Source organism: Ictalurus punctatus, chromosome 2 (assembly GCF_001660625.3).
Source record: "Ictalurus punctatus breed USDA103 chromosome 2, Coco_2.0, whole genome shotgun sequence".
Taxonomy (NCBI): domain Eukaryota; kingdom Metazoa; phylum Chordata; class Actinopteri; order Siluriformes; family Ictaluridae; genus Ictalurus; species Ictalurus punctatus.
The window spans coordinates 5,050,590-5,106,621 of NC_030417.2; the positions used below are offsets into that span (position 1 = coordinate 5,050,590).

At 38.8% G+C, this 56,032-nt stretch overlaps 1 protein-coding gene and 2 long non-coding RNA genes across 4 annotated transcripts; 2 read left to right on the forward strand and 1 right to left on the reverse strand.

Annotated features, from left to right (window-relative positions):
* Positions 1-806: 806 nt before the first annotated feature.
* On the forward strand, positions 807-35,583 carry LOC108256910 (junctional adhesion molecule-like). The gene is made up of 7 exons (XM_053685905.1): positions 807-963; positions 3,351-3,653; positions 33,588-33,911; positions 34,021-34,173; positions 34,257-34,328; positions 34,541-34,608; positions 35,053-35,583. Exons 1-7 carry the CDS (start codon positions 807-809, stop codon positions 35,116-35,118), a joined length of 1,143 nt encoding a protein of 380 aa, XP_053541880.1. The 3' UTR covers positions 35,119-35,583.
* Positions 23,268-27,325, reverse strand: LOC128635212 (uncharacterized). Its single transcript, XR_008398135.1, has 3 exons — positions 26,736-27,325; positions 24,861-25,000; positions 23,268-24,751 (listed from the first exon to the last, which is right to left on the reverse strand). It is a non-coding gene; the product is annotated as an uncharacterized LOC128635212 (long non-coding RNA).
* A 14,456-nt stretch (positions 35,584-50,039) lies between the features above and the next one.
* On the forward strand, positions 50,040-52,682 carry LOC108257042 (uncharacterized). Of its 2 annotated transcripts, XR_008398112.1 has the most exons (3): positions 50,040-52,100; positions 52,313-52,481; positions 52,588-52,682. It is a non-coding gene; the product is annotated as an uncharacterized LOC108257042 (long non-coding RNA). The 2 variants fall into 2 exon arrangements; XR_001810398.3 differs by lacking the exon at positions 50,040-52,100 and having other exon boundaries at positions 52,113-52,481.
* Positions 52,683-56,032: the final 3,350 nt, after the last annotated feature.

A 56,032-nucleotide genomic window follows, 5' to 3' on the forward strand; every position in this document is an offset into this window, starting at 1 on the left:
TGATCGCTAACCGTGGCCGAGCACGAAACTCGAAACATGATGTCAATGATGCGACTGTCAGCTTCCTCTGTAAAGATCTTCTAATATGTGCCGGACACTGCGCTGCATAATGCTGCCTTCACACATACAGCAATTTTATCACTGCAACTCACCAGTCACTGTACTATGAAGTCGCAGTTAGGTGTTCCTATTACTGGTTGCCATAGTAACATGGGTGGTACAACTAACATTCCACTTTTGACAACAAACAAGTTTTCTTGCTGCTAAAATAAAACATTTTGGAGAGAGAGGATATAAAATGCACCAGTGTATATATGCATCATATCTTACGAGATGAAGGAGAAGCGGTGTGTGATCAGCCGTCTAACTGCGGCAAAAGCACAAGCGCCAATTAGCTTAGCTTAAGGCCTTAGTGCGTTTAAAGCAAAAAAATAATAATGAAACACACTCCGGGTCACTCTCTGGACAGACTCCGGGTGTAGCTCCTATCTCAGTAAGTGAGTGTCACCATCAGGTTGTCATTCACTATCTGTTCGATGGTGACTGGGAGCTGGACTGCAGCTATTTGGCTGTGGCCTCCGTGTTTTCTGGGTGAAGTGTCTGGCTTGGTGCTGCTCGTTCCCGGCCGCCGAAGCAGCGACAAGCCGGACACTTCACCAAAGATAGGAGCTGCACTGGGGTTTTGCTCAATTGCAACAAAAAGTGAATGTTTCATTGTTATTTATTTATTTATTTAATAATAAAAACATTTTGCTTTAAACCCACTAAGATCCTAAGCTTAGCTAAGCTAATTGGCTACTGCCACAATGGCGCTGCCTCTGCTAGTGAGCAGGAGTGGTGTGTGCTCACACTTCTTCACTCCCTTTGGTACTCACTGCACCAAGTCGCTCCAAATTCGCATAAAGTTCAACTTTGTCGCGTTGCTGGACACGCCCACATCCAGTCGCCAGTGGTCGCTGCCGCGTATGTCGCCGGAAGTCGCCAGATCTCATTGAAAATGAATGTGTGAACGTACCTTAAGTGATAAATCTATTAGGAATGTGAGAGTGCCATGTGTCACTGTTCCCCAAACAACTCCAAATAATCCAGAATAATAATAACAATAATAAATATAGCTGCAAGCAGCAATTAAGGGGCCAAGCACTGAAGAGGCTAAACAAGGAGCTAAACAAGCATGACAGGGAGCATCAAGACCAACTGTAAAAAAAAAAAAAAAAAAAAAAAAAAAAAAAAAAAAAAAGCAGTTTTAGACATTTGTATATGATTTTTGGCAAAATGGTTGAACGTTCATAAATACAATCAATAGTTATATGATTTAATTGCTTATCATATTTGATCAATAGGTGAAGCTGTGACCAAATTAATGTGATGTGATGTGGTCACTGTGCGGTTTCAGTGACACACAAAGTTTGGTGTCAATATGCCAAAGCCTTGCAGAGACAATTAAGTATATAACAGTTAAGTATATGAACCATAACTTTTTGCTGGCATGGTCTGAAGATGATCTGAATCGAATTTGATGAAAATCGGGCCAACGAAGGAGAAGGAGTTCAAAAAAATAATGTTTTCAACGAAATTCAAAACGGCAGGCAGCAAGTTTGATTGACCATGGCATCAATGGTATCGTTGTTCTCGGCATGACTCACGGAATCTATCAAGTCCAGTGTCATTACAATAGGCCAGTGGTTCTCAACCAGGGAGAGATCGGAAACGGGGCGCAAAACACAGACAGGGCATCATTTTGGTACTCTGTGTATTTTATTGCTTTTCAAATAGGATGTGCATAAATGGAAAATACCCAAGTTATTGGAAACTGCCTTGAGTTATGTTAGCTAAGTTTTATTTGAATAATTCCCATTATTATCAACAGTAAGGTTGTTCACACTAAATGATGTGTAAGTTTCAATCATTTACAGTGTGCATTCATTTGGACTGTTATTATGTCCTGTGTAGTTTGTTTTAATGAAACAGTCATTTGATCATAAATGCTTGTGAATGACAGATAGATTAGACAGATAGGTGTATGATAGATAGGTAGATTAGACAAATGGGTGGATGACAGATAGATTAGACAGATAGGTGGATGGGTAGATAGATAGAAAGATAGATAAGCACAGGATAATTATGTAATGATACTGCAGATATAACAAAGCTGTTTTTTTCTATTTATTATTATAATTTTTATTTAATTAAAAATATCAGGAAGCATACCCATTCACACTTCAACCCCTCCAATATTCAAACCAAATCTACACCCATGACAGGACATTATGGATGTGAGTTTAACAGCTGTACTGAGCTGCACGCTGGCAAAGCCAACTGTGTGGGGATTAAAAAAAAAAAAGTGAACATAGTATTGAGAAATGTGTGTAAGTAATTGTAAAAACTGGAAACTGATCAGTTTAAAGAAATCTGCACATTGTGTAGTATTACTCTCTGCAAGTGGTCTTTATTTTCAGATGTAGTTGTAACATGGTGTCTAACCACAGCTGTCTAACTACAAGTAGCTCTCTGGGATTTAAAAGAAAAAATACACACACGATCACAAGATAGTGTAACACACACAGTAGTGTCACGTCTCGAGACATAACGAAGATAGGGACGGATGCAAGTGCAGTTTGACAGTTTTATTGATGACAGACACAGGCAGGTAAATCCAAATCGTAATCCACAAACGTGATCCAGAAACATGCAAAGGTCAGGCGATCGGCAAACAGACATAAACGGGGCAAAGCAGGAAACAATGTCGTGGTCACGGAAAACAGGGTCGAGATACAAAACATGAAACATAAGCTATGACTACTAACTGAGAGCGGAGAAACCAGCGTGACTTAAACAGACGAATCTCAACATGAAACGTGACACGGACAATAACTGTGACTATGACTGTGGTTCACTATGAATCTTATCTATATCTATATCTATATCTAACGTAAGTATCTATACTAATCTAATATTCCGCGCCGTGTGCTGGGAGCTGCGCGGTATATATACAAACATAATCAGTGTCTTAATTGCTGACGGCTGACAGCACTTCAGACACACGTGAAATAACAGCCAATGACAGAACAGGGAGGAAACGTAACAAAAGCGCGTGTCCAAATGTCACGGTTGTGAACAAAGGAAAAGCAGGTGCTCGCGCACCTTGCTCGTGCACGCGCGCTCACATGCTCCACAGCGCGCTGCATAAAGGGGAAACCGTGACAAGTAGTTAGGAACTGGGCTGAGAAACAAGAGATTAGGGATTAAACGTACTGAAACATAAGTATTTTCATAAAAATTCATTTTGAAATGTTGTACTTCATATTGTATTCAGTAGATTGTGAGTTTTTGTATGTTTGTTTCTGTAGGCTGTTCTCTCTCTGCTGATAATCCGACAGAAATCACAGGACACACAGGTGGTTCAGTGCTGTTCCCCTGCTCCTGCTCTGACCTGCACACCAAACCTCAGAGATTCACCTGGGAGAGCGACAGAACAGGACCTGCGACAGAAGTGTTAAATGATGAACACTACCGTGGCAGACTTCAGCTGTTTAATGACATTTCTCCTGGTAATCTGTCTCTGCTTATATCTGACTTGAGAGAAGAGGATCAGAGAGTCTACAGGTGCAGCACTGAGAAGGAACACAGAGACATCTGGCTTTATGTTAAAGGTAAAGTATTTAAATACACAATAAAAGTTGATATTCAGTGAAAACAGACTTGATCAGTGTTCAAATGAATTATAGTTAAATATGTAACAAAATGTCTTTTTACTCTAACGAGTCATATTGTGACAAAATATAAATCATGTTATAAATAATAGTAAATACTGATTATGGATATCAGACTGGCCTGAAACTTTGGATTGGTATCTGATTGGATTTGACATATTTCCCAGTCTAATCTGTGGTTATTTTGGTAACACTGTAGTGTTTATAGAGCTACATTACACCAGTATAATTCCTTCATTACAACTGGCATAAGCTTTCATAAACATTTATAGAAGCTTCAAAAGTTGTTTGTTGTTTTTATCAAAAAGTTCGTATCTGATACATAGAATTTATATGATAATGTGACATGACATTAAAATCAATCTCATTCTAATTTAAAATCAGAGAAATAATACATAACTCTGTTTTACAGTGCAGTGATGGTCACCATCAAATCCTTCACTGTGTAACATAAAGCAAGTTTTCATGTCACCGTTTAGACCAATTTCCACGTTTGAGACACGTTACAGAAATGTCACCTTTGTCCATTTCTACACAATTTTACCCTCATGCATAAAACTATTAGCCACCGCATTACCGTTATGTGACACAGACAGACCAGAATGAGACTGAGCTACAAACTGAGTTGTTCTAATGATCTAAAGTAAGTCATTACACAACCTTACCTCAACAGAAATCTATATCACTACACAAGGTCTTCTCTCAACTTGACATTTACATTGAGAAATGCAGTCTTAATATCAGCTGACACTTATTGGAATACGTTTTAATAATATCTTAATAATGTTTTACCTTTATTTTTAAAGAAGAGAAAATGTATCTGTTGAAGGTAAATTTTTTCATCAGTGGCTGTGAACAAGCTTGACTATTTTTGGTTGTTCTTTAACTATTTAGTATTTGGCTATTAATTATGACTTTACGTCAGGGAAAGATCGCCGGCAGGCAGACACTACTCGAACAAACACATGAAACACATGATATCTCTGACAATGTCTGGATCTATAATGACTCATATTGTCACGACTTCCCCTCGAGCTAGCGCTGTAGCACGCAGCGTGTTCGGAAACCCGAAGCGCGAGCTCGAAGCGCGAGCCGATGCATGAGCTCTTAGCGAACGCACGCTTTTGGGGCTTCAGTGACATTGACTTTGTTTACTTTCTACATGTGCTTTTGTTATGGTTTTTGTCCTGTCTCCACCCCTGTATTGTCATTGGTTGTTTCCCATAGGTGTGACGACATTGTTTTCAGCTGTCTTGTGTTTCACCCCTGATTACGTTTGTCATTTAACCCCCTTGTGTCTCTTTGTACCTTGAGTAGTATTTAGTGTTATCTCCTTACCAAGCGGTCGTTTCTTGTTTCTCGTTTTTATTCATGTTTACTGACCTTGTTTCACGTTTCTGATTCTAGCCCTGCCCAGTTTATGCCTGTTTGTAGATCGCCTGACCCATTGCCCGTTATTTCGACCACACTACTGTCTCATGATTTGGATTTGTCTGCCTGACCTTCTGAAATAAAAATCTTTAACTGCACTTGCATCTGTCCTCACCTTCATAACATTTAAGACGTGACACATATAAAGTGCTGGATGGATGAAAATGTCCTCCAGCGAAATGAGAAAAAGACTGAAGCGATCCTGTTTGGTCCTTCACATTTGATAGAAAGTCTTAGCTGAAATCTGGGCCCCCTACAAGACCACATTCTTACCCAGGTCAAACATTTGGGGGTGATCTTCGATTCGGAAGTACAGTTTGACAAACAAATTCTGTTGTCAGAGCTAGTTTTCCAGCTTAGGGGACTTTTGCAATTTAAAATATTTTCTCAAATTTAAAGATGGTGAGACTGTTATTCACACTTTTATTTCATTAAGGCTTGATTACTGCAATGCCCTGTATGCTGGAATTAGCCTGTCTTCAATCTTGCGCTTGCAACTTGTGCAGAACGCTGCAGCTCGCTTTTTGACTGGGACCAAAAAGAGAGAGTACGTAAGACCCATCTTAGCCTCACTCCACTAGTTACCGGTGAAATACAGAATTGATTTCAAGATCCTATTGTTTGTTTTTAAAGTCTTGCATGGTCTCTCCCCATATATATTTCAGATCTCCTCAGCTTTTGCTCTTCCACACGTTCGCTCAGATCCTCCTCTCAGCTGTTACTGACCATTCCAAACTCATGATTACAAACCAAAGGCGATAGGGCCTTTTCTGTAATGGCACTGATGCTTTGGAATAGCTTGCCCCTCTCTACCAGATCTTCCCCTACAATAAATTTATTTTAATCACCCTTTATATTAAATTTATTTCTTCACGCAGGCTTATCTATAATCTGCCCTGTCTAGCTGCTTATTCTCTGGTCTTAGTTATATCTGGTTTGTTTTCTTATAGTAATTATTTATTTATATATTTATGTTAATGAAATTTTATGCTCTATTTTAATGTATTCCTTATTATGCATGATGTGCAGCACGTAGTTCAACATTTGTGTTGTTTTAAATGTGCTATATAAATTAATTTGACTTTGAGTCATATAAAGTGTAATAGAAAAGTTATTTTCCTGTAACTTGTAACTGTCACGTCTTCGTTCTGGTCTTAGCTATAAATAGATGCGTGTGAATTTCACACCTTTTTCTGCTGTCCCTCTGTCAGTGACCATCTTCACTTCCTGCATTACACCTTATTTAAACTGATCAACTTAAAGAAATTCTGTAGTATTACTCTCTCCAAGTGGTCTTTATTTTCAGATGTAGTTGTAACATGGTGTCTAACCACAGCTGTTTAACTGCAAGTAGCTCCTGGCATTTAAAAGAAAAAAATACACACAAGATAGTGTAACACACACGTAGTAGTTAGGATCTGGGCTGAGAAACAAGAGATTAGGGTTTTGAGTCCAGCTGATGATGATCCACTACTGACCCTGTGTGTTTAAGTAAAACTCTTAATGACAAACTGGACAATTCCTTCAACCTCATGACTTGTTTTTTGCTCTCACCATCAGCTGTGAGCTTTATATTAACAGACGTGAACCTTTCCTAATAAACCAACACTAAAATATGGTGCAGTCCTGAATAAATTAAATATAAACAAACAAATAAACAAACAAACAATTATCTGCTTGTTGCATGTACCAATTCTCAAATTATCCCAAAACGTATTTTCCATATGAACTAATAATATGGAAATTTAATTGAATAATTTAATTTCCATATTCATTAATAATCATTCATATTTATTAATACAGTACATGTTTTCATTAATGACTGTGAGCATGCTTCACTCCAGTGTCATGTGCCATATTACTAACAGTGATAAAAACAGTCATTAGTTTTAATAAGTTTTGTGTTTTCAGTAGGAAGAAGAGAAACTTCAACACACTCGAGGAAAACAGACACTTCACCTCCATCAGAACCGTCTCAGAGTAAAACAACAAACTCTCCACCTGCATCATCCTCAACAACACTGGAACAAGATAAACAGCAAACACACAGCAGCCTCCCTCCAGGTGCCAAAACTTTTCATCAGCAATGAAAAAACATATCTATATTATTACATTTATTAATATTTTGGTGTGTTTTATTACACAGTTTTCGGCCTTCTGGTGGTTTTATTGTTGGTGATATCCGGACTAGTGGCATTTATTTGTTGGAAACGCAAAGGTACAACGTATGCGTGCACACACACACACACACACACACACACACACACACACACACACACACACACACACACACACACACGCACACACACACACACACAAAACAGATTCTGAGATTGATGAACTGAAACCTGTAGAAGCAGCAGCACTTCTGTATGTGTCTCTGGATAAGGAAAATGAAATGGTGTAGTTTCCACTAGAGGTGTGATTTCTGAGGTCTTTTCTCTTTAGGAGGAAGATGTGGAGAGAACGTGATTACTGAAGGACGTCCGGACTGTAAGAGAAAGCAGAAGGATCAGGTTAGTGTACATACAGGCCTGAGCTCAGCTGCATTTTTATTATTATCTTTAAGTCTTTGAATCAGAAGATAAATGACTGAAAATGAACTATAAAATTTCATCAAATTCTCCTCGTCCATCAGAGTCATACTGTATTCTAAATTTAATCTCCATTTAATTCTGCATGCTGCTGGACCCATGAGCAAGGCCCTTAACCCTCAACTGCTCAGATGTATACATATAAGTTGTGTTTCTGGAGTCAACAGTAAAAGTACTAGAAATTGGTGTGTGTGTGTGTGTGTGTGTGTGTGTTATATGTATAATTTTCTGGTTCTGTCTTTCCACAGACTGAACCTGATGTTACTTACTCTACTGTAACCCACGTGAACACAGCCGGAGCAGCACGGGTCCAGATCAACGCTGGAGACAAAACTGAATATGCCAGAATTCTAACAAACTAATCCACAGTAAATATCTAGAATAATACTGAATACATGCAGTACATTAAATACACACCATGGTAAGCACAGGATTCACAATTCTGGCTTAGTTTATTATACTGTGGCCTTTTTTTATTATTATTTGACCAGTAATAGCAGATTTAATCATATTTGTGTGCTGATGGATAATCCTGCAAATTATATTTTTAATGTTTGTGTCATTTATTATCATTTATTTTGTATCATTTGTTTTTTATTTGCATTTACGGCATTTGGCAGACGCCCTTATCCAGAGCGACTTACATTTATCTCATTTATACAACTGAGCAATTGAGGGTTAAGGGCCTCGCCCAAGAGTCTAACAATGGTAGCTTGGCAGTGCTGGGGCTTGAACTCCTGACCTTCTGATCAGCAACCCAGAGACTTTAACCACTGAGACACCACTTATATGTTCCAGAAATCTTTTGTCATCACCCTGTTTTGCGTAAGACGACTGCTGTAGAAGTTCTTGTTTGTGACTGTCGTGGGAAAGTCTGTCTGGACTGAATGTGTGTTTCTAAACTAGTTGTGGTGAAATTGTTGTGAAAACCTTATTGCATGTTAAAGGGTGCATGATAGTGTGCTTGTTGAGTGTGGAGTATCACACAGTATTCTCTGTGCATGGCACAACTTTCATTAACTTTGAGAAAGAGGAAGTAGCCATTTTCCCATCAGTCCCCACTGCCCTGGCCACAGTCTTGCAGTCCCTCTGACATGCTGAGTGTCTCACAGTGGCTCTGAAGTACCATGAGAACGCTAGTTATGCATGCAACTGTGGTTTTATAAACTGCTAATACTTGTCAGAGGCATGTGTATGGCCTTGCAACAAAGTCATAAAGTGACATGATTGTAATTTAGCATCCTGCATAATATCTTAAAGAGGTGTCTTAAAGGACTGTAGCACATGTGAGGAGGGGAACTGCTGTTACACCTGCTGTCAGTCCTTGCCACTTGTCAGAGTGGCAGTGAACCAGCCTCATGCTGATGAATTGTGCAGCTTGTTCCACTGTGAGACCAAGTGCTGGAAATAGGCATCGTGCATGAACCGCTGACATGAACCAATCCTGTGGTTGCACGGCATAGATTACATCTGACACCCTTAGCAGTCAGTGTTCTAGCACAGAGCAAATCTCACATTGCCTGGAACATAGCATCCTTTTTTCCATAAAGAGAAGAAGAGAAGGAAACATATAGACTATGGCTTATAAACAGCATGGTGCAGATATAGGGTTAATTAATTTATTTATTAACTCCTCTTCAGTAACTGTTTTATTCTGGTCAGTGTTGTCATGGATTCGGACTCTATACCAGCAAAACTGGGCACAAGGTGGGAGAATTCAGATGGGACGCCAGTCCATCTCAGAGCACCATTCACACACATTCACACCTGGGGGCAATCTAACATAGTAAACCTGCATGTTTTTGGACAGTGGGAGGAAACCGCACACACAAACCCAAGGAGGACATGCAAACCTCTGCACAGACATTAACATGGTTTCATTTAAGGATCTATAAGGATCTTGTTGACTGCACAATCATGTCTACACTCTTTTTTATTTTCTGTTTATGTCATATTCTAAGTCTTCCAGGCATCTCACCAGGTCTAAACATGTTTTTGTTTTCTTTACATTAAGTTTCTCGCTCTTCTTGGGTTTGCTTGTGCACACACTTCTTAAATAATATAATATTCTCATCATTTGAAAATATATGAAAGCTTTTACTTGAAACATTTGTAAAATTCCTGTAGCTTGTTTGTAGCTTATATATTTTCATACTATTTGCAGTGATAAAAAAATAAAGAAATTATAGTGGAGCATGATATTTGAAAGTTTTATTGTAGCACAATCACATCCCTAATATTTTCACATAAATAAATACATTTGAAGCACAGAATTTTATCAGAATCATAACGGATTAAAATTATTAAACCAACAGCCTCGGATTTCTGGCTGCAATAATTACAGCAGACCACCAGATGTCGCTGCGGTCTAAATTTTCAATGCTCCAAAACTTCAGCTCAATCAGGAAAAAGTATCAAGAATTTTTTTTTTTTTAGTTTACCATTTTGTGAAATCTTATTTATAAATGGAAAAAGTTTGATTGAAATGTAACTTCTTTAAAGATTTGTAACTAATATGCAATTATTTAAAACTCATTTGTTAGAAGAGGAGGACTTTATGAAAGACATTTTCTGCTTGCTGTAAATAAAGGATCAAAATTGCTCTTATAACAAACTAGGCTGGATAACATTAATATGAGACAAGCTGGGAGAGAAAACTATGTTTTGATTCAATCAAACTTTTTATCCCTCAGATAAATAACATAGTTTGTAGAATCTACATTAGAGAGAGAAGATAGTTTGTATATATTGTAACCGTAGTTTTGACAGGTATAGGTCAAAGGTCAAAAAGATACACATTCTAACTCTCTATATCTAGATCAAAGGTCATGATCATAAAAATATGAATAGTTATGTTAAATCTGGATCACATCCATTCGTGACCATATATGGTGCTGCCATGTGTGTTTTTCCGCCCCACACGTTGCGTACACCTGGTACATCTTTCCACATAGAATATGAAACTCTCTGTGGCAGGACATAAAAATATATATAGTTTTGTTAAATCTGGTTCACATCCAAATCGTGACCATACCTGGTACGACCATTTGTTCCCCCGCACCCCCCCCCCCCTCCCCCACACACACACACAGACAAAAGTTGCATAGTCATGTTTTTCCTCTTCACATAGAATATGAAGCTCTCTGTGGTAGGTCATAAGAATATATATAGTTTTGTTAAATCTGGTTCACATCCAAATCGTGACCATACCTGGTACGACCATTTGTTCCCCCGCACCCCCCCCCCCCCCCCCACACAGAGACAAAAGTTGCATACTCATGATTTTCCTCTTCACATAGAATATGAAGCTCTCTGTGGTAGGTCATAAGAATATATATAGTTTTGTTAAATCTGGTTCACATCAAAATCGTGACCATACCTGGTACGGCCATGTGTATCCCACATCCAAACAAAAATATGACGCACACAAACGCACTTTATTTTCACATTATTTAAAAGGAATTTAAGTGTTATGTACTAAATTACCATAATTATGAGCACAAGTTGTTAAGTTGACAATCATTTTTAAAATTACGTTTCTCCATTTAGATTGTCTGCAGTAGAATGCAGTCTTTTAATCCAGGAAAAATGACTGCCTTTAAGTTTTATAACAATAGTAAGTAAAATCCAGCGTGATTTACATTACAAATCTCATACGTAACATCTCTGCAGGATTTATAGACGTTAAAGCACTGAATGAAATGAGCAGTATAGACAAAAAATAAACACTCTGTGTCTACTACTTTTATCTCTCATAGAACTATCCACAGTCCAAAGGCTGTGGAGCTAGAAGGCTACGCGTGCGAATGACAAAAGATTTTTAAAAATAAAATAAAAAATGTATCAATACATGAAATTAGATTACACAATGTAGTTGAGGTTTACATGAATAAGCAGAAATGTAATCATGCTTATCTTTCCTATAGCACAATTGAAAAGCCCTCTCTAGATGAACAGATTTGTCAAATGAAACTTTTTCCTTCTTTTCCACTGCTACGGTAAACTAAAGAGTGGATATTCAAATGACACTGCTAAATATGACTAGCATTAGCTACGTGTACTAGTGCAAAATAGTCCATCAAATGTATTAGCCGGTGTAACCTATACACGAGTCCACTATCGGTCATATCGCAACTGAGAACATGCCCCAAATTCATTGCTTTAGTAGAATTTAATGGTAAGTGAAATGATAATCACATTGTAATGTACTTAGTATTTGTTCAGTCTACAGGTCCTCTAACACTCTGTTAAATGAATAAATGTAAATGTACTACAACGTAAATTTTGTTTTAAATCAATTAACGCAGAAATTACACACAATATTAAGTTGATGTAATTATCAACATTATTATGTCAACACAACTCATCAAAATAATGTGTACAACTTTAAATATTTAATTAATTCAATAAATTAGAATTTTTATCTTGCAACCACACATTAAATTTAGATTGTGGGGGTTTGTTTTGTATAGCTCCGCTGTTAGAAAATACACGATGGTTGAATGTGAACATAAATGAGCAGAATGTAAGGTTGTGAAATAAATTCAACTTTATTGATTGCACTTTTTGAGAAAATGACATGACTTTGAATAAAACTTTACTGAAATAAATACTCTAAAACATTGATATACCCGAAGAAATGTAAAAAAGAAAAAATAATTAAAAAAAACTTTTTACATACCTTCTAAATAGGTCCCTTTAGGAGGTAAACGTTTTAAAGACGGTGTTTTATAAGAAACGCGCGTATTACATGCCTTCTAAACCTAACCCTTTAGGATGTAAAATGCTGCTTAAAAGAATCGAGAGTTTTGTTTAAACTAGAAGACACAATTTCCGGGGAATGTCTTGTAGGCCTATACACAGTGTCCTACACATCTGAGGTGTGTGTGTGTGTATGTGGGTGTGGGGGGGAGTGTGCGTGCGTGTGTGTGGGTGTATTAGAGAGAGAGAGAGAGAGAGAGAGAGAGAGTCGAGTGTTTCCAGTAGGTTTGCTGACCAGACTGCTTACAGTGTGTTTATGTTAATGAATCAAGGGACGAGTCGTGTGTTTTAGGGTTTAACGATCCCTACCAATGTGTACATTTGTGGTTTAAGTGAATCTTTGTTTCTGAAATTACTTCTGTGGTAATTATCAGTTTGTGTAACTAATCTAATCTAATCTAAAATACTAGACCTGGTGACTGAATGTGGTAGATGTATTAGAATTTTGGACATGTTATGCATGTGTAGCTCCCTATGTGTATGATCTATGTGTAATCCTTCTGTCAAGAAATGAGCAGACTGAGGTTTGTGAAATAATTGAACTGTTTATTGGCTACGTTGTTGAGAAAAACACTGTGATGTGTAAAACATTTCTACAGTCCTTCAAGGGTTAGGAGGCAGAAAAACATTTAAAGACGGTGTTTTAAAAGAGTCATGCATTTTGTTTAAACTATAAACAAGATTTCAGAAAATGGTCCGCCAACGAGGATACTTACACAGAACTGTCGCTAAATACATAAGCTTTCGTCTATGCTTTGACATCCCGTGTCCCAGCAGTACATTTATGACCTCTGGTGAACATGTGGGTGTGCGGGTGTGGGTGCGAGAGAGAGAGACCCAGGTGTTCTTTCGGGGGTTTTGCTGACCAGAATTCTTACAAATGTGTTTGTTAACGAATTAAAGGGAGTCGTGTGTCTCAGTGTTAAAATAGTGGTTAAGACGTCGTAGTTAAAACACAGAAGAAACTCTGCAACTATCTGTTACAATGTCTGCTCCGAGAAATCCTAATACCCTTAGAAGATTGCTGTGTATTCACCAACAAGAGGACCTGTTGAAATGAGAGAGGACCTGACTTTTGCTCCAAAATTTTTTATTTTTTTAAAAACCAAGAGGTTAGTTTGACAATTTATTAATGAAGGTAATGTAAATACGTTATTGTTTAACCCTGAGCAGGGCGTCAACAGCTCCAAAGATCCTGTCTTAAGTCGGAGGGTTTAGTTAGGAGGTAGAAAAACATTTAAAGACGACGTTTTAAAAGAAACAAGTGTTTCATCCTTAATGGTAAAAAAGAAAAATGGTTGTACTCCAATATGAAATAAAACGGCGGAGACACACTGAGTACATTTCTGTTCCACAGTCTATAAGGATCCCCAAACTTCATGTAGTGTGGAAAAATATATACACCCTCCGTGACTACGTTACTTATGGTTTAAACATTTTTATTTTGTGATGGCAGCAAGACAAAACGGTTGTGCATTTGGTATCTGGTGATTTTAGAATTAGGCCCCAAATGTCAAATATGTTTGTGTATGGTTTCGTCAGGCAAAGATCACGACGGTATGGAAAGAGTATACAAGAGTAATTGGGGTGATCTAACGCTTAGGACTTGTACAGTACTTCAGCTCGGGAACGTCCCACCATGGCGTTCAGAGAGGCGTTATCTATGGTACACGTATATATAATATAGATCAGATCACCAGTCTGTCTTTACCCACTACTGATCTGGGGGGTGGGTGGGATGGGGATATCAGTTCAGGCATATTTCCAACAGAACAGAATATTAGACATTTAGTGTAAACTAGTGAAAAAAAAATCTCTGAAATATTTCAGTGAAAATAGTGGTCCATATTTATTGCATTATATTAGAAATGATAGTACAGTCTTTGTTGATCAGTTACCAACTCATACTTTATAATAATTTGTTTAGGAGCATCTGAATCTGGCAAATAACTTTTATTGCAATTAGGCATACAATAAAAGTTAATAAAAAATTAGGAAGAAATGACTTGTGCACTACTGCTGCGGATATTAAGTCAAACCATTTTGTTCAAACTTCAGCATGACCCATAGAGAAGCAGAAACCTATGGCACCTTATGAATACCATGTGAAGGATTACGTTGACTCGTCCCTTACAGTTACAAAGACGTGTCCTTGTGCAGGATCACCTTCGCACCAGCATCGGACCCCTCTTATCCCATTTCAACGTATAAGAAAAGGCAAAATGTAATATAAGATGTATAAGAATATATTTATAAAATATAACACATTATGAGGAAGAAACATAAAATATTATTTAACAAGGTCTGCCGTTCAGCCCTCTTAACTGTAAGAGCATCATCAGTATTGTACGGCAGTTGGGGAACAGTAGTTAGCTTTCAGATGTCAGATATAAAACAACTTTTTGAGTCACAGTGCCAAACTACTGGTATTATATTCGGATCCTTCTTTTTCAGCATGAAGGACCGGCATTTATTTAATAGACAGATGGTACAGCCATATACTTGGTCAGAGGATTTAGGAATTTCTTTGAGAAAGGTTCATTGTTTTTGTTCTTTTATCATGGCTTCACTTTGTATACTTACTTTGGTTAGTGACTTAAACTGTTTTATTAGGTACTGACAGATTTCATTAACAGGGAATGATGATAGGTGAAGATTAAGTTGGTATGCGTGTACAAAATAAAACTGTCTATATGTATATTTGTCTGCTATCTATCTGTTTAAACACTGCTGTAATGGCGATATAAAGAGAGAGAGATACCCATTTACTAATTCATAGAACCCCTTTCCACCTTTTCAAGTTCGTTATACATTTTTCTTTTCAAGCATCGTGTTCAGACATTGCAAATCATCAGTCTGAAGGTTAAGGGTTTCTTAGATTTTTGCTTCTTCAGCATAAAAAAGTCTAAACATTAATCTTATTATTAAACTCAGAAACAATATAACTGTCTGGTTGTGATCATAATAAAAGGCAACGTGAAAGGTGACTTAATTCCCATTGAGATTTCTCTATGTTCTATATGACCTTTCTACAGTATATGCCATTAAGTCCTAGTGTCCAGCCATCATTACAGCACGGGAGAGGAAATCTCGTTCATCAGATGTGCGATGTACGTCTAGACAGTCTGATAACAAACTACACACACAACATTTATGTTGAGAAAATTCAGATTGATCTTTGTTCCCAAATAACATTGGATCAGATCCATAGTTTACAGCATCTGTCCCACACGTATTTAATCTGTATTACGAGTACTGAACAAGTTAGAGGAGGAGAAAATGTAGATTTATTGTTCATTGGAACTTTATTGTTTATTTAGATCTGTCTTGATTCATTTTCATATTCAAATTTTAAAAAAATACATAACGTAACATAACATAACGTATGAATGTAGGAACATGGATTTTCACCATGCGACTCTTTTCAGAAAATGGTCTTTCTCTGTTTCTTATGCACACAGAACCTACTTTTCTTTTCATAAAATCATACACCAATTTACTATTCCTGTATAGGGATTTGAGTAAATATAGATAAACTCATTATTATAATTATAATTGTTAAAATGAACAATAAATCTACATTTTCTCCTCCTCTAACTTGTCAGTCTAATTTTGCCTTTGTCCCAACTTTTTTTGAGTGTGTTTAAGGCATCAAATTCTAAATTTGTTTATATTTACAAAATACAATTAAGTTGTTCAGTGAAAACATTGATTGTCTTTTCTTTGTACTTTTGTCAGTTAATTAAAGTTTCAAGAGACTTGACAAATCACAGATTTTTAATGCGTTTTAGAAAAAAATCCCAACTTTTATGGAAATGGGGTTAATGTATGAATAAATATTAATACTGCATATAACAAGTAAATTGAGTCATGGAAAGAGTGATGAGAGATCTTCAAAAATAAAAGATGAGACAGTGGTTGTTGTGGTTTCCTGATAATCACACTATATAACAGAGAGACACTCAGGCAGTGTGAGTGTGTGTGTGTGTCACTTTGAGGGACTGGTGTGTGTGCAGAAGAATCAGTAATGATGAAGTGCTTGTATCTTTTGTCTGTTGTGTTTCACGTCGCTGCAGGTGAGTGAAGTTATTTTCTATTTTCTATTACAGAAAGGAGAGAGAATATTAGCCAGTTCTTAGTTCAGCTGCTTTGTGTTTAGTTCATGTGGTTTCTGTCCAGACTGGGTTTACAGTAGGCCGTAGTTCAGCCCTGTTCCTGAACAACCAAATTGTCCAAAGACAGCAGTAATCTTTATACACAAGGTAAATATACACGTCATGCCTTGTGTTATAATCTCCTTATTGAGACCTGTTCAGCTTTGATCATGTGGATTTTTTCTTCCTGATTAACTTCAGTCTAAAATGTACTGATGAAGAGAGGTGGGTGAATGAATAAGGAGGAATCTACAGTGAGATTATTTTACATCCCTATAATACTTACAGTGTATGTTTTTACACATTTACTGAATTACATCTCTCACAATCTCTGTCTTAGTGAATGTATCTATAATAACTCATATAAAGTGTCATAGAAAAGTTATTTTCCTGTAACCTGTACGTCACTTCTTCATTCTGGTCTTAGCTATAAATAGATGCGTGTGAATTTCACACCTTTTTCTGCTGTCCCTCTGTCAGTGACCATCTTCACTTCCTGCATCATGCCGTATGTATGTATGAGTATATGTATAATAAGCGAGAGAGAGATTTTTCTTTTTTTCCTTTTCTTTTTTTTAACAATTAGTTACATGCATTTATCAATACTGTGTTCACATTTTCAAAACTTACAACAGCGGTCTATGTGGACTGAACTGTGTCACTCTCATTACTTATAAATAAATGGTTGTAAAAGTAAATAAACTAATTTAAAAAAAAACAATATCAGCTAATTTCCAGTTTAGCGTTACACAGCTGTTGTGTTTTTGATTCATTACCATCTATACAAAAGGGGAACTCTGTGGATCTATGAGCAGTGTGGTGATGCAGTGGGTAGCGTTGTCTCCTCACAGCTCCAGGGTCCCCGCTCCAGTCCTGAGCTCGGGCTTCTGTCTGTGTGGAGTTTCTGTGCTTGTTCTCCCCATGTCCATGTGGGTTTCCTCTGGGTTCTCTGGTTTCCTCCCACCTCCTAAAATACACCAGTAGGTGGACTGACCAAGATGCCCCTAGTTATAATAAATTGCCCCTAGTTATAATAGTGTGCATGCGTGTGAGCATGCGTGCATGCGTGTTTGTGTGCGTGTGTGCATGCGTGTGCGTGTGTGTGCGTGCATGTGTATGCGAGTGGGCATGCGTGTGTCTTTTGCCTTTTGAGGAGGTTAACAAACTGATCCACCTTACATTGTTCAGAGAAAAACAGAGAATCACATGTAGACACAATCATAAAATAAGCATACATACCAACAGTCAAAAAAATAATTAAAAAGTCAAGTAAAAGCGAACCTAAAAAAGATAAGTAACGTTACAATGATGGACTCCATTGTGATGTGCGAGAGCGATTTTCTTCCTGTTTTCTTCCAAACAAAAAGCTGCATCGTAATGACGTAAGCGTGTTCAGGCCCAGAACGTTAAGCACAATGTGAGTGCAGGTCAGCGGGGGGTGGGGGGGTGGGGGGGGTAATTGTGCTTGGGCACAGTACAAGACAACTGGGCCTAGTGTGAGTACGCCCTAAATTGAGGGAACAAGTTTGAGTACAGTCGACTTATTTGGGTTTTCAGTGTGTTACCTGATATGAGTGTTTTTCAGGTCATTGTGTTATGAATGAAAAGATGTTCCTGTGGATGGAGAGAGAGAGAGAGATAGTGAGTGAGTGAGTGAGTGAGTGAGTGAGTGAGTGAGTGAGTGAGTGAGTGAGAGTGTGTGTTCTGGTAGAATGAGTTGATTTTGAGGTGTGTATGAAGTGTTTGGTGGTTTTAGTGCATGTTGGATGTGAGGGTAACTGCTGTACTGAGCTTCATGTTGATAAAGGGAAGGGTTTTGAAAAAGGGACCTCAGTGTTGTGAAAGGTATGTAACCAAGTATAAAAAAGGTTGTAAGGGATATATGGCAGTGTGCTCGTTGAGTGTGGAGTATTACTCAGTATTCTCTGTGCATGGCACAATGTCGGTTAACTGATGCTGAGAGAAAGAGGAAGTAGCCATTCTCCCATCAGCCCCCATGCTGCCCTGGCCACAATCATGTGGTTACTCTGACATGCTGAGACCAGGGGCATAGCTAGGGCTAATTTTGATGTGATTACAGCGAGCAAGAACACACACACACACACACACACACACACACACACACACACACACACACACACACACACACACACACACACACAGAGGTGCTTGAAAGTTTGTGAACGCTTTAGATTTTTCTATATTTCTGCATAAATATGACCTAAAACATCATCACATTTTGACACAAGTCCTAAAAGTAGATAAAGAGAACCCATTTAAATAAATGAGACAAAAATATTATACTTGGTCGTTTATTTATTGAGGAAAATGATCCAATATTACATATCTGTGAGTGGCAAAAGTATGTGAACCTTTGTTTTCAGTATGTGGTGTGACCCCCTTGTGCAGCAATAACTGCAGATAAACGTTTGCAGTAACTGTTGATCAGTGCTGCACATCGGCTTGGAGGAATTTTAGCCCGTTCCTCAGTACAGAACAGCTTCAGCTCTGGGATGTTGGTGGGTTTCCTCACATGAACTGCTCGCTTCAGGTCCTTCCACAACATTTCTATTGGATTAAGGTCACGACTTTGACTTGGCCATTCCAAAACATTAACTTTATTCTTCTTTAACCGTTCTTTGGTAGAAGGACTTGTGTTTAGGGTCGTTTTCATGCTGCATGACCCACCTTCTCTTGAGATTCAGGAGATTCAGTTCATGGACAGATATCCTGACAACGTCGTTTAAAATTCGCTGGTATAATTCAGAATTCATTGTTCCATCAATGATGGCAAGTCGTCCTGGACCAGATGCAGCAAAACGGGTCCAAACCATGATACTACCACCACCATGTTTCACAGATGGGATAAGGTTCTTATGCTGGAATGCAGTGTTTTCCTTTCTCCAAACATAACGCTTCTCATTTAAACCAAAAATTCTATTTCGGTCTCATCTATCCACAAAATATTTTTCCAATAGCCTTCTGGCTTGTCCACGTGATCTTTAGCAAACTGCAAAGGCGCAGCAATCTCCTTTGTTCATGCCATGATACACTTCCACAAACATGTGTTGTGAAGATCAGACTGTGATAGATCCCTGTTCTTTAAATAAAACTGAATGCTCACTCACACCTGATTGTCATCCCATTGATTGAAAACACCTGACTCTAATTTCACCTTCAGATTACACTGCTAATCCTAGAGGTTCACATACTTTTCCCATTTTTAATATACTCACTAAAGTCACATGATCTAGTTTAGATGATGATGATGATTATTATTATTATTATTATTATTATTACTCTAAGTGGATGTAGTAGTATTTTTCAGTTGATAAAAAGTGTCATGTGTCATTTGTATTGAATTGAAAAGGAAGTTTCGTCACGTTGTAATACCTCAGAACAAGTTTGTCTCCTGAAGTCTTCTGTTGTGTTGACTCGGTCCCTCAGGCTTCCTAGGGGTCATCTAACAAACTTCACTTGAGCAACTGAGAAAGTGGCACCTAAGACAGATAACGATGATACTATGAATATGATAAAACTACCACATGAAAAAATATATGAATAAATATTAATACTGCATATACAATGAAATTGAGTGATGGAAAGAGTGATGAAAGAGATTTTCAAAAATGAGAAATGACACAGCAGTTATTTCCTGAAAACCAAAGTATATAAAAGAGAGACACTCCGGTAGTGTGACAGTGTGTGTGTGTGTGTGTGTGTGTGTGTGTGTGTGTGTGTGTGTGTGTGTGTGTGTGAATGTGTGTGAGTGCGTTTCTATTACAGAAAGGAGAGAGAATATTAGTAAAATGATCAAATATTTATCATTTAGAGTTTTAATTAAGAACAACTTTACTTACTTGTTATAATATTAATAGGACCAACAGATCTACAGTGAGATTATTTTACATCCCTATAATACTTACAGTGTATGTTTTTACACATTTACTGAATTACATCTCTCACAATCTCTGTCTTAGTGAATGTATCTATAATAACTCATATAAAGTGTCATAGAAAAGTTCTTTTCCTGTAACTTGTAACTGTCACGTCTTCATTCTGGTCTTAGCTGTAAATAGATGCGTGTGAATTTCACACCTTTTTCTGCTGTCTCTCTGTCAGTGACCATTTTCACTTCCTGCATTACGCCTTATTTACTGTTATTTTTAAATACTAGTTAAATGCATTTGTCAGTACTGTGTTCACATTTTCAACCAAAAAAAAAGTTTTAAAGAAGTGAACATAGTATTGAGAAATATGTATAAATAATTGCATTGGCTCTTTTTAAGTATTAAACCTTGGTTAAACAGGACTTGTTTAACAATACCCGAATAAATTATTAACTTGTTGAAGGTTTAAACAAGAAAACAGTTGTCACAGCGTTTGAAACCTTTTTTGTGATCTCCATCATGCCTTAGCCGGCCAAGCTAACGGCAACGAATTTACCTCAGTCTGTTAACCCCGCCCACTTTACACTACTAATTCAGTTCACTTTCCTGATCTGCGTTTTGCCGTGTAGTAGGTTCAAGATTTTGGAATTAAATGTACTGAAGTATTTTTCTTAAAATTTCATTTTGAAATGTTGTACTTCATATTGTATTCAGTAGATTGTGAGTTTTTGTATGTTTGTTTCTGTAGGCTGTTTTCTCTCTGCTGATAATCCAACAATCACAGGACACACAGGTGGTTCAGTGCTGTTCCCCTGCTCCTGCTCTGACCTGCACACCAAACCTCAGAGATTCACCTGGGGGACCTTCAGAACAGGACGTCTGACAGAAGTGTTAAATGATGAACACTACCGTGACAGACATCATCTGTTTAATCACATTTCTCCTGCTAATCTGTCTCTGCTCATATCTGACCTGAGAGAAGAGGATCAGGGAGCCTACAGGTGCAGCACTGAGAAGGACCACAGAGACATCTGGCTTCATGTTAAAGGTGAAATATTTAAATACACAATAAAAGTTGATATTCAGTGAAAACAGACTTGATCAGTGTTCAAATGAATTATAGTTAAATATGTAACAAAAAAGCTTACTCCATTTACCAGGGTTTAGGATTTTACTCTAGAAGTCATTTTGTCAAAATCAAGTTATAAATAGCAATAAATACCGATTATGGGTATCAGACTGACCTGAACTTTGGAATGTTATCAGATTGGATTTGAGTCTAATCTATGATTTATTTTGGTAACACTGTAGTGTTCATAAATATAGACTGATTATATCATTATTGATTAATGATTACATCATTTATTAACACTTGGAAGGGTTTCATTAGCATTATATCCACTAATGTGGTTGGCAAAGTTATTCTGTATCCAGCTCTGCTGTTCTCTCATGCCAGGGAAGTAGTCCTGTATCTGTGACTTCAAAGCTTGTAGGTGCGTTGCCATAGCAACTGCTGTCAGCATCGTCCAAAACAGTCTTTAAATCCGTGGGCATTCTCTTAGCAGCTAATGCCTCTCTGTGAATGCAGCAATGTATGTGAGTGAGCAGTGGGGCCGAGTCTCTGACCTGCTTCACCAGTCCACTGTGTTGCTCCATCATAGAGCGAGAACCGTCAGTGCTGAGTCCAACACACTTTGTTCTGCTGATGTCATTGGAAACCATGAAATTGTTCAAAAAGTCAAACACAGCTTCAGCAGTTACATTTGAATGTAGAGGTCTGCAAAAAAGAAAGTTTCCTCAATTTCTCCATCACACTCATACCTAATGAATGTGAAATTTCTGTAAAAACGACGAGCCTGAACTCTGCTAATTAGCTGCTGGAACACATTCTCAGCCAGATCATTGATTTAGCGCTTATTCATGTGGTTAAATATTGTTGCTTAACTGCATTCTTCCCCAGCATAATGCTGACCATCTGCTTAGCGGCTGCTAAAATCAAGTCTTGACCTATGGCAGTGTTGGGGAGTAGCTAACTAAAAGTAGTGACACTACTAACTTAACTCCATTTTTCAGAAGTTTGACAGTAGCTCCAGTACTTATAAATAGTGTACACAAATAGTGTAGCTTTTCCAGTAACAAGTTCAAATGAGTAATGATGTAGTGCAACCAATCACTACGTATTTTGTCCAGTTATTACGATGGCCTTCACTGCATATCTGCAGTACCGGCTTACTTCACATGAATTAAGAGCCTCAGTGTAGTTCACATGGACAGGAAGAGACCATCTGATGGACACGTAAAGCGACCAACCACAGTTTGTTACGTGATGTATGGGGCGGGGAAATGATTCACACCACGTCCTCGGACTCGGAGTTAAATGAATCTGTGTGAGATGATGTTGACCAGGACCATTTCTGGAGTTTGATCAGTACAGGGGCACGGGCCCCACAAGAACTTTACAAACATACTTCAAAATGTTTTAAGGGGGTCCAGGGGCATCGTTTCATTAGTTCAGTTTTACATTATAAATGACTGTAAAAGCCTTTGCTAAACTTTTATATAAAACTTTAAGGTATCAAAAAAGTTTTTTAAATTTATTTACTTTAAACTTTTTTAGGTATCAAAACTGGTTATTGTTTGGTTAAATGACAGACAAACTATATTTTTATACCTTGGAACTCTGTTTACCATGGTCATTTTTAAACAATTACTAACAACATTAACTTCATCAATGCAAGTTTACATTTTATTTGATATTTACTATACCTCATTTCTATTAAAACTCCTGAAATAAACACACATAGATATACACTCTGTTCAAAAAGACAAGAGAAGAAATGATTTTTTGAAATAAAAAGCTGGCACCTGAAATCCCATCACAATAATACAGTAGTGACTTTTGAAATAACCTGTATATAAAACAACAAATATATAAACATTATCATTACATTTAAAATCCTTCCTCTCCAATCCTAGTCCATCAGAAACCTAGTCCCCAAAAACAAATTCATTATGTTTTATTTACACAAATACCAGACAATATAATGGAGCCACTGAAACTGTGAAATTATCTCCTAAACCAGGGATGGGCGATTCCGGTCCTGAGGGCCACTGCACTGTCCTGCAGAGTTTAACTCCATCCCTAATCACACACCTGAAACATCTATCCAAAGATTTAAACGCAGAAAATTACAGGCAGGTGTGTTTGATTAACATTTTTATGAGTGAACTAACTAACCAGCCTCCTAAATGAACAAATCACTTCAAAAAGACTCGTGTCCCAGTAAAAAGGGTTTAGCGACGCCCCGGCTGTTGACAACTGCACAATTACACTAAACTGTATTGTATGTCTTTCGTTTATTTTCAGATTAATCTCACATTATTAAGACATTAATAATAGTCAATTATTCTAATTATTACACATAAATATTAAGAGATTAAATACAAAGATATAAAGATTAGATACAAAGATTAATTTAATTCGTCCAATACTTCGATTATAAAACGATGTACAAGAGATCAAGCTCAAATTTTTTTGATAAGTAGCCTATTTTCCTGTAACCTGTACGTCACTTCTTCATTCTGGTCTTAGCTGTAAATAGATGTGTGTGAATTTCACACCTTTTTCTGCTGTCCCTCTGTCAGTGACCATCTTCACTTCCTGCATTTTATATGAGAGACAGCAGAAAAAGGTGTGAAATTCACACGCATCTATTTACAGCTAAGACCAGAATGAAGACGTGACAGTTACAAGTAAATGACTTTTCTATTACACTTTGCATTATTACACACATACATATATACATAGAGAGAGAGTTTTTGTTTTTTTTAAGTTGCATGCCTTCCAAAACTCAAGCGCGGTCGATGTGGACTGAACTGTGACACTTTCATTACTTTGACAAAATTCAAAAAAATTAATTCAGTAAATAAATAATAATGAATAAATTGATTTCAAATAATAATATCAGCTAATTTCCAGTTTAGCGTTACACAGCTGTACTGTTTTTGATTCATTACCATCTATACAAAAGGGGAACTCTGTGGATCTATGAGCAGTGTGGTGATGCAGTGGGTAGCGTTGTCTCCTCACAGCTCCAGGGTCCCCGCTTCAGTCCTGAGCTCGGGCTTCTGTCTGTGTGGAGTTTCTGTGCTTGTTCTCCCCATGTCCATGTGGGTTTCCTCTGGGTTCTCTGGTTTCCTCCCACCTCCTAAAATACACTAGTAGGTGGACTGACCAAGATAAATTGCCCCTAGTTATAATTGTGTGTGTGTGGTTGGTTGTGTTTCCTGCAGTTGAGTGCTCTACAATTTCTTTACCTTCTGGAGCGTGGTCGAAGACGTGGAGGAACAGTTCAGTGAATCGATCGTGAGTTGAGGTGTGTTCCCCTCCTTGGTTCCAGACTGCGGTCGTCCAGGTTAACTCCTTGCCCTTTGAGAAGGTTAATAAACTGATCCACCTTACGTTGTTCAGAGAAACACAGAGAACATTGGAGTAGGAACCCTTGACACTGAGCAGGCAAAGGGTCAAGCAATGTACAAACTTATACAAAAAAATATTCAGAGTATGAGACTATAATGATGAAACAAGAAAATAAACATGGGGCGAAAATAGAAACGGCACGCATGACTCAATGGCTTGATACATCAGACGAGGAAAGCGAGCTGAACAAATCCTCCACAAAGTCTATGTGTAGTGAGCGTGTTTATGTAGTGTGGAGTGGTGATTGAGTCCAGGTGTGTGCAGTCAGTAATGGGGTGAGCTTGAGCGTGAGAACTGGGAGTTGGAGTCCATGGTAGCCATATTTGTAGTCGATGGTAGCCATATTTGTTGTTGGAGGTGCATGCTGGGAAATGGAGTCAGTTGCCAAATTCTGTGTTGACATGGCAGACACATCATCCTCTTTTGTGTAAGAAGACTGCTATACATGATCTTGTTTGGGACTTTTGTGGTGAAATTTGAAGTCTCCTGTCTTCATGTATAAAAAAAAAAAAAGTGAATGAGTGTGTAAAGACCTACCTGTTCACCAAGGACTTAAATTAGTCAGTACTTCATCCTGAACTAACCTCTCAACACTGTGTTTAGACTGATGGTACTCTTAGTCCCTGTCCTAGTGAACTAGCATGAGGATGTGTTTTCTGAGAGAGACTTCGGAGCACTTCTGTAACACACTCTGGATAAGAGCATCTGCCAAATGCCATAAATGTAAATGCTAATGTTAATCTTTTTGTGCACACGTTTTTCAGTCTGCTTGATCGATATCTTACATGCATGTGTGTCTATATACAGTATGTGTAGTGAATACATATACTTTTTGTCACATTCTTGGAATGACCATTGTTTCATGATGTGATTTTGAATATTCTCTCTGAAATTTGTGTATTTTTGCTTTACTGGAGTATATTCCAGTGTTTCTGAATAATTCCTGTTACATATACTGTAGTAGCTTCTATACAGTTGTAATGGAACATATGTTTATGTAAAAATAAATTCAGTGATGTATCTGGTAATGCACTGTAAACCATAATGTTGTCTTTATTTAAGCAATCAAGTAATCACGACAAAACATTGCTTAAATTGTTGTGTTTTGGACCCATAAATCAAAAATCTAAGTTAATTTAACTTATTTACCTACAAAATAAATAAACTTAAGATTTCAAATGTTCTGAACTCAAAATCATGATTTATTAAAATAGCTCACGCTGGTCTTTCTTTGATGTGATTGGCCATGCAGTGATTTCCGCCTGGCAACAAGTGAACTAATGCACTGATTGGTAGATAATTATAAAAGGCGGTTCTCATGTCTTGTCTGTTGCTGGTACTGGTGCAGTGAAATTCATCATGAGTAGGAGAGACGATTCCGTGGGTGTTTATAAAGAAATGCCAATCATTTCCCCTACATATGGAGACTTTTGTGACACCCTGTATTTAAGTACATTTGAAATGAACACCAAGTTAAGTGAACTTAATTAGTTTAATTCACAGGTTCCCTGGTGGACTAGTAGCTAGCATGCAGCGCTCTGACTACCGTGACCCAAGTTTGATTCCTCTTCAGTAAACTATAAAGTACACTATATCAACACAAATTTAAGTGAATCTAACAATTTAAGTACAGTCGACATGAGCACCAAGTTAATTGAACATAAATATACAAGTTTTGGGAGACCCCATTACTCGATTAAGGGTGTACTCACACTAGATGATTGGTAACGTGCCCGAGCACGTTTGACCCCCAAAGTCCAGTTTGGTGGTGATCGCTCCATACCATGCCCAGGCCCGCTTGAAGAGTTGGAATCACGCACGGTACACATCTAGTGTGATCGCTAACCGTGGCCGAGCACGAAACTAGAAACATGATGTCAATGATGCGACTGTCAGCTTCCTCTGTAAAGATCTTCTAATATGTGACGGACACTGCGCTGCATAATGCTGCCTTCACACATACAGCAATTTTATCACTGCAAGTCACCAGTCACTGTACTATGAAGTCGCAGTTAGGTGTTCCTATTACAGGTTGCCATAGTAACATGAGTGGTACAACTAACATTCCACTTTTGACAACAAACAAGTTTTCTTGCTGCTGAAATAAAACATTTTGGAGAGAGAGGATATAAAATTCACCAGTGTATATATGCATCATATCTTACGAGATGAAGGAGAAGCGGTGTGTGCTCAGCCGTCTAACTGCGGCAAAAGCACAAGCGCCAATTAGCTTAGTTTAAGGCCTTAGTGCGTTTAAAACAAATTAATAATAATCAAACACACTCCGGGTCACTCTCTGGACAGACTCCGGGTGTAGCTCCTATCTCAGTAAGTGAGTGTCACCATCAGGTTGTCATTCACTATCTGTTCGATGGTGACTCGGAGCTGGACTGCAGCTATTTGGCTGTGGCCTCCGTGTTTCCTGGGTGAAGTGTCTGGCTTGGTGCTGCTCGTTCCTGGGTGCCGAAGCAGCGACAAGCCGGACACTTCACCAAAGATAGGAGCTACACTGGGATTTTGCTCAATTGCAACAAAAAGTGAATGTTTCATTGTTATTTATTTATTTATTTATTTATTTATTTAATAATATATATTTTTTTTGCTTTAAACCCACTAAGATCCTAAGCTTAGCTAAGCTAATTGGCTACTGCCACAATGGCGCTGCCTCTGCTAGTGAGCAGGAGTGGTGTGTGCTCACTCTTCTTCACTCCCATTGATAGTCGCTGCACCAAGTCGCTCCAAATTTGCATAAAGTTAAACTTTGTCGCGTCGCTGGACACGCCCACATCCGGTCGCCAACGGTCGCTGGCACGCATGTCACCGGAAGTCGCCAGATCTCATCGAAAATGAACGTCTCTGGTCGCATTGTCGCTGTGAGTCGCTCTATGTGTGAACGTACCTTAAGTGATAAATCTATTAGGAATGTGAGAGTGCCATGTGTCCCTGTTCCCCAAAGAACTCCAAATAATCCATAATAATAATAACAATAATAAATATAGCTGCAAGCAGCAATTAAGGGGCCAAGCACTGAAGAGCTAAACAAGGAGCTAAACAATCATGACAGGGAGCATCAAGACCAACTGTGTAAAAAAAACAAAAAAAAAAACAAGCAGTTTTATACATTTTTATATGATTTTAGGCAAAATGTTTGAACGTTCATAAATACAATCAATTGTCATATGATTTAATTGCTTATCATATTTGATCAATAGGTGACGCTGTGACCAAATTAATGTGATGTGATGTGATGTGGTCACTGTGCGGTTTCAATGACACACAAAGTTTGGTGTCAATATGCCAAAGCCTTGCAGAGACAATTACGTATATAACAGTTAAGTATATGAACCATAACTTTTTGCTGGCATGGTCTGAAAATGATCTGAATCGAATTTGATGAAAATCAACGCTCTAGAACAGGGGTCGGGAACCTTTTTGGCTGAGAGAGCCATGAACAGCACATATTTTAAAATGTAATTCCGTGAGAGCCATACAATATGTTTAAAACTAAATACAAGTAAATGTGTGCATTTTATGTAAGACCAACACTTTTAAAGTACAATAAGTCTCTGAATTCTTTTTAATAACGTTGTTATGCTGTTGCTAACCAATGATGAATAAAGTACTTCTTACCATTAATGCGACTTCTGGTGCTGCAGGGTTTTGCTGATGGCTTTGTAGTCTGGTTGATACGTGGTGAGGTTAAGCTTCATGCAGGCGTTGAGACTTCCATCCGTTAAACGTGATCGTAGGTTGATCTTAATGTTCTTTAGATGTGAGAAAGACTGCTCACATGCATACGTAGAGCCAAACATTGTCAGTACAGCAATACTCACACGCTGCAGTGTGTGCTATGTGACGGGAAGCGCGTTCCGAGTTTTGACGATCAGCTGGTCCGCGGGTTGAAGTTTTTTCATTTCTCCCCACTTGTGTTTGCTCGCCAACTCTGCTTGCTGTCGTACAAGTCTTTCCAAATCTTCATTCAGTGACTTGAACATATTCACCCACGTGTCTGAGGCCTTCAGGTCAGCAGCTTGTAGCTCAAAATCTCTGACGGAGACACCGGGGATGTAACTCAGGTCGGCGCTGTCCACTGCACACACGTGTGGATGGGTGATGAACTTAAAAAGACGAGTGCGCTCACGAAATTCTCCAAAGCGCGCTTTGAATGGCTGCAGGAGATTAGATGTGAAGCCCCCTATGTAGTATGGCGTGTGTCGAAGTGCCGCTTTATATTTGACCGTTTCATCGATGCAATTTTATCATTGCATATTAGACACACTGCAGAACCTGCTCTCTCCACAAAGGCGAATTCCTCTGTCCATTCCTGCTGAAAAGTACGATACTCATCTTTTTTTCTTTTAGCCATCTTCTTCGATAAAAGGGTTTCTGCAATTAGCTAGCTGACTACTTGATTAAAAGGAGGGAAGTTTACTTCCTGTCCTCACAACGACCCGTGTACGTTACGCATTATCCAATAAAAATTTGGTGTTGTCCCGGAGGACAGCTGTGATTGGCTCCAGGCACCCGCAACCATGACCATGAGCGGTAGGAAATGAATGGATTGAAATACATGAGAATGTTTTATATTTTTAACGTTATTATTTCTTTTTATTAAAGATTTGTCTGCGAAACAGATGCAGCCATTAAAAGAGCCACATCTGGCTCGCGAGCCGTAGGTTTCCGACCCCTGCTCTAGAAGGAGTTCAAAAAAGAATGTTTTCAACGAAATTCAAAACGGCAGACAGCAAGTTCGATTGACCATGGCATCAATGGTATCATTGTTCTCGGCATGACTCACAGAATCTATCAAGTCCAGTGTCATTACAATAGGCCAGTGGTTCTCACCCAGGGAGAGATCGGAAACGGGGCGCAAAACACAGACAGGGCATCATTTTGGTACTCTGTGTATTTTATTGCTTTTCAAATAGAATGTGCATAAATGGAAAATACCCAAGTTATTGGAAACTGCCTTGAGTTATGTTCGCTAAGTTTTATTTGAATAATTCCCATTATCATCAACTGAATAATTCCCAATATTATCAGCTGAAGTGCTGTGAGCTGACGGCTGACAGCACTTCAGACACACGTGAAATAACAGCCAATAACAGAACAGGGAGGAAACATAACAAAAGCACGTGTCCAAATGTCACGGTTGTCAACAAAGGAAAAGCGGGTGCTCGCGCACCTTGCTCGTGCACGCGCGCTCACATGCTCCACAACGCAGTCCACTGTGTTGCTCCGTCATAGAGCGAGAACCGTCAGTGCTGAGTCCAACACACTTTGTCCTACTGATTGTTGTATCCAGTCTTTTGGGTGGCGCCCTGTTCCTTTCAGGGTAGCGCCTCGGTGTCTGGGGAGTAACATGAGGGTTCTTTTCGAGGGAGACTGTTTCTGTTGCAGGTGTCGTACATTTGTTAGTGTCATGATCAGAATCAAGTGATAAGTCTGGTGGACACACTCTGTCTGTTTCATTGAATGCAGACTGTTCAGGGTTGTTCTTTGGCTGAGCATCCAGTATTTGATCGTCTCCACGTATGCTCTCCAATTTCCACTTCGTACACCAGTGGTCCAGCTCTTGTGGCTGTCCGCCCAGGTGTCCACTTGTTCTCTCGATAATCACACGCTAAAACTTGCTGTCCAACATCAAAACTCCTTGCTGCTTTACTTGTCAACTTGCTGAACTGTTTATTCTGCACTTCTCACCATAAGTTAGGATTTAGAATGTCAAAGCGAGATCTCAGTTGTTTGTTCATGAACAGCAGTGCCGTCGTCTGGTTTATTGTTGCATGCACATTAAACTAGGTGAAGTTTTCAAAACTCTTTTTCTGTGAGTGTGTGTGCGTGTGTATATTTTACATACGCACGGATTTTTTTATCTATCTCTGCAGGCTCACTTCGCTCGGGTCCTCTCCACACCAAGTTTTTTCAACTATTGTAAAAGAGGGTTTTCTTTTTAATTTCTATATTTTCTGTTTTAGTCTAATATAATTTTCCAACAGTTTCTGGAGAAGATACTCCTCAAAACAGAAATAGTCTTTTCTGAGGTGGTAGATTTCATTGGTATGACCTCGGGCCACTTTGAATGAGCGTCCACAGCAATCAGAAACATGGAAGTCTTGTATGGCCCAGCAAAGTCAGTATGCACCCTTTCCCATGGTGCAGACAGTCACTCCCATGGATGTAAGGGTGCCTGAGATGGTACATTTTGACTGTTATGACATCCTGAACAGGATTTTGTGAGATCCTCGATCCGTCTATCTATTCCCTGCCACCACACATAGCTACGAGCGAGGCATTTCATCTTGACTGTACCCAGGTGACCCTCCTGTAGGTTCTCTAACATTCTAGTATGAAGCTTAACGGGAACTGTAACACGAGAGCCACACGTCAGAGTTCCTTGGCGTACAGACAGTTGCTCACATCTCACTGAAAACTCTGGGATCATAACATTTCGAAGAGCTGGCCAGCCATGTGGCTGACATCTCCGGAATTTCCTTCCAGGGGTTGAAGATGGACACAAGGGGCTGGTGGTTCTGTCACTAAGATGAACTTTTGGCCATAAAGGTCGTGAAGGAACTTCTTTATGCCCCATACTAGACTCTCGATCGATCTGTGCATAATTGCGTTCTGCACTCGTCAGAGATCTTGAAGCGAACGCAATCAGACGCTCAGATCATAATGTGTGACAAACGGCACCAATGCCATATGGAGACGCCTCACATGCCAGTCTGTCTGTAACAGTGCATTAAGTGGGTGCAGTACTGTAGCAAGATTTGGGAGAAATTTGTGATAATTGTTTACAAGCCCCAAATATGATCTAAATTGTGACACGTTTTCCGGTCTAGGTGCCTGCAGCACAGCTTCAACTTTCTCCTGTGATTTGTGTAAGCCATGTTTGTCAATGACATGTCCACAATATGAGATTTCACTCTTGAAAAACTCACACTCCTCTCTCTTTGCCCGTAGACCATACACGTTTAGCCTGGTAAGTACTTTGCTGAGGTTTTGGAGATGTTGTTCATCATTCTTGCCTGTCACAATTATGTCGTCAAGATAACACTGTGTTACCGGTATATCTTGAAGAACCTGATCCATTGCTCTTTGCCAAATGGCTGGAGCCGATGCCACACCAAACACAAGACGATTGTACTGGTACAGTCCCTTATGAGTGTTGATGGTTAGAAACTTCCTGCTTGACTCCTCAACGTCCATTTGGAGATATGCCTGTGATAAGTCAACCTTTGAAAACTTCTCCCCTCCTGCCAGAGATGAGAAAATATCTTCAGTTCGTGGTAGGGGGTACTGCACAGTGTACAGTACAGGGTTAATACTCACTTTGAAGTCCCCGCATATGCGAACACCTCCACCTTTCTTGATTATCGGCACGATGGGTGTAGCCCAATCACTCCAGTCAACCTTGGAGAGAATGGCAGATGCCTCCAAGCTTTGAAGTTCAGCATCTACTTTAGGACGTAGTGCATAGGGCACTGGACGTGCTTTATGAAATCTCGCCATCGCTGTTTCATCTGATTAAATTTTCGCCTTCATGCCTTTAGGTTTACCAATGCCCTTTCCAAACACTTTTGCATTAGCATTCAGGAGCTGTGACAATCTTTGGTCAGAGCTACAGTTTGTGCTGTTAAGGCCTGTTGATGATGTGTTCAGGGCTTTGATGGTATGCCAGTCAAGCTGGATTTTTCTCAACCACTCCCGTCCAAAAAGAGTGGCACTCCACTTTTCAACACATAAATCTGAATCTACCTTCAGTTTGCCTTTAGGAGACACCTTTTCGCCTGTGCACGTCTTTAACATGACTGAGGTCTTTTCTAACGGTAGCTTTAAAAACAGTCTGTTGTAGACAGCTTCAGAAATCACAGACAAAGCTGAGCCTGTATCCAGCTCCATTTTCAGTTTTACACCAGACACATTTGTTGTTATCCATATTATTTTCCTGTCTATTTCAGTCATGCTATTCAGTTCTAGGCATGACAGATCATCTTCGTCAGAGCCTGTGTTCTCTGATTTGTTTTCACATTCAGACACTTTGTGCACTTGTTTAGTTTTGTATTTGAAACCTTTGTATTTGAAAGGTTTTCCTTGTTGGCCGTGCTTTTTGTCTGTTTCACACACTCTTTCTACGTGGCCTTGTCTGTGACGCCTTCTACAGACTTTTTCCTTGAACCAACAATCATTTGCATCATGAGAGGATTTACCACATCTATAGAATTTCTGCCTTTTTGCACCATTTAGGGACATTTTGTGCATTTCATTTTCTACAGTCTTCTTTTGTAGCCCAGATGCATCCGTGGCTGCTGTTTCCATTGAAATGGCAATGGCCTGATATTCTCAGAAATATTTTAATTATTTTGATTTAATTTGATTGATTTAGCCTAAGCCCCAGTATCAGAGTCCTGATATTGGATTCATATAGAGAATTTAAACAGGTGATTGGCTCATCCTTTAAAAATCTCTTCTGTTTGCAGCAGAAAATGTTGTGATTTACAAGCAGGGAATATTAATAATTGTAGTACTTCTATTATTAACTGTAAATATTATGTTTACAGGCTGTGAGCTGGTGAAGAAGACAGGGGTAGAGGGTGTGACTGTGTTCACAGGAGAGTCTGTAGTTCTGCCCTGCGTCTGCACTGACCTACAGGACAAACCAAAGTCTGTAAAATGGGAGTTTTCAATACCAGTAACTAGAATCAATCACTTTCAGGAAATTTACCCTGAACAGACTGGACGTCACAGAAACAGAGTCAAACTGGTCAGTAACAACGCTCCAGGAAACCTCTCTCTACTCATATCAGACCTGACTGAAGAGGACCAGGGACTCTACAGATGTTCTGTACAGGCTGATAGCAGAGATGTCAGATTATCTGTTAAAGGTACATGTTTTCATTAATGACTGTGAGCATGCTTTACTCCAGTGTTGTGTACCATATTACTAACAGTGATAAAAACAGTCATTAGTTTTAATAAGTTTTGTGTTTTCAGTAGGAAGAAGAGAAACTTCAACACACTCGAGGAAAACAGACACAACACCTCCATCAGAACCGCCTCAGAGTAAAACAACAAACTCTCCACCTGCATCATCCTCAACAACACTGGAACAAGATAAACAGCAAACAACCAGCAGCCTCCCTCTGGGTGCCAAAACTTTTCATCAGCAATGAAAAAACACATCAGTATTATTACATTTATTAACATTTTTGTTGTGTTTTATTACACAGTTTTTGGCATTCTGGGAGTTTTACTGCTGGTGATATCCGGTGTAGTGGCATATATTTGTTGGAGACGCAAAGGTACAACACACACACACGCACAAATATACACACACACACACACACACACACACACACACACACACACACACACACACACACAAAACAAATTCTGAGATTGATGAACTGAAACCTGTAGAAGCAGCAGCACTTCTGTAAGTGTCTCTGGATAAGGAAAATGAAATTGTGTAGTTTCCACTAGAGGTGTGATTTCTGAGGTCTTTTCTCTTTAGGAGGAAGATGTGGAGAGAACGTGATTACTGAAGGACGTCCGGACTGTAAGAGAAAGCAGAAGGATCAGGTTAGTGTACATGCAGGCCTGAGCTCAGCTGCATTTTTATTATTATCTTTAAGTCTTTGAGTCAGAAGATAAATGACTGAAAAGGAACTATAAAATTTCATCAGATTCTCCTCGTCCATCAGAGTCCTACTGTATTCTAAATTTAATCTCCATTTAATTCTGCATGGCTTCTACAGTAACAGTTATAGCAGATTTGTTTCTACCTTTAGAGATTTAGTTGTATTTGTGATACACTGCAGGTAACACACATGAAACACACATGCTTTCACTGAACAGTGAGTTATAGGAAAATATCTTCTGCTGCTTCTATCAGAACAACACATGGTGTAAAGAAAGAAGTCAGATTTGGAGATTTATGTCGTCAAAAAGTTTTTTTCAGCAGTAAAAGCCATGAACTTTATATGTGTGATATATGTATAATTTTCATGTTCTGACTTTTCTCAGATTGGGTCTGATGTCACTGTATTTACTACTGTTATTTACACTTACTACTCTACTGACCCACATTAACACAGCCGGAGCAGCAGATCATCACTGGACAGAAAACTGAATATAGCAGCATTATAACAAACTAATCCAGAGTAAATATAGACACATGCTCAGATATTATAGAATAATGCTGAAAACATGTATTAAATACGCTCCATGGCCAGCACGGGATTCACAGTATTGACTTTTTCAGATTTTTATACATCTTACAATTAAATATCAGATTCAGGCATAAACATGTGTGTTCCATTTACTTATGTTAGCTAAGTGTATTGTTCTGCATTCATTGTTTATCATTAATTGCTGATGGATAATCTCGCTAATTATATTTTGAGTGTACGTGTCATTTTATATCTTATGTGTACCATACTTATATCAGGTTAAGAAATGAAAGCTCTAGAAGGCTGTTGTCATCATGCTGTTTTGTGAAAGAAGACTGCTATAGAAGTTCTTGTTTGTGACTTTTAATGACTGGGTAAAAATAAAAGTTGGAGGATTGTTGAATCTGACTGGACTGAATGTGTTTCTAATCTAGCTTTTGTAAAATTTTCATAATAGTCCTTATAGTTACAGGTTTTTTTTTTTTTTAAACAATATTGAGGTAATTTTTTTTCAAAGCTCACACAGTTAGCACAGCAGCGGTCTGAGTGGACTGAACTATGGATCAGTTTTTATTGCTTTGAGACAAAAGACATTGAATAAGTTCATCATTCAATATTCATGCATTCTTTTTTCACACAAATTCAACTTCCAGCAAATCTCTGTGTATCTACTGCACATGTTTCCAACCTGTAGTGTACAGTTTATAAAATAAACAAAACAGTATATTTTTAAAATGTATTCAAAATCAAATAGTAAAAAACTTAATAAATGAATAAATTATCAATCAGTCAATCACAGTTTATTTCCTAATTTAGCTGTAGACCTACTGACTTTGTTTTTTCTTTGTTTTTTACATAAGGGGACATGTTTGGCTCGATGGGCAGCACAGTGGTACAGCAGGTAGCATTACTCCCTCACAGCTCCGGGGTCCCAGTTCAATCCTGAGCTCAGGTTACTGTCTGTGTGGAGTCTCACATGTTCTCCCCATGTCCATGTGGGTTTTCTCTGGGTTCTCCGGTTTCCTTACAACTCCCAAAAACTTGCCAGTGGATTGACTACACTAAATTGCACCTAAGTGTGAATGAGTGTGTATTCCAGGGTGTATTCCCTCCTTGACCCCAGTGTTCCCAGGACAGGCTCCAGATCCACCGTGACCCACCTTCGGCATAGCTAAATAACCGTGCTGTTCAATCCCCATGTTTACAGGGTTATAAACACGGTTAGCGTATGGTTTTCACCAGAAGCGTGATATTTCATCATGCACTTCTGGGAAAAAGGGGAGTTTTCTGCAGTGTGAGGGATATTTATTTTCACTGGGGAGGAAACGCTCATCCAGCCTACTACAAGCCACTTCCTCTTCCCCAGGCCAGTCTAGATTTAGTTTTTCACCTGCCCTACTAATCACCTCAAGCAGCTGTTTACATGCTTGAGAGCTGCTCTCTGTTTTTGGTGCAATGGCACCCCAACAGAGCTGGACCTGGAAGACAGAGCAAGAGAGAGAGCAGCGCTCATCTCTGGCTCTTCGTCCAGATCCATACGAGATCCCCAGGACCTGAGCAGACTGGCTGTCTCGGCAGCGGCCGACCCAGACCCTCGAGGCTCTGAAACCCGACTCCCTTCAGCCGAGGAGAGAGCGAGTCACGAGCGGAGCTGCCTAATTGTAAGGCGTTCACAATGCGCAGAGTCAGACCCCTCGAGGGCTGCCCTGGTGTGCTCCACCCCTAAACACTTCACACAGAAAGTGTCCTGATACATTTCCCTGATAAATCATTATCTGATGAGGGAGATTACAGTAGATAGTAGGCTTTCCTAGTCACTGAATGTTTTCATTTACATCATTTGAATTATTTAAAACATGAAGGCTGGTCATAATGAAATTCACTAAATTCCAGGGGTTTCAGTACAGTGACATAAAATGGGCGTTTCTGGGGGCGTGGCGAAGACGCCCCTTTACAAAAAAAAAACCCCGTTTTTTTCCATTTGTTTTTAATCCTGTAAATGCTAAATTAATTGGTTCTTCAAACTGTCAACTTTGCTCTTTCCGTGCAAATAAAGTTGAGTATGAAAACGTGGATAATTATGAGTTTGTTTGTGGCAACAGCAGTGGAAACAATACTGAGGTTAAAAATAAGTTCCACTGCAGATTTTTAGTCTTGCATGTTAGGACACATGATAGAGTTGATGCAAAATCAGTAAGACTTTGAGCTTATTTAAGTGAAACAAGCATTTCATAACAATAGTATTTTTCAAAAACATGAAACCCCTGTGATCAGGACAGGTATCTGAAGATGTAGCAGTATGAATGTAAACGCCTGTGATCAGGACAGGTATCTGAAGATGTAGCAGTATGAATGTAAACCCCTGTGATCAGGACAGGTATCTGAAGATGTAGCAGTATGAATGTAAACCCCTGTGATCAGGACAGGTATCTGAAGATGTAGCAGTATGAATGTAAACCCCTGTGATCAGGACAGGTATCTGAAGATATCTGCAGCAAATTGCTTTTCTTCAAACTGTGCATGTTCGTCGACCCATGCAGATTCTCAAAATAGGCCACGCCTACCAGATGACTTAATACCTCTTACGCTGTCCTGAAATCCCTGGGAAAAGTGACAGCTGATTGTAACTCCAGTTGAAGTGAAAATATCCTGCACATCTTCTTCAATCATAAGCCCCGCCCCCTCACTGTGCTCCTCCTCCCTTCACTTTTCCCCATGGAAACCTCAACTTGCATTCAGACAATAATTCATAATCCAACATTGTAGCTGAGGAGAGGTATCTTCCAGGCTAACGCTTATCGCTGTGTTAATGAGTAGTATGTGAATTTATGTTTAGTGAATGAGGACATCCTGTTTTCCAGATCTAATTTACTTTGCACAGATTTGATCGATATCATTAGCTTGTTAGCTGCTAAAAGAAATCTCTTCTAATTTATCATTCTGCCACAAACGATGTGATTTAGTCATCATCAGTGAAAGCTTTTTGAAGTGATTTGTTCATTTAGAGGACTAGTCAGTAAGTTTACTCATGAAAATGCTGGCTGTAAGGGTTATTATAGATTAAAAATGTTTTAGCTGTTCTGTTTGCAATGAGTGATCTACTTAGTACTGCTTAGCTTATGTTTATTTATCCAGATGGATATACGGATCATCAGAGGATCATCAGGTGAGGGGAAGCAGACAGCAGGGACAAAGGTTACATTTGAACGATCTACATTTCACTGCAGAATTTCATTTCACTACCTCTCAAATAAATCTTTTATAACCTGGACCTTAATCTACAATCACACGATCAACAAATTACCCAGATATGGTAAAACTGTCAAAGCATTAACTCTTTAACACTTAAGTTTAAAATATTCCAACTGGAGCCCGGTGAGAGTTTTACTTTTTTTAATGCCACCATTATATTTGAACTGTTGTGTTCAGTTTTGATTCCTAAAAAAGTTTACATAGGCAATTTTAGCCCTTTACAGGGCATGCCCCTGGACCCCCTAGAAAATTTTGAAGTACTTCTGTAAAACTCTTTGGGGGCCTGTGCCCCAGTAGTGATCAAACTCTAGAAACACCCTGTCAAGTACTGTCTATATTCACTGGTAGTAGGGGTCCAACTGCCATTTCCGTTGGGTGTGGGGTTTGTCACTGTTTTTTTTTTTTTTTTTTTTTTTAAATATTTTTGTAATGGTATTTTAGGGAAGCGAATTGTCTTTTGTTTATGTTTTCTTTTTAAGTAAGTTAGTTTCCCTTACACAGCAGGTTTTTTTTTGTTGTTTTTGTTTGTTGTTGTTTTGGCCTTGGACCACCCTGACCTTTTCCTGGTTTATTTGTGATGTGCATATATACACATGTAAGGTGTAGTCCTAAGTATTACTGTGTCTGAATAAACCAGGAATAAGACACACAGGAGTGGGCTCAAAAGGGTGATATATATTGCGATATTTACATTTACTCCACCTAACATTAGGCCTTAATGAGACAATAAAGGCCTTTTTTCTTTCTTTTTTCTGCAGAAATCTGGATGTAGATTTAGATCTCTAATGAGCAATTATCTGTAGACCAGCTGTAATAGCAGATTTATGGCACAAGATGTCGCTATTTAGCCGCTTAGCCATAGTTCACTACAGTCTACTGGTGTGGTGACTCGGTCCCTCAGGCTTCCTAGGGGTCATCTAATAAATTTAACTTTAGCTGATAAAGTATAGAAACATTAATACGAGGAGAAACTGTACACATTCAAAATACTTGGAGTAATTTATAATGCATTCATTTGTTTATTCAGGTCAAATTTAATCTAAAGAAAAGGCTACATGCAAGCATTAAGAAAATGATGCCTGAGACAGAATACAATGCTGATACTAAGAGGTAAGATAAAACCACCACATGAGAAAAGATCTAAAATTTTTTGGGGTTTTTTTAGAATAAATATTAATACTGCATATAAAAAGTAAATTAGTAAGCACGGTGGCTTAGTGGTTGGCATGTTTGCCTCACACTGCCAGGGTCGGGGTTCGATTCCCACTGTGACCATGTGTGTGCGGAGTTTGCATGTTCTCCCTGTGCTGCGGGGGTTTCCTCCCCCAGTCCAAAGACATGAATGGCAGGCTAATTGGCCTGTCTAAAGTGTCCGTAGTGTGTGAGTGTGTATGTGATTGTGCCCCTGATGGACTGACACCCCGTCCAGGGTGTACCCTGCCTTGTGCCCCATGCTTCCTGGGATAGACTCCAGGTTCCCCGTGACCCTGAGGAAGGATAAAGCAGATGAAGATGAATGATTGAGTGATAAAAAGTAAACTGAGTCATGGAAAGAGTGATGAGAGATCTTCAAAAAGAAAAAATGAGACTGTGGTTTCCTGATAATCACACTATATAACAGAGAGACACTCAGGCAGTGTGACAGTGAGTGTGTGTGTGTGTGTGTGTCACTTTGAGGGACTGGTGTGTGTGCAGAAGAATCAGTAATGATGAAGTGCTTGTATCTTTTGTCTGCTGTGTTTCACGTCGCTGCAGGTGAGTGAAGTTATTTTCTATTACAGAAAGGAGAGAGAATATTAGCCAGTTCTTAGTTCAGCTGCTTTGTGTTTAGTTCATGTGGTTTCTGTCCAGACTGGGTTTACAGTAGGCCGTAGTTCAGCCCTGTTCCTGAACAACCAAATTGTCCAAAGACAGCAGTAATCTTTATACACAAGGTAAACATACACGTCATGCCTTGTGTTATAATCTCCTTATTTAGACCTGTTCAGCTTTGATCATGTGGATTTTTTCTTAATGATTAACTTCAGTCTAAAATGTACTGATGAAGAGAGGTGGGTGAATGAATAAGGAGGAATCTACAGTGAGATTATTTTACATCCCTATAATACTTACAGTGTATGTTTTTACACCTTTACTGAATTACATCTCTCACAATCTCTGTCTTAGTGAATGTATCTATAATAACTCATATAAAGAGTAATAGAAAAGTTCTTTTCCTGTAACTTGTAACTGTCACGTCTTCATTCTGGTCTTAGCTGTAAATAGATGCGTGTGAATTTCACACCTTTTTCTGCTGTCTCTCTGTCAGTGACCATCTTCACTTCCCGCATTACGCCTTATTTACTGTTATTTTTAAATACTAGTTAAATGCATTTGTCAGTACTGTGTTCACATTTTTAAAAAAAGTTTTACAGAAGTGAACATAGTATTGAGAAATGTGTATAAATAATTGTTAAAACTGGAAACTGATCAGTTTAAAGAAATCTGCACATTGTGTAGTTGTAACACGCTGGCTGCGTCTGAAATGGTGTACTACCTACTACACAGTAGGCGAACAGCAGTACACCAGAGGGGTAGTAGTTATGTCCGAATTCTCAGTAGGAGAGAAATACCCGGATGGTGTACTGCTTCCGGTGAGATTTTGCAGCGTGCAACCGATGGACACTACGCGAGTCAAAAATCCCATAATGCAACAGGGCTGGTGCGGACGAGCTCAGAAAAAAATGGCGGAAGACAGCGCGTCGGCTCTTTTTAAGTATTAAACCTTGGTTAAACAGCACTTGTTTAACAATACCCGAATAAATTGTTAACTTGTTGAAGGCATAAACAAGAAAACAGTTGTCACAGCGTTTGAAACCTTTCTTGTGATCTCCATCATGCCTTAGCCGGCCAAGCTAACGGCAACGAATTTACCTCAGTCTGTTAACCCCGCCCACTTTACATGACTAATTCAGTTCACTTTCCTGATCTGCGTTTTGCCGTGTAGTAGGTTCAAGATTTTGGAATTAAATGTACTGAAGTATTTTTCATAAAATTTAATTTTGATATGTTGTACTTCACATTGTATTCAGTAGATTGTGAGTTTTTGTATGTTTGTTTCTGTAGGCTGTTTTCTCTCTGCTGATAATCCGACAGAAAACACAGGACACACAGGTGGTTCAGTGCTGTTCCCCTGCTCCTGCTCTGACCTGAACACCAAACCTCAGAAATTCCCCTGGGAAAACGACAGAACAGGACATCTGACAGAAATGTTAAATGATGAACACTACCGTGGCAGACTTCAGCTGTTTACTCACATTTCTCCTGCTAATCTGTCTCTGTTCATATCTGTCCTGAGAGAAGAGGATCAGGGAGTCTACAGGTGCAGCACTGAGAAGGAACACAGAGACATCAGGCTTAATGTTAAAGGTAAAATATTTAAATACACAATAAAAGTTGATATTCAGTGAAAACAGACTTGATCAGTGTTCAAATGAATTATAGTTAAATATGTAACAAAAAAGTTTACTCCATTTACCAGGATTTAGGATTTTACTCTAGAAGTCATTTTGTCAAAATCAAGTTATAAATAGCAATAAATACCGAATTTGGGTATCAGACTGACCTGAACTTTGGAATGTTATCAGATTGGATTTGAGTCTAATCTATGATTCATTTTGGTAACACTGCAGTGTTTATAAATATAGATTAATTTTATATATAAGTAGATTATCTCTTTGTTTCATTGGCATTATGAATTAAGTGAACTACCATAAAATAATGTTAATATGACATGAAACATTAAAACCAAACTCACTGTAAGTAAGTCAACCTGGAAAGCATCATAACACCATTTAATGTCCACAGCAGAGCTTCCTGGGTGTATAATAAATATAGATTGATAAAATATAGAAAAAAATATATAATAATGTAAATTTTCTCTTTGCACAAAATGACATTATTTATTAACACTTGGAAGGGTTTCATTAGCATTATGTGAACTACTATAAAAATGTTAGAATCATATTCTGGTCAAGGTAAGATGACTATCTTCATTCTGTTTACAAACATGTTGTATCTAAATCCAAAACACTGCATACAATTATATACAACATCAAAATCTGTAAGAGAAGCTACAGGTGCATACAGATCACAAATCTGTTTCATAAAGATTCATAACTGTGTTGAAAAACAATGTTTAAATGACATTACAACATCTACATTTAAATTGAAGGATGATGTAAACTTCGTCAATTAAGAACTTAGTAAAGAACAGTCCAGTAGTCTGATGCAGCAGGTTTACTGACAGGACCTAATGGGTCATTCCATCTCAAGTGGTCCAATAATTACAAAGTCGGTTGCTCGACTGTTTTTAATTTTCATAATTATTTTTGAGTGATTACTCTATGTATTGGTGTTGCAAAACCAGCAGTTTTTTGTTATACAGCTGTTTAGGGAAACCTCAATATCTCGGCTCAGGATGGTCCTAGCTTCTTGGAACAAAAACTGACCTCTAGCGCACATTAAAAGTTGAAATACATAAACATTTTGCACATTCTTGTTCCTTAGAGTTAGAAATGAAGTCCAAGTGTAGTGCTGAAGATTGCTCACAGTTCCACATTTAGGGTCAATTTATAATAATGGGAAGGGCTCGAGTCTCAGTTTTAATTTTTAGGAGGTACCTAGATAAGTATAGTGTGCATGCAGAACATTTCATTTTTGAGATGAGAAAGTAAGGGGTGAGAAAGTGCCATTTTTTAAAATTCTGTTCACTTTTGGGTTGAATATCTCTGGTGGGGGACCAGATACAAACCTAAACTATACTTACCTTTGGCAAGCGGCATCAGAAACATGATTGCCTTGTTACAGAGCTCGGGGTATTTGGAAGACACATGGGACCAGAACTGGGTCAAAAGTCTTTCTGGAAAAAAATCAGTTTCTAAAAGCTGTCACAGGATAGATCAACAAGACTGTCCTGTTCCTTGGAGGTGAGACCCGCATTTACATCCTTAACGTGGTTGGCAAAGTTATTCTGTATCCAGGTCTGCTGTTCTCTCATGCCAGGGAAGTAGTCCTGTATCTGTGACTTCAAAGCCTGCAGGTGCGCTGCCATAGCAACTGCTGCACTAACAGGAAGTGGCCTCTCCAGTTTTCTCGTAGTTGGCTCGGGCCATTCTTTTCCCCTAAAGATCAGTTTTCTTTGTGGTTCCCTCTATTGTGTTTTGCACGTGAGACATTGTGACTTCTTTCCCCTGTAGGGGCAAACTGAGTCCATTCAAGTGGCTGAAAACGTATTCCTAGTAGACTAATATACAAAGCCAATCAAAATCACAGATGCCTCTCTGTGAATGCAGCAATGTATGTGAGTGAGCAGTGGGGCCGAGTCTCTGACCTGCTTTACCAGTCCACTGTGTTGCTCCATCATAGAGCGAGAACCATCAGTGCTGAGTCCAACACACTTTGTTCTGCTGATGTCATTGGAAACCATGAAATTGTTCAAAATGTCAAACGCAGCTTCAGCAGTTACATTTGAATGTAGAGGTCTGCAAAAAAGAAAGTTTCCTCAGTTTCTCCATCACACTCATACCTAATGAATTTGAAATTTTATGTGGACTCGATTTGAATTCTGTAAAAACGACGAGCCTAAACTCTGCTAATTAGCTGCTGGAACACATTCTCAGCCATATCATTGATTCAGCACTTAATCATGTTGTTTAATAATGAAATCAAGTTTTGTTTCTTAACTGCATTCTTCCCCAGCATAATGCTGACCATCTGCTTAGCGGCTGCTAAACTCAAGTCTTCACCTATGGCAGTGTTGGGGAGTAGCTAACTAAAAGTAGTGACACTACTAACTTAACTCCATTTTTCAGTAGTGTGACAGTAGCTCCAGTACTTTACAAATAGTGTAGCTTTTCCAGTAACAAGTTTAAATTAGTAATGATGTAGTGCAACCAATCACTACATATTTTGTGCAGTTATTACGATGCCCTTCACTGCATATCTGCAGTACCTGCTTACTTCACATGAATTGAGAGCCTCAGTGTAGTTCACATGGACAGGAAGAGACCATCTGATGGACACGTAATGCGACCAACCACAGTTTGTTACGTGATATACGGGGCGGGGAAATGTTAAACGCCATGTTGGAATTACTAGAGGACAACCCAGACGTTTTACTCTGAGCTGTTAAATTAAATAAATAAGATGATGTTGTTGACCAGGGCCGTTTCTAGAGTGTGATCACTAGTAGCTTCCCCATCACTGATCTATGGTGTGAAGATTTTAAGATGAAGCTATCAGAGGTATGAAACCTCATACAATGCTGTCACTATCTTTTCATTTCTGCACCGGTCACACAGGCTGACTCAATTACTTGTTTATGTTGTTGCTATTGTTTCAGTTTATTGTCAATTCTCGAGGCTTGTTGGCAAATGATCCATGTTTTGTTTGGAGGTGACGGTGTAACTTACATGGTTTCAGTGCCTCATTAACGAGAGTCTCTGAGCATAGCACACAGACAGGCGTGGGTCTGTCAGCAGGTCCAACACTTGTACATCTGAAGGACAAGTACTCCTCGCTGTACTTACGAGTCTTTCTTTAATCATGATGCAATCAGGTCGACTTGATGAGGTTGAAGATGCACTGTCGTACTCCACTCCTCTTTTATCGAGCAGCCATCCATGCATTTTGGAATAGGCGGGTAATTGTCTGAGTGACTGAAATCGTAATAAGTAACTTAATACAATTAGAAGCAAGCAACGTATCTCACTTCGCTATAATGAAAATAATATTAGTTTTGATATATTAAACTGATATTATCAGAAATATTTGAATTATTTTGATTTAATTTGATTGATTTAGCCTCGGCCCCAGTTTGGGAAGCACTGGTGTACAGAAATGTTTCACTAGACGTTATATCAACTTAACATGAACATTGATAAACACAGTCTGTAGATCAGCTGACACTTTAGGAAGTCTTTTAAATACATGTCTTTATAAATATTTATTTAGGTTCATGTCAGTTGTTATGAAGGGTTTATGTAGGTGTCATGTAGCCCTATGAAGATGTCCCTTAAATAATGTCTTACCTTCATTTATAAGATAAGGTACATGCTAGAATGATAATAACTATTTTTTGTTTTTATGCAAGCTGAAGTAAATTAATTGTTATTATTATTTCCAGTTGAAAGTGCATCATTAGCTGAAATAAAATTATTAAAACCAATATTAAAGATTATTAAAGATTTAGCAGTTATTAAAATTAAAATAAGCCAGTATAGGTTCAGTGTTGCATATCAGAGTCCTGATATTGGATTCATGTAGAGAATTTAAACAGGTGATTGGCTCATCCTTTAAAAATCTCTTCTGTTTGCAGCAGAAAATGTTGTGATTTACAAGCAGGGAATATTAATAATGCAGTACTTCTATTATTAACTGTAAATGTTATGTTTACAGGCTGTGAGCTGGTGAAGAAGACAGGGGTAGAGGGTGTGACTGTGTTCACAGGAGAGTCTGTAGTTCTGCCCTGCGTCTGCACTGACCTACAGGACAAACCAAAGTCTGTAAAATGGGAGTTTTCAATACCAGCAATTGGAATCAGTCACTTTCAGGAAATTTTCCCTGAACAGACTGGACGTCACAGAAACAGAGTCAAACTGGTCAGTAACAACGCTCCAGGAAACCTCTCTCTACTCATATCAGACCTGACTGAAGAGGACCAGGGAGTCTACAGATGTGATGTACAGGCTGATAGCAGAGATGTCAGATTATCTGTTAAAGGTACATGTTTTCATTAATGACTGTGAGCATGCTTTACTCCAGTGTCATGTGCCATATTACTAACAGTGATAAAAACAGTCATTAGTTTTAATAAGTTTTGTCTTTTCAGTAGGAAGAAGAGAAACTTCAACACACTCGAGGAAAACAGACACAACACGTCCATCAGAACAACCTCAAAGTAAAACAAACACCTACACACACACAGCATAGTTTTTTAAAGGTTACCTGGTTGAATTTCACATTTAGATTAAATCCTTGGTTATTTAACTCACTATTTTGGCTTCGTGATTCAGAATATGAAATCAGATTTGGAGATTAAATGAAGAATTTGTGATCAGACTCACACATTTACATGAACATGGGTTTACATGAACTTAACCACATCATTCAGTTCATGCTGAAAGAACTAAATGTTTTGTTTTACTCAGTATTATTGTGTGTGAGTTCAAACAGCACAGCATGTCTCCTCACCTTACTAGAGAAACCACTTACAAACCACTAGAGGTGTGATTTCTGAGGTCTTTTCTCTTTAGGACGAAGATGTGGAGAGGACGTGATGACTGAAGGACATCAGGACTGTGAGGGAAAGCCGGAGGATCGGGTTAGTACACGTAAAATAACAGTTATTACAGATTACACACATGTAACACACATTCTCTCATTGAACAGTGAGTTATAGGAAAATATCTTCTGCTGCTTCTATCAGAACAACACATGGCGTAAAGAAAGAAGTCAGATTTGGAGATTTTTGTCGTCTTTACAGGATTTTACTTGCTTCTTAGAGTCAACACCAACAGCCACAGTATTGTCACTGTTTGTGTGTTATATGTGTAATTTTCATGTTCTGTCTTTCCACAGCCTGAACCTGACCTTGTCACTTTCTGTACTAAATAACACACGAACACAGCCGGAGCAGCACGAGTTCAGATCAACGCTGGAGAGAAAACTGAATATAGCAGCATTATAACAATCTAATCCAAAATAAATATAGACACATTCTCAGATATTATAGAATAATGCTGAAAACATATATTAAATACACACCATGGCCTAGCGCAAGACTCACTCTGTTGGATTTATTGTATGTATGTGAAATTTTGCTATTTAAAAAATCAGATTCAGACATATACGTGTGTGTTTGTGAGTGTGTGAGTGTGTGAGTGTGTGAGTGTGTGTGTGTGTGTGTGTGTGTGTGTGTGGTGTTTCCAGATAATTGTGTTCTCTTCACCTTCATTTATATTAGCTAAGGGTATTGTTCTGCATTCACTTTGTCTATTAATCATTAAAAACTGCTGATGGATAATCTTGCAAGTTATATTTTGAATGTACGTGTTATTTTATATCTTATGTGTACCATTCTTACGTATATGAGATTAAAAAATTAATGCTCTAGGAGACTTTTGCATGAATAGACTGCTATAGAAGTTCTTGTTTGTGACTTTTTTAAAACTTTGAGTAAGAATAAAAAAGGAGGATTGTTGAATCTGCCTGAACTGAACGTGTATTTCTATTCTTTCCCCCTAACACTCCTTACAATTTGTTCACTTTTTTTCACAATTAGTTACATGCTTTTATTAATAATGCATTTACTGAAAAGTGATGTGCTTCATTTACCTGATTCAAATGTATACAGCATGTTCACAGAATAAAATAATTACATCAACACAATTATTTGCAAAAGAATGTAAACTGAAAGAGTGAAATTGTGTTGGTGTAATATATATTTTGTTCATGCAGGAATGAAGAAATCATTTGAAAAGTGGATCACTTTTTTCAGTGCTTGATTGATGTTGTACTTGCATATGTGAGTCTATATATATATATATGTGAGTCATATAGTGAAAATACATACTTATACCACAGTGCTGTAGAATCCTCGATTCTGATTGGCTGACAGACGTTCTGAGGCGTGCAATTATTTTTCAGTAAATGCACAGCTAAAGTAGTTCCAGTCAGATCTTGACCGCATTACAGTTCCATATCACTTCGCCAAGTTCACTGAAGTAACGGAAAAGTTAGCCTACTGTCCACCACAGCACACACATTTAACAACAAACAAAATGACAGAAAATATCGATTCTCCACAAATAAGTAATAATTGATGACGAACCATTGAATTATTATAAAAATAATGTGCACCGGAGGTGGTAATACGACCACGAGGCGAAGAGGAGGATTGAGCCATTGACATGCAGTTATTGGAGAGAGAGAGAGAGAGAGAGAGAGAGAGAGAATGTGTGATTGCAGCGAGACAGAAAAGCCGGTGACCAAGTATCAATATTTATTTATTCATTATATTTTCTGCATTAATAATAAAAAAAGAACAAACCCTGTGGACAAGTAGGCTTATCGATATTTATTATTTTGTACTATTTTTATATAATCATGTCTCTCTCACTCGCTCTCTCTCTCTAACTCTCTCGCTGTCTCTCCCTTTCCAATAACTTCATATCAATGGATCAATCCTCTGTTACTAGCTCTAAAATTATGTTTTGGAATTAGCAATGTAGGCTTGAGATGGGATGCGTAATAAATTAGTTCCACACTAATTTATTGTGGCAGTTGCCACAAGCTACATGATAGGGGGGGCTTTCGTTACAAATGGTTGAGAACCACTGATTTATATCAATGTTTGTGAGGAGACGAAAGGGGAGGGAGGCAGGGAGAAGAGGGAAGGGGAGGGAGGGAATGAGGGAGGAGACGAAAGGGGAGGGAGGGAGTGAGGGAGGAGAGTGAAGAGGTGGGAGGGAGTGAGGGAGGAGATGAAAGGGGAGGGAGGGAGTGAGGGAGGAGAAGGAAGGGGAGGGAGGAGAGGGAAGGGGAGGGAGGGAGTGAGTGAGCAGACTAAAGAGGAGGGAGGGTGTAAGGGAGGAGACGAAAGGGGAGGGAGGAGACGAAAGGGAAGGGGAGGGAGAGGGAGGGAGAAGGGAGGGAGTGAGGGAGAGGTGTAGGGGGAGCACAACAATATAATTCTGCTTAGGGCACCCATTTGGCCAGTAGCGGACCTGATTCTGCCTTAACATTACACTTGTCACAAACGGATGGAAAAATTCTGGAAACAGACGTCTCAAACAGGTTTGATGAAGTTTTACATCCTGTATCAGGTAAAAGAAACTTAATTTTGCATTTAAAAAAAATCATTTTAAAGTCTTAAATAATGTGCATCTGTGACGCCTACAAATGTATTGTCACAATTGTTGAGTTGTTTTGTGTATTGGCCTGTATAAAAGGAACAATTTGAATGTATTTTTGCAATGCATTTGAGTAGTATTTTTGAGGGTGCAATTGCTTGATTATGCCACAAGGGGGAGTGTTCATTTATGTGAGCGCTAGTAGGGCTGCGCGATGCTTCCGCTCCTCAGACAGAGAACAGCTTGCTGAGCAATCACAAGTAACATCTCCTGTGTCTGATTTTCCTGTACAAAACAGGACACAATATCTGTTCACGGGTTACTCATGCTTGAGGCCTGTAACAGAAATTTGGAGGCACCGCTGGGTTCGGCATCTGACGAGAGTTGGTGCTGATCTTTTAACCAACAAACCAGGCAGACGTCGCAGGACCAGTACAGTGGAGTGGCAGGCGTGCAACTGGGGCGGCCACGAGGCGAAGAGGAGGATTGAGCCATTGACATGCAGATATTGTGTGTGTGTGTGTGTGTGTGTGTGTGTGAGAGAGAGAGAGAGAGTATCATTATTTATTTATTATTTATTTATTTATTCATTATATTTTCTGCAGTAATAAAAAAAACGAACAAACCCTGTGAACAAGTAGCCTTATCGATATTTATTTATTTATTTATTTGTTCTATTTTTCTATAATCATCTCTCTCTCTCTCTCTCTCTCTCTCTCTCTCTCTCTCTCTCTCTCTCTCTCTCTCTCTCTCTCTCTGTCTCTCGCCGTGTGGCTCACATAACGACAAAAACACTTTTTATTTTGAATGAAATGTTTTGGGTAAGTTTCTGCATTCTGCAGACATGCAATAGAGTTCTGATGTTCCAGCAAACAGTTGTGACTATTGAACGTACAGTTTAGAGGATGTTAAGACTGTTTTGTGCCAACGCGATTGAGAACAAGTGTAATTATCATTTTATACACAGTATATTTTAAAAAGCTGATTACTTTGTAATTTGACTGAATTATACATAAATGTGTGACAGTGCAGTGACAAAAGAAAATCTTGTTCAGATTAGACAACAATATGAGGGTGGGGAAATTATTTTTGACTGAACTAATTGTTTGAAATTGTTTTTATTTGAACACACATTGTAAAGAAATCTTGGAATAATAGTTCTAAATGTTTTTGTTTTACCTTTTTATAGATGGGTAGCAAAATGCCTCCAGCACCAGAAGATTTGCCATTACATTCAAGAAACCACCTTCCTCCTACAATTTCATCTGGAACCTCAGCAAATCCAAAAGATGTTCATGCTTTAATACACAGGGTAAAGGGTGTAGAAGATCTTTTGGCTGTGTTCATGGATAGCAGCATAATTCAATCTACTCTGAAGATGGAATTTGTAAATGAGAATGCTGTAGATGATGCAGGAGTGTACAGAGAAGTTTGCACTGCATTCTGGGATCAGTTCCTTGAACAATGTGAAGGGGAAGATGAGCGTGTTCCTAGACTGAGACCAGACTTCTGTGAAGCTGAATGGGAGGCAGTAGGAAGGATCTGGGTAAAAGGATTACTTGACCTTGGTGTTCTGCCACTGAGGCTTTCCAGTGCTTTCATTTTAGCATGCATGCATGGAATTGACTCAGTCAGTGATGATGTCCTGATGTCATCGTTCCACAACTACCTCTCTCTGACTGAACGATCTGCCATTGCAAAGGCTCATCATCGCCCACTGGAGGAATGTGATGAAGAGGATTTGCTTTACCTCTTGAGAAGAAAGGGCTCTCATTGCATCCCTCCAAAAAACACCATGGAAGTTGTCATCCAAACGATGGCTCATAAAGTAATTCTTCAAGATCCCAAATATATAATAGAATATATATTCCTTGCGCAGAAACCCCCACCAGTACTCCATCCTTCGGTTGGCCGTACTTGCATCATCCAAATAGCTGTCAAGAGTTTCATCTGCATGATTGATGTAAAGGAAACGCTGATCCCCCCTAACAACTCTTGGGCATCCTCCCAAACGCTCCACCGCTTCAATATAGTAAATGCCTATTAGCTTTGGATCGCTACTAGTTGTGTATGCATTAAGCCAGATAATCTTCCTCGAAAAGCCATCAATGCAACCATTAATACAAATGCCATATGGTTTTAACTTATCGTATGAGTCCAAATGCCAAATCATGTTGGGTCCCTTAGAAAAGTAGTTGTGCCGTCTGAGACGTCTGGCTCTCCTCACTGTAACTCCTGTAGGGTCCAGTTCCTTCAGCACCAAGCGCACATCCTCTTGTCTCACACACAGACCCTTCTCTCTGCATCTGGCGTACATCTATCGGTACCCATGAGGTTGCCTAGAGGACTGCAGCTGACTACGGATGCATGAAGGAAAAATCGGAAGTAAACAAACACTCTCGTGGCCGCGAGTACAGGGCGTTGCACAGCTCAGTGAAGCACTCTTCCTCACCATGTTATACATCTACCTCAACTACGAGCTCCAGCAGCCAAATTCCTGAAGCCCCAACCAAAGAGCGGCCTGAGTGGAGGAAGAGCCAGAGTAAAGAGTCTAAACGTCCAGCATCCTGCTACTGCCACGCTGCCATCTTGGATTACTCAGTGACCGAGAGAAGATTTGAACAGGCCGACGTTGGCAGCCGAGAGAGAAAGGAGTTATTGAAGACGGGGCACAGGAAGTCAAATGAAGAGCGTATCTCGGAATGGAAACCCCAAAAAATCTAGTCATATATTTATTAATTAGAAAACTTGGTTCAGGGTGGGTTTCTTTTTTTTTTCAGAAAACTGTTTTAGTGTATTTTTATTTTGCATTTTGGACAGTTTTTCCATCGCTCTAGTACTACAACACTACTACTATTGATATAAAGAGAAAAAATATGTAAACTTGATCATTCAGATTTAAACAGTATTTGATTTTTGACAGCAAGGAGATCGGGTTTAACTGGTTAAGTAACTCTTTCTGTGCTGCAGCTCTGGGGTTCCCGACGCTGCTGGTTCCCTGGGTGGTTCTACAGGAGCTGGACTCGTTAAAAAGCAGGAAACTGTCAAAGGCCAGCTGTGGACTACATCTACACCTTCCTGAAGAACCAGGAGCCGCGTCTCTGGAGCCAGTCCATGCAGCAAGTGTCTCACGCTGACTGTGAGCTGCTGATTTTGTGTGTTTTGTGGGTTTTTTCATTTGTTCTTTGTATGAATGCATGCATCAGCTCACCAGGTGATGGCGCTGTTTGTTAATATTGTTTTAGGCAGGCTGAACGTGGAGGATAATGACGATCTGGTGCTGCAGTGCTGTCTCCAGTACAAGACGTTGTATCCAGGGGGCACTATCATGCTGTGCACGTAAGCCGTACATTCAAGACTCAGAATTGTTCAGGCATCTTTAGGAGGACATCTTTGGGGTCACATCTGGAATTGTTTGCTAATCACGCGTTGAACAAAAGACCTTGTTTTTATCTTCTGATTTGCTCACAGTGGCCTGCTGGACACCTTTGGATATTTGATTAGTGCTTTTAACAATAAACAATGTCACAATACACAATAATCTGTTACGAGCATTTACATTTTTAATGAGCGAGAGAGTGGGAGAGTTATTAACTGTTTAATGTTTAATTGTTAATGGAGTAAGTAAAAATAAATAAATAAATAAAATGGATTTGATTGAGGTATTAACACAACATATCTGGTGTAACTTTAGTAATAATAAGGGACGTCACAAATGTTTTATTTAGCTCTGTTTATGTTTAAATAGCAGCCCTGATATCAGATAGTGCTGTTATAATTCATTATATTCTAAAAAGTCAAACAGTCCTGAAGCATATTATGAAGAAGAGTCCTGGGATAGTCTAATCTAAGTATGAGTGCAGCAGCAGTTCTTATGTACAAATGTACAAAGGTGAGATTATCCACTGAGATTACCCTGAGGTTTAACTCTAAACTGTTTTTGGTTCTTTTTTGTTTTTGACTTTTTCTTTCATCGTTTCCATTATTTTATAGCAACGATAAGAACCTGTGCAGTAAAGCTCTGCTGAGCGGAGTCAAGGCCCTGATTAATGGGCGTTCCCTAAAGTGGTTCTCATCCTATTTATATAGGAGAACCTTTGCTGTGGAATTAATGAGCTCTATTTCCTGCTCTCAGCCTATCTCATCTGGGGTTCCTCGAGGTTCTTGTCTTGGCCCTGTGCTGTTTTCTCTATATATGCACCCTTTGGGATTAAACTCTCAAACACAGTGTAGCATGTCATTGTTATGTAGACCATACCCAGTTGTATCTGCCTCTGAAATGTAATATTAACTCCAAACTGTCATGTATCCGGAAACTCTGGACTCGAGTTCCCATCAGACACTGCACTGCACTAAATGTCACATGACCACCTGCACCTGATTCACGTGTCTGTTAATGAGCATTCTTGTGTGTATATATACACTGTGTGAACCGTTTCTCTGTCTTTCGTTGTCTTAGACTTCCGTGTTCCATGTCACTGCGTTTTGTTTCATGCCATAGTGTTTTGTCTAGTTGTCTTAGTGTCTTTGTTTTGTTGTGTATTTGTTTAATAAACGTTCTTATCTGCGATTGCTTCCGAACCCATCCTTGATTCGTGACACAAACTTGCATCTCTGCTTGATTATTTGGATGAAATAATGGTGTGGATGGCATCCCGTTTTTTGCATCTTAATGAGTCAAAATCTGAAATGGTGTTTTTTGGTCCATCAAAGTTAGCCAAACAGCTTTCTCTACATCTGGGCCCTTTAGCCACCAATGTTAGGAATGTTAGGTGAGGAACCCTGGTGTGATTTTTGATTCTGAGCTGAAATTTGAAAAACAAATAAAGTTTCCAAGAATCCAAGAATTTCTTCCTTGGTTCCTCTGATTTTCTGTACACACCTATCTTGTCTTTCCCCTGATTGGTTCTCATATGTAAGTTCTGTGTTTTCCCTCCTTAGTAGAATTTGTTTGTTTTGTACAGTTTCTAATTTTCTGGTGTTTGTTTGGTTTTTTTTAATTATTTTATTATTATTATTATTATTTTTAATCTTGTGAACAAACCCAATGAGCCCAAATGAACCTAATTATCTGTAGACCAGCTGTAGTAGCAGCTTTATAGCACAAGATGTCGCTATTTAGCCGCTTAGCCATAGCTCACTTCCGTCTACTGGTGTGTCGGACTCGGTCCATCAGGTTTCCTAGGGGTCATCTAACAATCTTCACTTGATATCATAAAGTATAGAAACATTAATGCGAGGAGAAACTTTACACATTCAAAACACTTAGATTAATTTATAATGCATTCATTTGTTTATTTAGGTAAAATTTCATCTAAAGAAAAGGCTACAAGCAAGCATTAAGAAAATGATGCCTAAGAAAGATAACAATGCTGATACTATGAAGTAAGATAAACCCACCACATGAGATAAAATATCTAAATTTTATTTTATTTTTTTAGAATAAATATTAATGCTGCATATAAAAAGTAAATTGGGTCATGGAAAGAGTGATGAAATCACTCTTCAAAAATAAAAAATGAGACAGTGGCTGTTGTGGTTTCCTGATAATCACACTATATAACAGAGAGACACTCAGGCAGTGTGACAGTGTGTGTGTGTTGTCACTTTGAGGGACTGGTGTGTGTGCAGAAGAATCAGTAATGATGAAGTACTTGTATCTTTTGTCTGCTGTGTTTCACGTCGCTGCAGGTGAGTGAAGTTATTTTCTATTTTCTATTACAGAAAGGAGAGAGAATATTAGCCAGTTCTTAGTTCAGCTGCTTTGTGTTTAGTTCATGTGGTTTCTGTCCAGACTGGGTTTACAGTAGGCCGTAGTTCAGCCCTGTTCCTGAACAACCAAATTGTCCAAAGACAGCAGTAATCTTTATACACAAGGTAAACATACACGTCATGCCTTGTGTTATAATCTCCTTATTTAGACTTGTTCAGCTTTGATCATGTGGATTTTTTCTTCCTGATTAACTTCAGTCTAAAATGTACTGATGAAGAGAGGTGGGTGAATGAATAAGGAGGAATCTACAGTGAGATTATTTTACATTCCTGTAATACTTACAGTGTATGTTTTTACACATTTACTGAATTACATCTCTCACAATCTCTGTCTTATTGAATGTATCTATAATAACTCATAAAGTGTAATAGAAAAGTTCTTGTAACTGTCACGTCTTCATTCTGGTCTTAGCTGTAAATAGATGCGTGTGAATTTCACACCTTTTTCTGCTGTCCCTCTGTCAGTGACCATCTTCACTTCCTGCATCATGCCGTATGTATGTATGTATATAATGAGCAAGAGAGAGATGTTGTTTTTTTTTAATTAGTTACATGCCTTTATCAATACTGTCTTCACATTTTCAAAACTTACAACAGCGGTCTATGTGGACTGAACTGTGTCACTCTCATTACTTATAAATAAATTGCTGTAAAAGTAAATAAATTAATTTAAATAAAAAACAATAACAGCTAATTTCCAGTTTAGCGTTACACAGCTGTTGTGTTTTTGATTCATTACCATCTATACAAAAGGGGAACTCTGTGGATCTATGAGCAGTGTGGTGATGCAGTGGGTAGCGTTGTCTCCTCACAGCTCCAGGGTCCCCGCTCCAGTCCTGAGCTCGGGCTTCTGTCTGTGTGGAGTTTCTGTGCTTGTTGTCCCCATGTCCATGTGGGTTTCCTCTGGGTTCTCTGGTT

Excerpts from the sequence above, each read along its gene's own strand:
- LOC108256910 (XM_053685905.1), top strand. The coding sequence starts at position 807 with ATGGCGCTGCCTCTGCTAGTGAGCAGGAGTGGTGTGTGCTCACACTTC. Across the intron at positions 3,654-33,587 it reads CATCTGGCTTTATGTTAAAG|GCTGTGAGCTGGTGAAGAAG; the intron begins GTAAAGTATTTA and ends TTATGTTTACAG. Across the intron at positions 34,174-34,256 it reads AACCAGCAGCCTCCCTCTGG|TTTTTGGCATTCTGGGAGTT; the intron begins GTGCCAAAACTT and ends TTTATTACACAG.